Below are 60799 nucleotides of genomic sequence, written 5' to 3' on the forward strand. Positions count from 1 at the left end.
GCTTATGGACTACATGCACATCCTCTTTGGAGAAATGCTAACGCCAGGCTTTTGCCCACTTTTAAAGTGATCGTTTTTATGACTGAGTTGGAGGACTTCCTTGTATATTCTGGATGCTCTGCCACATTTTTATAAGTAAAAAATAATATATTTATTTATTTGCTTATTTGAGAGAAAGAGTGTGAGAGTACGAGCAGGGGAGGGGCAGAAGGAGATGGACAGGCAGGCTCCCCACTGAGCAGGGAGCCGGATGGAGGGCTCGATCCCAGGACCCCAAGATCCTAACCTGAATGGAAAGCAGACGCTTCACTGACTGAGCCCCCCAGGTGTCCTAAAGCTTTATTTATTTATTTATTTTGCTTTGTGCACCAGCTAAAAACCAGAGCTGCACTGAATATGGGGGGCAGCTTATCAGTGCACATCTGAAACACTAGGTGCCATCACTTATCAGCGCAAAGTCGGCGCCTGATTTCAGGTGACAGCCTGCGCTGGGGCTCCCCTGTGGCCTGTGAGCTGGTGTTCAGCCCCATGAGTCTGCCGGGAGGGGAGGTGTGAGCACTGTTTTTCTCAAGAGTTATCCACGGTGATATGTGGGCCACGGGCCCTTCTCGGGTGCTCACAAAGGGGTTCCTGCTAGCCAGAGCAGCAGGCCCAGCCCCTCTTCACAGAGAAGTCTCCCCAGCAGCTCAGAGTGGATGGCCGGCACTCCAGCAGACAGCGGGTCGTCAGCCCTGCAGGTGGGCACAGACACTCCCACTGTCCTCTGTGGTCACCGATCCTGAGCCCTTGCAGACCACACCCGGAAGCACTCTCTGCCCCTCCTGGAAAATGCGGTAGTACCTTCAGGAAGCTCTGTCATGGTCACAGGGGAGGCGCCCTGTGTCCCATCCCTACAAGCCCTTGAGTCACCGGGCACCAGGCCTCACCGTCCCTCCCGGGAACCCAGACAAGGCCATGGGCACGTAAGACGGTGCAGGGCCAGTGCAGGGCTGGTGCAGGGAGCAGGGCCAGTGCAGGGCCCCGAGTGAGCTGCAGTGAGACCTTGGGGCCAACATCATCACAAGTGTCCTCGGCAGGGACGTCCCCAGGTGCTCAGCTACGGGGAAAAAGGTCCCAGCAGATGTCCCACGTCTCATGGGCCAGCTCTGGCCTTGGTGATCTTGCACAGTAGGCCAGCTGGGAGTCATGGGGCTCTGTCCCTTTCCTCCCACCCCCAGAGATCAGTTCACAGGCCGGGCTTTTACTTTCACCCAGGAAAGTACATTCGTGGGCTACAAAAGGTCAGAATAGTCTAGAAACCACATCTGAGTGAGCACGAGCTTCCGCTCCACTTACATCTTCCCGGAGCTGAGCAAACTGGGGGACGATGGTCCGGGCAGAGAGTAGGCGGGAGGCTCAGGGTCCCGGGGACAGGGTGGCCGGCTTGGCGGCAGCTCCCGTGCACCACCCTTCCCTCTGTCCCCACCAAGCAGTCGGCACATGTCCAAGTGAACAAGGGAGGACAGAAAGCCCACAACTTCCCGCCGTCCTCCACTGTCATCCAGGCGGTGTCCTTCCCAAAGCAGGGCTGACCTGGCACGCCCACCCTGGCCGTGACCTCAAGCCAGCTGCAGAGAGCCGGGGCAGAACAGGCAAGGAACAGAGTCACTCACGGAGACATTCACAGAGACACCCACCTCAGAGACACCCCAGAGACCCAGAGATGCCCCCAGAGACACCTCAGAGACACAGACATGCCCCGGGGGCACCCCAGAGACACCTCAGAAGCACCTCAGAAACAGTGCCACACGGATGCCTGGTGGTAGAGTGTGGACGTGTCTACAGGTGTGTTTCTGTGCGCATGTGTGGTGATGTGTGTTTGCATGTGTGTACGTGCATGTGTATGTACGTGTCTGTGTGTGTGTGGTTCTTGACAGTTTGTCCTCTATGTCAGTCCACGCATCTGTCACCACAGTCAAGATACTGAAAAGCTCCGTCAGCACACAGACGCTTGCTACCTTGGGTCGTCGCCGTGGCCTCTGTGCACAGGGCCACACCGAGCTGCCGGGGAGGCTGCCCGCCATCCGTATTCAGAATCCCAGCCAGCTGTCACATGTTTTACAGCAAGATCATGACGTTCTCTTGGTTATTCCTAGACTCAATCCAGTCACTTATTTTTTGCAGTAATCTATTTTTAATTGCAACGGCAGTTGCCTGCCAAGACACGACACTCATGAAACTTCCGAACCTCGACAGAGCTCAGTGGAATCAGGGAGGGCTTCGCTGTAGTATATTGAATTGTGACTCACGGGGCAGCTCGGAGCCGAGCCAAGAGACATGGCAGACACTGCGTCCCCAAATAGCCTCGGGCCAGTTCCGCCTCCCGGAACCTGCAAATAGTAATCACAATAATAATAATTTGCTGTAGAACCGCCGCACCCTCACCCCGTGTTAGAGCCTCTCTCCAAGGAGGAGCCCCAGCAGGTGGCCCCCGGGCTCAGCAATGCCAGGGCTGGCTGCTCCTGCCCAGCACTGAGCTGAGTTGAAAGCAGGAAGTCCCCCCAACCCAGCCACTGGCAGGCCCTGGTCCGGCCGATGGGGCCAGGATGCCCAGTCCAGAAGGATCAAGGGCACCAGCAGACCCACCAGCCCTGAGCATGGGAGGCCGAGGGCCCGGGCTGTTCCTGCAGGGGCTCCCACAGCAACATCAAACCTGCCCAGTGTGGAGCCCACATCCAGACTTCCAAGCACATAGGGAAGACAGCCCACCGAAGCGTGCACCTGTAGAGACTGCCCTTGGGGAGAAGGTCACATTTCCATAACTGACCTGCATTCCACTCGCAGGATGCCCTGAGTAGGTATTTCCAAGGACACTTACTGGGCGGGTTCAGGCCCCAGAGGAGCCGGGGAGGCGCTCACCTGCTCACACCGGTGACCACCTCCATGGGGGTGCCCCTCTTCCGATGGGCAGTGAGCTCCTGGCCTCCTGCCGTGGGCATCTCCGGATCCCACCATCTTCACTCACGTTTGTCATCAGACACGAGTGGGTCTCCCCCTGCCCCTCACCCTGGGAAATTCTCACCCCTAGAGCAGAGACAATAGGATATCACGTGGATGCCTTCAAACCCTGCCTGGAGTGCACCAGCCCTGCTGGACCCCCAGCGGGAAGCCCATCTCCCCTCATCCTCTAGGAGCACGTTCCCTAGTGCCCCCCACACCCACGTCATTGACTGAGCTCGGGATCCATTCACAAACTTTCTTCCTCTTCTTTTGAAATCTAATATAATTTGGTATCAATCCAATAAATTAACATACCAGGTATTATTAGTTTCAGAGGTCAAGTTCAGCAATTCATCAATTGCATATAACACCCAGTGCTCGTTACATTGCAGGACCTCCTTCATGACCACCACTCAGTAACCCCAGCCCCCCCACCCCACACCCCTCCAGCAACCCTCAGTTTGTTCCCTGGAGTTAAGAGACTCTTACGGTTTCAGACTTTCTTGTTTATGGAGATAACATCCTCCCATCCCCCATCCTGCCGAGAGCGTGATGTCACTATCCATCCACCGTTCATTAGGTCAGGCCTCAAGCTCCTGCCATGCGCACCTGCAGCACCCCTACTCCTGATCTCTCTCTCTCACGCGCCCTCCTCCTCTAATAAGGAAATAAAATCCGAAGCTCCTGGGTGGCTCAGTCCGGTGTCTGCCTTCGGCTCAGGTCGAGGGTCCTGGGATTGAGCCCCACATCGGGCTCTCTTCTCAACAGGAAGCCTGCTTCTCTCTCTCCCGCTCCCCCTGCTTGTGTTCCCTCTCTTGTTGTGTCTCTCTCTGTCAAATAAATGAATAAAATCTTTAAAAATAAATAAATAAAGTCTTCCAAAAAATGCTGTTCCCCCCCATAAATGTTTCTGGGATACATTGCCAGCTACTTGGCAAATTAATTATGTTACCAAAATTAATCTAGGTTGATAAAAGTAGTCAATGTAAAAGAAAACCATTAAATAATATATATCTAAATATTTATATTACCTTAGTGATGGGGAAGTTTTTTAAGCATAAGGGCAAAGCATGAAATATAAGGGCAAAATGTATCATGTGGATATATATGTGTTTATATATACAGAGAGCGACATAAAAAGCAAAATTCTCTCAAAAGAAAAAAAAAAAAACACCCATAAGTGAAAGTGTGTGGCAAACGATAAAATGGGAAATCATAGCATACAGGAAAAGGGGTTTTTTTTTTTTTTAAAGATTTTATTTATTTATTTGACAGAGATCACAAGTAGGTGGAGAGGCAGGCAGAGGGAGAGAGGAGGAAGCAGGCTCCCTGCTAAGTAGAGAGCCCGATGTGGGGCTCGTTCCCAGGACCCTGAGATCATGACCTGAGCCGAAGGCCAAGACTTTAACCTACTGAGCCACCCAGGTGGCCCCAAGTGTTTTTTTTTTTTTTTTTAATTTAATAAGTCATCTCTCTACCCAGTGTGGGACTTGAACTCACAACCCCAAGATCAAGAGTTGCGTGCTCCAGCGACTGAGCCAGCTAGGCATCCCAGAGGGATGCTTTTATACGGACATGGGATGTTTGTACAGGCCCATGTGACAGCAGACTTCTGGGACTCTGAATAAAGAACACATGCCCATGCCCACGGGGAAGAGACGCACTGGGTCAGTACCTTCCCCATGTGGAGGTGCGTGGGGCGTGTGACCAGCTGAGGCAGGGCGGTGGAGACGCCCTTGGCTGGCTGAGGGCCAGTAGCGGGGCTCGGGGAAGAACTGCACATTTGCTCCCAAGTGGGCCCAGCAGAAATACCAAGATTGCGTTGAAGACCTTGGATAACTTCAGAATGTTCCAGCAGGAGTTCCATGTACCGCAGCCAATCCAATGAGGGACGGGAAGCTGCTGGGACTGCCGTTGGCATCGGCAGGATGAAGCGGGAAGGGGTTCTCCGGGGCAGCACGAAGCAGTTACAGGGCAGCAGAGTTTCGGGTCGCTTTGGGAATTCACACAGATGTGCGAGAACAGAAACGGGGGACATAGACCTCCCCAGTGCCAGAGCTGCCTTTTGGATGACAGCTGCCATTCTGCTTTAACTCACCTCTGCGTGTGCCCACACCGCACTCTCGACCAGAACTCGGCCAGGGAGCCTCTGCGGTGGGTCTGGAAGCGCCGGTGCCCGCGGGCGTCAGGGGTCCGTGACCAGACTCCCTGGCCCAGGTCTGGGGACTGAGCCTGTCGTTTGCGCCCAGCACCGATTCCAACACCCAGGAGCCCACAGCGCCCACACAGACGGGTCTGCGAGGAAGAGAATCCGCGGGCGGGTGGTGGGGAGGGGCTCAGGGTGCTTGGGCGGTGCCTCCTTCTGCCCGAGTCAGAACACCTGTCTTCAGAGGGATGTGCTCATTTAGCTGAGTGGAGGGCTGGTAGTCAGACTTGGGGGACCCTGCTCATCCTGGAAGTCCAACGCCTGGGCCGCTGGTCCAGATGAGCTGTGTCCAACAGCCACAGGGTCCCCCCCACAGATGGTATCCGAATCCTCCCAGCAGCCACGCTAGATGAAGAGAGGGATGCCTGGATGGCTGTCGGTTCTGCACCCGACTCGGTTCCAGCTCAGGCTGTGTGTGATCTCAGGGTCCTGAGATTGAGCCCTGCATCTTGAAAAAAAAAAAAAAAAACGAAAACAAAGAAGGGTGAAGAGAAACAGGAAACAGGTGCACTGGATCCTAACCATGTTTTATTCCACACAATTTGTCAAAACATTATCATTTCAACGGGTGACCAATGTAAACATGATTAATATTCCATTTGACCTGTTTTGGTGCCGTCTTTGACACCCACCAGGTTTTCCACTGAGCACAGGTGGCAGGCTGGACGCCCAGCACCCTGTGGCGGGTGGAAGAGGCCCAGCTGCGGAGCTCGGGGCTCCGGGAGGCCGAGGGCAGCCGGCAGGGGAGTAAGGAGGGCCACGTGTGGGAATGGAGCCCCCACACCCTCACCCCGCGGCCTGGCCTTGGATCCTGCCTGGGAGAACCAGTGCCCCAGGAGGCCACCAGGGGCAGGCAGGATGCCCTGCTGACCGAGCCTGGCTTCTCCGTTTCCTCCTCAGCCCAGCCTGGCTGCCAGACTCACCTCCCTACAGCCCAACCCTTGGGGAACTTGGTTCCTGAGTCCAACCAGACTCCTGGAGGCAGCCCCCACCTTCCCGCCCCGAGAGCCCCTGCTAAACATCATGGACCTTTCCCGAACCACACTCAGCAGGTTGCTGGTAAACGTTTATGACCTAAGGAGGCCACGCTCCAGGGCAGGCCAGAGGCACCCCTGGAGGGAAGGAGTGAGCCTGGGCTGGCTCCTCCCACACCCCCCGACCTGGGGCCCACTCTGAGGATTGGACTGCAATGCAGACTGAGAAATTATCCCAGATATTTTCAGAGCTGTTTGACACACTCCTGTTAATTAGCAAATAATTAGTCAAAGGGGCTTGAAGATCTAATCGGCTTTACTTAACAATTTAGGAAACAGGCCACATCCCATCTGGCAAGTACAAAGGAGCCCCAAAGAGCTGTAGGAAAGACAAGGTATTCAGGGGCTGAGTGGGGTGGAAAGAAGGAAATCATTAGCAAGGAGGCAGCGTTTCCAGCAAGGTTGTGCTCCTCCAGGGAACAGAAGGGTTCTATCAGCAGATTAGTGCCTAGTGCTGACAAGACAGGCCTGGGTCGGCTGGACAAAGTCACATTTGGAGGGGAGCGAAACTGCGGTGGGTAATGGGTAATGGGTCTTGGAGTGCTGGCCTGGGGCTGTGTGTTCAACACACCTCATTGGCTCCCCACACATCAGAAATAAGGTGACCCTCATTTCTCAACTTGGGGAAATGGTCTCTTTCTGCCTGAGACCCTAGGGAGACAGAAAGGGAGATGAGACTCTTCCCTGAGGCCACCCTCAGACTTGGAGCTCCCTGCTGGGAGGTGCCAAGGCCCTACAGTCACCTCACCGGGGAATCCAGTGCAGCTGACATCAGCGCCAGAAGGGACCGCAGGCCTTCTCGTCCAGGGGAAGACACTGGTGGCGGGCAGGGGCTTCTCTCCAGTGGGGTGGACCCTGCAGTGGGGCTACGGTGTGGACAGACCACAGTTCTCTTAGCCATTCACCCATCGAAGGACACTGGGTTGGTTCCGCCTCTGAGCTGTTGTGAATATGGTGACATGAACATGGGTGTGCAAATACCTCAGTGTTTTGGGATACGTATCTTGGAACGGAATTACTGGGTCACATGGTAACTCTGCAGACCCCATGCGCTGCTGTCCACGGCAGCTGCACCACTGCGTTCCTTCAGCCGTGCGTGCGTTCCAGACCCCCCCACATCCTCCCGACACCTGTTTTCCTGTTGCAGTAACCACCCTGACGGGTGTGAAGGGCCATCTCGGTGTGGTTTTGATTCGCATTTCCCTGAGGAGCCGTGATGCCGAGCATCTCTTCACGCACTCCTTGGCCATTCGCTGTCTTCCTGGGAGAAATGTCCGTTCCAGTCCTCTGCCCATTCTTGAATTGGGCTGGCTGTTTCTCTGATGCTGAGTTTTAGTTGTTTACCTATTCTGGATATTAATACTGTATCTGACATACGATTTGCAAATATTTCCTCCCATTCTCTGAGCTGTCTTTTCCTTAACAGTAGCGCCCTTTGATGCATGAAAGTTTTTCATTTTAAAGATGTGCAACTGATCTATTTTTTGTTTTGTGTGCCGGGTCTCGTCTTCCCCAATGTGCTCTGAGCGCTCACCTTTTGTCAAGGATCCTATCATTGTTACCGTTTGTGGAGCAGATGCGCTGAGAAATGGTTATGGAAATTTCATTTCATTTCATTTTATTTAAAGAGTTTATTTTGGGGGGGCGCCTGGCTGGCTCAGTTGGTACAGCATGTGACTCTTGATCTCACGGCTGTGAGTTGAGCCCCACAGTGGGCATCAAGCTTACTTAAAAGAAAATAAAGGGGCACCTGGGTGGCTCAGTGGGTTGAAGCCTCTGCCTTTGGCTCAGGTCATGATCCCAGGGTCCTGGGATTGAGCCCTGCATTTGGCTCTCTGCTCAGCGGGGAGCCTACTTCCTCCTCTCTTTCTGCCTGCCTCTCTGCCTGCTTGTGATCTCTGTCAAATAAATAGATAAAATCTTTAAAAAAAGAAAAGAAAAATCTATTTATTAAATTGGCTCCACGTCCAACATAAGGCTCAAACTCATGAGATCAAGAGTCGTACGCTCCACCAACTGAGTCCGCCAGGCACTCCTGTGAATTTTTTTTTTTTATCTTTAAAAGATTTTATTTATTCGACAGAGAAAAACCCAGTAGGAGAAGGTACACAAGCAGGGGGAGGGGCAGAGGGAGAGGAAGAAGCAGGCTCCCTGCTGAGCAGGGAGCCAGATGCAGGGCTCGATCCCAGGACCCTGGAATCAGGACCTGAACCCAAGGCTGAGGCTTAACCCACAGAACCACCCAGGTGCCCCATGAATTTGTTGGTTTTTAAATTTCCTTCAATATTTTAGTGAGGTTTTAATCAATGATAATCGAAAAAGACTATCTTTCCATCTCCTGAATCGAAACTTGGCTCAAATAGAGAAGCAACTCCACGGGGTGGGGGTGGGGGGTGGCTTCTGGCTGCTTCCCCCACGGGCAGGTGTGAAAATGTGAACTGATTGGAAAGAGAGAGAGGGAAAATATGGTCCTTGGACCCGGGGGAGTTTACCCTTTTGCGAAGACAGGAGAGGGCCAGGCTTTGGCAATGAGGGCATGTTCAAGGCTCTGGTTCCTGGCTCTGATCCCCAGCATCAAGCTCCATTTTTAGGTACATTCAGCCATGGCAGGTGCCTCGGGAGCAGATGGCATGGCCAAGCCTCCAACAGTGGGAACAGCAGGGCTGGGCCTGGGGGTAGCTGGGGGCTGGTCTCAGCCACACCAAGTCCGAGGTAGAGGCAGGACAGCCAGCCACAGCCACAGAGTGCATGAGGGCATCCAACAGTGACAGAAGGACCAGCCCAGGACAAAGCTGTTCGAGCTCAGAGAGCCCTCAATGCCCATGGGCTGGTGTGAAGGACCACCAGGAACCCCAGGGGGCGTCCGGGGAAGGTGACAGGGCAGGCTGGGCTGAGGGGATGGCTCAGCGGGAACCAAGGCAGCCACAAGGCCTGCAAGCTTTCTAGGGGGCCATGCAGGGACAGCCAGACCCCAAGGCACTGCGCACACAGAGAGGGGTCCTCAGGCCTGCTTTCCCCATGCGGGCGGCCCTCCCCTCCCAGGGCAGTGTGTTTGGAAGCCTGGAAGCTTCCCTGGTTCATCCTCTACTCCTGCTCCACCTGCTGGGCTGGGGCTGCCCTTTCCTGTCTAATAAACTCGTGCTTTCTTTACTCCCCACTCAAACCCAGCAGCCTCGACACACTGGGGGTGTGACCCGGGTTCTCGGCTGCTCTGTTAGAATCCACGGGGGATCTCACCCCAGAACAATGCCATCAAATGCGAGCCAGCTGCTGGACTGGGGCACGGGGTCGGGTTGGCAGCTGGGGACACACTGCAGTGTTTGCCGCATACTGACGAACCAGCACACGGGCTGCCACCAAGACCACCCTGAAAAAAGGGAAGGACAAGCCACAGGCGCAGACGGGACAGAGAAGCCAGCGTGGTTGCACTGAGCGCACACACACACAGCTCCCCGTCTATGCGGAATGCAGGTGAAATGCCATTTCCAGCTGGCGACGAGAGAAGAATTGGGCACAAACAGGTCAGCTGCAAAAGACTGGGAGCAGGGGACACAGTCGAAAGGACTGCTGCCACGAGCAACTCCACAGCCTCACTTTTATTGGATAGAAAACAATAGCCAATAGAAGGATCGATGAAGGTCAAACTAGTCACGTCTTGCAGACAAGCAAGGAGGAGGGTAAGGTTTATAGTTAAACAAGCACATTCAAAGGACTCATCTAACTAACAAGGGGCGCTTCTGGGAAGAGAAAGGAGCGATAACGGAAAAGGGAAGCAGGCGGTTTTCCGTTCCACCTTGAGCTGACCGGGCGTTCCCGGATGCTCGGCTTCCCTGAAGCAGGCGGCGTTCCGTCCTGGGCGGGCCGGGCACTCCCGGCTGCCCGGCTTCTGTGAAGGGCGGCATTCTGCCCTGAGCGAGCCAGGTATCCCCCCCAGCTGCCCAGCTTCTGTGAAGGGGCGGCGTTCTGCCCTGAGCAAGCCGGGCATCCCCAGCTGCCCAGCTTCACGGTCGTACATCGTCCTTCTCCCCAAAGACCTGTTGTCAGTATATGTATTTCTTAAGGCCATATCTAAATGTGCTTGGTAACTAGTAAAATCCTCCAGGGGTTACAGTTTAAGTAACAAATTGTTCCAAGGGGCAGCAGCAGTGAAAGCCTCCAGCAGCGAGCATGAACCCAGCCACTCCAGGCCCAACAGCTCGGGAAATGGCTCCTGGGTGTTCACCCAAGCCAAGCCCCACCTGTGTGCCCCAGAAAACAAGTTCCAGAGTCCCCTGGCCTGTTGGTGACAGCAGCCATGACCCTGAAGCCGCAAGTTGGTGGCATTTCCCTATAGCGTCTTTTTTTTTTTTTTTTTTAAGATTTTATTTATTTCTTTGACAGAGACAGTGAGAGCAGGACCACCAGCTGGGGGAGTGGAAGAGGGAAAGCAAGCTTCCCACCAAGCAGGGAACCTGACTTGGGGCTCCATCCCAGGACCCTGGGATCATGACCTGAGCCGAAGGCAGACACCTAACCATGGAGCCACCCAGGTGCCCACAGAGTGTCTTATATAGCAGTGAACATTGTTCACTCCAGCTAGACAAAGTAATGTGCGTGTCTTCACAGCATGATGGGTAGGAAAGCTTGGCCAGGCCCCAGCACCCAGATATTTGGTCAAACACCAAACCAGATGTCAGGGTGAAAGTCTGGTTTAGGTGAGGTCAATATTTACATCAGCAAACTCCAGTTAAAGCGGAACACCCTCCATCACGTGGGTGGGCCTCATCCAATCAGTTGAAGGCCTTAAGAGAAAAACTTTGAGGCACCCCTCCAAGGGAAAAAACTCTGCCTCCAGACGCAACATCAGCTCACTGCTGGGTCTCCAGCTGCGGCCAGTGCCCACAACAGTATGAGCAATTCTTTTTTTTTTTAATATTTTATTTATTTTATTTGACAGACAGAGATCACAAGTAGGCAGAGAGGCAGGCAGAGAGACGGGGGGTGGGGAGCAGGCTCCCTGCTGAGCAGAGAGCCCGATGCGGGACTTGATCCCAGGACCCTGAGATCATGACCCGAGCCGAAGGCATCGGCCTAACCCACTGAGCCACCCAGGCGCCCCAGTATGAGCAATTCTTAAAATAAATTTCCCTCTCGCTTTCTCACACTATCTGTATATATACACGCACAGGCACACTTCATTAAATTTCACTTCACTTTATTGTATTTCATGGATTTTGCTTTTTTTTTTTTTACAAATTTTAGATTTCTGGCACACCTGGTTGAGCACGTCTGTGGGCACCATTTTTCCCACCAGCATTTGCTCATTTAATGTCTGCAGCCCATTTTGCTGATTCTCATAAGATTTAAGCTTTTTCATTACTATTTTATCCATTAAGATGATCTCTGGTCAGTGATGATGATTCACAGACAACTCGCATAATATAGTTTACTTCAGCAACAAAGGATTTTCTTTTAAAGATTCTATTTATTTATTTGACAGAGAGAGAGAGAAAGACCACAAGTAGGCAGAGAGGCATGCAGAGAGAGAGAGGAAGAAGCAGGCTCCCCACCAAGCAGAGAGCCCAGTGCAGGACTGGATCCCAGGACCCTGAGATTATGACCGGAGCCAACGGCAGAGGCTTAACCCACTGAGCCACCCAGGCACCCTTCAAAGGATGTTTTAATTAAGGCTTGCAGGTTCTTTCTAAACATCATGCTACTGCACACAGAACCCACAGGGTAAATCTAATTTCCACATGCACTGGGAAACCAAAAAAATTCATCTGACCCGCTTTATTGTGTTTTTTTTTTTTTATTTTATTTATCTATTTGACAGACAGAGATCACAAGTAGAGAGGCAGGAAGAGAGAGAAGGGGAAAGCAGGCTCCCCGCTGAGCAGAGAGCCCGGTGCGGGGCTCCATCTCAGGACCCCGAGATCATGACCTGAGCCAAAGGCAGAGGCTTTAACCCACTGAGCCACCCAGGCACTCCTGATATTTGCTTCTTACAATAGAATTCCCTTCTTTTTTTTTTTTTTTTAAAGATTTTATTTATTTATCAGAGAGAGATGGGGGGAGAGAGCAAGCACAGGCAGACAGAAAGGCAGGCAGAGGCAGAGGGAGAAGCAGGCTCCCTGCCGAGCAAGGAGCCCGATGTGGGACTCGATCCCAGGACGCTGAGATCATGACCTGAGCCTAAGGCAGCTGCTTAACCAACTGAGCCACCCAGGCGTCCCTAGAATTCCCTTCTTATAAAGTAATAAATAAATAGATAAATAATTTTTTTTTTTATAATTTAGGATTTCAGAGGTTGGGGGACAGACTCTGAGAGGAACAAAGGGCAGATTTCGTCATTGGCAGTGCCCTAGTTCTTGCAATGGCCGGTGATTCCAGAACTTTTTTTTTTTTTTAATATTTTATTTATTTATTTGACAGAGAGAGAGATCACAAATAGGCAGAGAGACAGACAGAGAGAGAGATGAGGAGAAGCAGGCTCCCTGCTGAGCAGAGAGCCCCATGCGGGACTCGATCCCAGGCCCCTGGGATCATGACCTGAGCCGAAGGCAGAGGCTCAACCCACTGAGCCACCCAGGCGCCCCATTCCAGAACTTTTTAAAAATATATATTTTATTTATTTATCTGACAGACAAAGATCACAAGTAGGCAGAGAGGCAGGCACAGAGAGAGGGGGAAGCAGGGTCCCTGCTGAACAGTGGGGCTCAATCCCAGGACCCTGAGATCACAACTGGAGCTGGAGGCAGAGGCTTAACCCACTGAGCCACCCAGGCACCCCTATCAAGTTTTGATTTTTTTTTTTAAGATTTATTTATTTATTTGACAGAGATCTCAAGTAGGCAGAGAGGCAGGCAGAGAGAGAAAGGAGGAAGCAGGCTCCCCGCTGAGCAGAGAGCCCAATGCGAGGCTCGATCCCAGGACCCCAGGATCATGACCTGAGCCGAAGGCAGAGGCTTAACTCACTGAGCCACCCAGGTGCCCCCCCATCAAGTATTGTTAACATTAGTTCATATACCTGGTTTTCTTTTTATCATTCGTTTGTTCTTAATACTATTGTAATAAAACCCGGGATGCTGGGGAGCTCAGTGGGTTCAGTGTCTGCATTCGGCTCAGGTCATGATCTCAGGGTCCAGGGATCGAGTCCCGCATCTGGCTCCCTGCTTGGCAGGGAGTCTCCTTCTCCTTCTGCTGCTGCTGCTTCCCTTGCTTGTGCACTCCCTCTCAAATGAGTAAATAAAATCTTAAAAAAAAAAAAAAAAAAAAAAAAAAAAAAAAAAAACACACATTGCCAACTGAATTGTTCAGCTATACCTGCAGAGAGCTCCAGGAGAGAAGCCAGGTGGGAATTCCTGCATAGGCCCCGCCCACTGTCCCACAGCTGACACTGTCTCCTGATGCTCCGTCACTCTGCCCATGTGCATGTTTCTATAAACTGCAGCCCCAAAGCTCTTTGCACTTTCCAATGTTTCCCTGTGGCTACAGCCATTGTTCACGGTCACAGCCAGGAAATTCAAACAGTATGGTTACATGACAGACATTCTTGGCGGGAATGCTCAGGGGAACCACGGCGGGAGGACCTAGGGATGCAGTGGGGCAGCAGGTATGTCCGGTGTGGACCTGCACTGGGACCAGGCACACATCTGAGCCACTCAGCAAGCTCTACCCGCCAGGCTCAACATCTCCTGGGTATTTTTTTGTCCATTGTTACCCTGTTGGCCACTAAATGTTTCTCAAATTTCATCTTCTCTTCCTTATCAGTGACCTTTTTCCGGTAGGGACAGGCTTTCCTTCTCCCATTCGCATCAGGAAGTGCACAGGGGATTCTGATCTTAGGCACCGGCTAGTCTGTGGCTGGCTAGTCTGTGGCTGTCGTTCTCTGATGCTTACGCGGTCCCAGACCTAGCCTGCCCGAGGGACTGTTTGGGGCGCCCCCTCGCATTCTGAGCACGTGCTGCCACCAGTTCTCCAGGCTCAGCCTGCACTTACTCCACCCCATACCGGAGCCAGGCCTTTCTTGGAGCAGCTCTGGTTCCTTCCAGCAGAGAACAGAATTGAGAGACTGAGATGTGGTGCTCAGTGTGCCCACTGCGGCTGGGGTGTCACTGCTTTGAGGAAACACGCAGACACGCACCCACATCTGTGTGTCCACAGGTGTATGCTTCTACATCTGCCCACGTCCCTGTGCAAGCGCACGCGCTTGTTCATGGAGTGAAACCGTCAGCTCGAACGGGCAGCTCAGACTGTAACCCCTGGTCACAGGGCCAGTTTCAATCTCCATCCCTGGGTCCCTCAACCATGTGGCCTTGCTCTGTGTGCAGCGGAGGCCTGGGCATCACCAGCCTAAGGGAGGCTAGCTGAGCGAGGGCACACGGACTCACCGGGCAGGGGACAAGGGCTCAGCCAGATGACCTTCTGGAAGGGGCAAGAGAGGCAGAAGCAAACTTCCCAGGAAGCTCTGGAGCGAGGGCAAAACCCTAAGATATTCTGGAAGGAACAAGCAGCCAGAAAAGACGGCTGCTGTCTGGCTCTGTGGAGACCTCAGGTCATGCAGGGTCACTGGAAAAGGTCAAACATGTCCCCGAGCAGCTGGGAGGGGGCTCGTCACACCCTGTTGTCCCCCAGGAGAGGCTGCCCTCCATTTGAGGCAAGAGTGACCCTAGTCACGGCCTCCCCAGACCTGCTTATGCCTAACCAGTGACTACAACTTCTGACTGTTCTATTTCTAGGAATCCTGTTCCCTTTTTAAAATTTTATTTTTAATTTAATTTTTTTTAAAGATTTTATTTATTTATTTGAAAGACAGAGATCACAAGTAGGCAGAGAGGCAGGCAGAGAGAGACAGAGAGAGGGAAGCAGGCTCCTTGCTGAGCAGAGAGCCCGATGCAGGACTCGATCCCAGGACCCTGGGATCATGACCTGAGCCGAAGGCAGAGGCTTTAACCCACTGAAACACCCAGGTGCCCCTTAATTCAATTTTTTAAGTTCACTCTACGCCCACCGTGGAGCCCACTGCAGGGCTTGAACTCACAACCCTGAGATCAAGACCTGATCTGAAATCAGAGTCAGACACTTAACCCACTGAACCACCCAGGTGCCCCAATTATTTTACTTTTTTAAGTAGGCTCCAGGGCCAACATGGGGCTTGAACTCACAACTTGTGAGGCCAAGCGTCACATGCTCTACCGACCAAGACAGCCAGGCACCCTGGGATACTTTTTCTTTTAAGGTTGTTCTGTTGCGGGTTTCATCTCTCTCGTCTGACAAACATACTTTCCCCCAAAGAGAAAAAGTACTTCTGGGTTTAATGCGCGTGTGCTCTCAACTCAACACCGTGTCTTCAAAGAACGGGCAGCCTAAGGGAGACATCCACACACCCAGGACAAACATCGGCAAGGAGGGGGAAGTTGCTCTGGAGCTCATGGGCCACCGAGGGAGCAGGCTGACGGCTGGGAAGCTGGAGGGAAGCCGCTCACCGTCACCAAGTGCTGGGCAGTGGAGGCTGGAGTCTTTCCAGGAGGGACTACACCTCTCCTGGGGCTCCCAAGGCCCCCAGCAGTGCTGGTGAGCACAGGCTACACGGGGCTGACAAGTGAAGCTGTCTGCCAGCCTCTGGGAGTGCCCAAGAGCTTGTTTTAAGGCCAAGAGCAGCTTCAAATCCTGGAGAGCATTGACTGAGAAGCCCCAAGGCTAGAAACTGCCTGGAACTCCACACCGGAGCAAGGAATTGATTTTCTACCTCACAGGAGACAAAAATGCCCAGAAAGACAGCAGGTGTGGGCCTTCTGCCAGCCCGGATGAGGCAATCTCTTCAGTTTGTACACGAGCAAACCAAGATGTCGCTGGAGGTTTCGATGGACGTCAGCTGGGAATCGTGACCAGAGCATCACGCTGAGACAGATCCGCAAACGGGGTGCAGCCAGGAGTCTTCGTGCCAGTGCCTGCGACGAGGGCGCCCCCGGACACCATAGCATCCTGTCTGCCGCTCATTCTAAGATAGTTCCGGGGGAAGAAAAGGAGAGAGAGAACAAAGGTGCTACATTACTGACATTTGGGGGATGTGGGTCAAGAGTGCTACTCTTGAACCGCTGTTTCCATTTTAAGCTTAATAGGAACAGTAACAGGGATGTGGAGCAAGAACTGGGAGAAGGGCTGGTCATCTGAGGCCACCAACCCCAGTCCCTCGTGTGTCTCCTCAGCCCTGGCAAGGACCACCGCCATCTGCATCTTCTGCCCAGCGCCAACTGCTCACGGCGGCTGCAGGAAGCAGCAAGCTTTGGCCCCAGCCTCAGCCAGACCAGCTGCTCAGGGGGATTCTAGTCATGCCCAAGCCTCCTCCTCGGCAGGAGGCCTCACTCAGGCCCTGGTGCCAACGAGGCCTTTGGCAGAAAGCCCCATCTTCTTGCTTCTGCACCAGGAGCTCCTATCTCTCTTCTACACTCCCTGCTCACCTGCCAGGGCTGAGCCCTTCCCTCCATGCCCATCTCCAGGCCACTGCAGGCCCTCACTGAACGAACACCCACTCTGTGCTCCCCAGCTTCGGGGCTGGCTCAAGCCTGTGGAAGGCAGCTGGACGCCTGTTTGCTGGGTGCTGTCCTTCCCCACCCACATTCACTCTATAGCACCGGGACATCTGGCTTACATACTCCCAAATGGCGGCGTGAGAAAGAGAACTTAGAATTACAACGCGATTGGGGATCTCTGCTACACGTCTCGGAGCTGTGTGACTTTTGCCCATCCCCGGAACCTGTGGGCAGTGGCTCTGCAGGCTCAGTACGAACTGTACCACCGACTCCTCAGTCTTTGTCCTCCCATCTTGTCTGCCTCCCTGATCCCTCCACACTGTCTCCTGGGAGCTAAGAGCAGATCCATCCCAGGTGTGGTTCCCAACCCTGCTGCCCCTCTCCTCCACTGGGTTTGTCTGCGTCCCACAGACCCTGTCTCTTCTTGGCAGCCAGCCAGCTCTTTAAATTTAACACGCCACCTGACACTCGTACCCGGGCATCTGTGCTGGATTTGCCATAAGGCAGTCACAGCAGGTGTTTTAAGGCCATTGAGAAGAAATAAGCTTCTGGACAAGGAATGTGATACCACAAAAATGCACCAAAGCTCATCCCGCTGGGCTCCATTCTCTGTGAGTTGCATGGGGGAGGCGCACCTCAGGGATGGGACCCGGAGGTCTCTCATTAGTGCTCCCCATCATCTCCAGGACTGGTCCTCCCCAGCAGCCTTGGGCGGTCTAACATCAACGCAGACTCCTCTTGCCTCCCCCCACATCGGGTTTTTAAATCTTGAAGCTTCTCTTGCCCCAAAGGCCCCACGTGCTCCCTCCCTCGGCACCAGCCATATCCAGTCCCTGCTCCCTTGGGGCTACAACACAGCTGTCGCCGCTAATGGACCCCGCCATGCCATCCCGTGCCCGCGGTCACGTCCTCCAACAACAGAGCAGACACACATGTCACTCGGCTGCTCACACAGCTCTGCCCCCAACCCCTGCCTAGAGGTCAAGGCCCTCCCGCGGCGGTGTTCCCCGCCCCCTCCGCGCAGACCCTGGGCTCCAGCCAAACCAGACTTCCTGCCGTGTGGGAACAGGTGCTCCGTCCGCCCGAGGTCACCACCCCCACCACCACCTGCCGGGATCCGTCCCCGTCCACCAAACGGCAGGGAACAGCTGGCCGTCTGACGGACACGGCTCAGAATCTCTGCTCCACAGGGTGCACCCAAATGTCACCAACGAGAAAACCCCTGAGGCATGACGTCATCACAAGTTTAAACACGAACTGTAAAGGATCTGAGAAACACGTGATCACCAAATACACCCAAGAGGTGAGACCTCGGCTCCGAACCCAAGCCCGAGATGCGACCCGCCGGGCAGAGCAGGCCTGCCCCGCGAGAGCAGAGGGGCGGCGGGTCGTTCCGAGCTGCGCCGGGCCGCGGGGACACCCTTCGCGGAGGCCGAACGGGCTGCGGCGCTCGGAGGGGCCCACGTCCTCCCCGGCCCCGACGCTTTTCCGCCCGACCCGCCCGCGCCCACACCCACACGGCGGCTGACGGAAGCTGCGCCCCCACCCCACCTCCCCTCCCGCCCGCAGCGATGAAGTCACTGTGCCCACGTGACGCGCAGCGCCCGCCGCTCCCCGGCCGTTGCCCAGCAACGCTACCGGGTCAGCTTTGTTCTGAAGGCTGACGACCCCGGCCTCCTCCCTCCATTAATGACTCTCCCTCTAGAGGTCGCCGCAGTTGTAACCGCTGTTCCTACAAGGAGTGCAGTTATCTCGACAAGTCTGGGACCCGGGAGACACGCGACCGCAAACCGGACGCACAGCGTCTCCGGGCCCTCCCGCGCCCTCCCCATTCTTGGACGTTCTACCCCTCCCGGGACTCTCCGCTTCCCAGGACGCCGCGCGCCGTGACGTCACTGTCCTGCGCCCCACCGCCGCCGCGGCGCGCGGCGCTTCCGGCCGCGAGGGCGTGTGGGCGGGGCGGGTGTCGTCAGGGGGCACGCGCCGGAAGCTGGCGCGAGCCGGACGGAAGTGGCGGGGCGGAGCGCGGGGCGATGGGGGGCGGCGGCGGCGGCGGCGGCCGGCGATGAGCGGCGGGAGCGCGTGAGCGGCCGGCGGGCGAGGCTGGGGGCCCCGGAGAGCGAGCCGCAGGGCGGAGGGCGGGCGCGAGCGCGGCGGGCGGCGGCGGCGGCCGAAGCGCGGCGGCGGCGGCAGCGGCCGAGAAGATGGCGGACGGCGACAGCGGCAGCGAACGCGGCGGCGGCGGCGGGCCCGGGGGCTTCCAGCCCGCGGCGCGCGGCGGCGAGCAGGAGACGCAGGAGCTGGCCTCGAAGCGGCTGGACATCCAGAACAAGCGCTTCTACCTGGACGTGAAGCAGAACGCCAAGGGCCGCTTCCTGAAGATCGCCGAGGTGGGCGCGGGGGGCTCCAAGAGCCGCCTGACGCTGTCCATGGCGGTGGCTGCCGAGTTCCGCGACTATCTGGGCGACTTCATCGAGCACTACGCGCAGCTGGGCCCCAGCAGCCCGGAGCAGGTGGCGGCGGCGGCGGCGGGCGCCGAGGAGGGCGGCGGGCCGCGGCGCGCGCTCAAGAGCGAGTTCCTGGTGCGCGAGAACCGCAAGTACTACCTGGACCTCAAGGAGAACCAGCGCGGCCGCTTCCTGCGCATCCGCCAGACGGTCAACCGCGGCGGCGGCGGCCCCGGGCCCGGCGGCCTGCAGAGCGGCCAGACCATCGCGCTGCCCGCGCAGGGCCTCATCGAGTTCCGGGACGCGCTGGCGAAGCTCATCGACGACTACGGAGGCGACGACGACGAGCTGGCGGGCGGCCCGGGTGGCGGCGCGGGGGGCGCGGGCGGCGGCCTGTACGGCGAGCTCCCGGAAGGCACGTCCATCACTGTGGACTCCAAGCGCTTTTTCTTCGACGTGGGCTGCAACAAGTACGGCGTGTTCCTGCGCGTGAGCGAGGTGAAGCCGTCCTATCGCAACGCCATCACCGTCCCCTTCAAGGCCTGGGGCAAGTTCGGGGGCGCCTTTTGCCGGTACGCGGACGAGATGAAGGAGATCCAGGAGCGGCAGAGGGATAAGCTGTACGAGAGGCGCGGCGGCGACGAGTCGGAGGGCGAGGAGGTGGACGAGGACTGAGGCCGCCGCTTCCCCGATGGGCCCCCCCGCCCCGCCCCCCCCCACCATCCCCTTGGCTGGAGAGCCCCCTTCCTGCTCTTCCCCAGGGGGCTAGTGGAAGCGGGGCAAGGGGGCCCCGTCGGGAGCTCACAAAGTTCAAAAACAGAACAGTTCATTGAAAGAAATAACCACAAGAGAACCATCGCGGACAATTCGAGGAAAGCAGCAAAGTTCCGAGGAACTGACCCCGACCAGCCTGCAGAACGGAGGCAGACGGCCTGAGCGAAGGCGTCTCGGTTTCCATCGTTTCCAGCCGGGGCTCGTGACCTGGTCAGGGCAGCCCTGCAGGGGCGCAGATCCCCTCGTGCCCGGGGCCAGGGAACGCTCGGGTTCCCCAGACCCATCCGAGACAACTGCTTTTGTGTTCTACCCGGGGCTCCTGGCCTGACGAGCTCACCGGGCCTCAGTGCTGTGGGGTCGGTCTCCACCTCTATTGAGATCAGCATATCTAGGTCTTCGTGGAATTCTTGAGAAGAGAGAGGCCTTGGTCTCTGCCCCGTTCTGAGGGTGCAGGTTCCGTGAAAAGGAGCGCGACTTCTAATAATCATGGACAGGGCAGAATGAGAATTCAGGAAGCCACCAGGGAATATAGAAAGAAATTGGGTCCATTTCATCTAAAATGGTTTTGCGTGGAACCAGGACCAGTGTCTTTGTCTCTTTGTGGCTTTGTTTTCCTGGATGCCAAGGGATTCAGATGTCATTTCTTCAACTAGAATCTGTTACTAAAGGATTTTAGAAGTTGGCCAGGGGTTTTTTCTGAGCTAAGGGTCGTTTTACATTGGGGGTTGCTGAGGTGGGCACAGGAAGAAATGTGACATTAAGCACAAGGACTGTCGTGAGTGGCTTAGTTGCTGCTCACTGAAGTCCTTCCCCTGGTTTCCAGGCACAGAGGTCCTCACCATGAGATGGCTTAGGGGTGAATGAGAGCCAGATCCCTGTGGCTGTTTCACCTGAGCCACTGAATTATGGCTAATTCAGCTGTTTGGGCCACTGGTTGACTGGATTTTCAACCGTAAAACTTGAAGATACCTACAAAAGGAACAGTGTGGCTGCAAGCCTGAGCTTTAATGGAATATACGTCCTCACAGAAAAGTTGGAAATAACCAAAACTGAAGTCTTCACCTACCTTCAGTTCTGTCTGTGGATTTGTTGAAATACTAAAGATCCTCAGGTCCAGAATTCCAGCATCATTTTTTTCTTTCTAAAGTAAATTTTTAAGAACTCGATCCATTGTTTCAGTACCTCCCGATCAAAGTTGGCAAATGATGGATGAGAGTGATTGGAGCAGTGCGCCCTTTAGAAGCTGAAATCCATGGGGTGGAGATGAAGGGAACGTGTCCTGGAAGCATTTTTCTACCATCTTGAAATTTCAACAGACTGGCCTTCACCAGTTTATCCAGCTGTTTTTCAAGAATAAAAGTTGGGGTATTCAAGGATCGCCTCTTCTATATTTTAAATGGATTTTCAGTAGAAATGATTTTTACTAATCAAGTACATCCCTCCCCATCACCAAGGTATTCCTAGAAGTGGCACAGACCTAGGCGACTTGGAATTGAACGGGAGCTAACGTTCTTTCCCAAGTTTGTAGCTGTTCTTTGGGTAACACCTTCTCAACCAGGAGGCAAGTAACCCCACCTCCACAATCTTAGTATTTTTCTTTTTTAACTGCATGCCTGCCTTTAATCTGAGCTGCCATTTAATTTATTGCATACCCTTTATTATCTGAGTTTGGTATTATTCAATCTATACAATCTTTTTGTATTTATTGGGAAATAAGTAATCTACAAAAAGGTCATCTTCATGCATCGTGGCCGAGAGGGAGGGAAAGAACTGTACATAAAATTAGGCTTTTTTTAAAAAATTAGACTATGATTCAGAATACTGTTGATCTTAGGTTTTTTTGTTTTTTTTTTTTTTAAGTGGAAGAGCCACAAACATTGGTGCCCTTTTCAGACTATTTCTCTACTCTCATCCTCCACAGTAGACTTTTTAAACGGATTTTTTTTAAAGCTTTTCCTTTTTTAAAAAAAACTTTCTCCGTCGCAAAGAATGTTTCCTAAATTGTATGGGAGCAATAGTATTTTTGATGTTTTAAGGACATCCGTATATACTCGTACTGTATTTTGTACCACAAGGCAGCTGTTTTCAATAATGTCCTGCTGTATTGACCTGTGTGTTTTGAGTGTTGATTTCTTTGCTGCGGAGAACAGATCCCTAAGCCGTTTTAGGAAGGGCGCGCCGCGAAGCCGGCGTTCAATCCGGAGAAGCTGTTGCGGTTTCCAGCCGGGAGGCAGCAGGGAGAAACCAGGTTGCAGCCCTCCGCTCACTGCTGTGACTTGTTCATTCTCACACCGTGTACAGTTCCCGTTCAGACCAACTTGTTTTGCTTCGGTGGTGGCTCCGTTGCGCAGCGGCAGCGAGCCCATTCGATTTTGCTAAGGTGCAGTACCTCCCCTTTGCAAGGGGCTGGCGCATTTTTCCTTTTCTTTTTGTTTGGCTGAATTGCAGTAACTGGCCTTGCCCTTCTAGTCTGTAGAAGTGACAGGGTCTTCACAGTCCTTCACCAGTGGCTCCTAAGCTATAATTAGTTGAATAGAAAGAATGTGGAAGTGGTCTGAGGCGTATAGAGCATATGCCAAGAACACTACCATATATGGCATCAGCTTTGGTTACCAGAGAAATTTTCTTAGTCATTAGACCATGTAACAGTAATATATCATATGTAAATCTTTAGATACCAATTTGAGAATCCTCCAAAAAAAGGAGCAAAGAATGCATAAGCTATGTGTTGGAAAAAGTAATTTATATTAAAATTTTGACCTGCCTATGTAAGATTAAGTGGTAAACGTCATAGTGGTGGGTTTGTAAGTCTTAACCGATCTCTGAGGTTCGTTTGTCCTGCAGGAGTGGCTCCCGGCCTCTCTCTTCACTGCAGGAAGATGACAGAAGGGTGTGGGTCGGTTGTAGCATTTCGCTGACCCTCACTGCACTCACTGTTCTGGGGCAGTAGAAGTCCGCGGGTTAGAGAGACTGCTCTTTTGATGTGTGGCCAGGTACCGAGGCCAGATTTCAGAACTCGTTCAGAAGCAGCACTTAGCAAAGGAAATCTGTTAATTCCGATTAGAAAATGGCATTTACAGACTCTGGGAAACAACCAGATTTTTGTTGTTCTGGTTTTCATCCTCTACTATGAACAGTGATGTAGAGCTCGTCCTTCCACCTTGGCAAACCTCCCAGCTGATCACATGTTCAAAACAGTCCGGTTTCTAAGAAGCGGGGAACGAGGATCCCTTCTGCGGCTGTGGGCAGAGTGCTTCTCAAGCCGGTGCCGTGTCGGCCCGAGCAGTCCAGTCGCTGGAACGGTGGAATCAAAAGAGCGAAACTCCGTGGCGAGATCCCGCCGTCGCCTCATGGTTTCTATAGTCCCCACTCTGGTTCGAGTAGGGGGGCGGTTCTAGTCCGCGGAGAAAGCCTTCAGTGCATTTACTGCACAGAGCGCCACGGGACTATCCATGGCACCCAGAACTCACAGTGGAAGCCCAACGGGAAGCGCAGACACCCTGAGCTGCCGTGGGAGACGTGGAGTCGGTCAGGAGGGCTGTGGCCGTGACACACGGCTGCTTGTCAGGTCACTTTCCACAACAGTTTGCCGCCTGCCTGCCGGGGGAGGGGCTGGGGGTGCTGCAGGGGGTGCGGGTGGCCCGGCCCCTCCCTCGCCTGGCAGTCAATTGCAGGTCTTTCAAAGAGACGCAAGCTTCACTTTTCTCAAAACAAAACAGTTGTCCTGTCTTATCTGAAACGATGCAGGGTCGTGGGCAGAAGAGGCTGGTTATAGTGCCCTCATATTGAGTGGTCTGAAAACGGCTGCACACTTCAGGCTAGTTGTTAAGGATGCTTTGTTCCGTGTGACCTTGACCGGCCCTCGGTGTGTGAGTGTTGGGGGGGTAGCTGACCTGCACAAGGTGTCGAGACGGAACTATCGCTGGGCGTCCGCCTTGCTCTGGAGGCGGGCAGCCTTAGGGGGAAGCTTGAGTGTGTCAGCCACGCACAGAATTCTTCACTGTAAATTTTGTTTTCATTTTTAACCCACTTTGCGGTACTTTGTCCAATGCACAACTGATCTCTCAGTAGATATTCATTTGCAAATAGTGTGGCCTTGATCAGTGAGAGGGAAGGAGGGAAGTGACCTCCGGTGCAGGTGCGAAAGGGGCTCACCGAGAGGCCTTGCTCGGGCCACTCTTGGCGTTGGATGCGCGTGTGGTCCGGCTCCTTCCCGCCTGGGGAACGTTCCTGGTTTGACCCTGGAGTTTCAATTCAATTGAGTTGTCTTCTGTTTTTAGGAAGGATCAGAATTGCTCTGATAAGTAACAAAGTTGACTGCTTTGGTGTCCAATCTCAGGTTTTAGAATAGGGAGAGTGGTGTAAAGTGCCACTGTTGACTCTGAAAACAGTTTTAATGTAGTACACCCTAAAACTCACATGCATGAGGCCTGTTCAGAGAGCAGAGCCTCCCACCGTTTTGCTCCTTTTCTACTTTGTACTTCACTTGAGAAAGTGTCGAGTGATCTTACATTGTATATTTCCATTGGAACCCCGACATATTTCTCAAAGATAAAGCACTTTTTGATAATGAAATTCATGGGATCTTCGTGTGATGTAGAACATGGTTTCTCAGGCTCCCTTAGATAATCTTATGGATATTGTTCTGTGTAAGAAGAGTGAGAATCTTTGCTAATGTTAGGAAGTTTGTATTACTGATCCAGAATGCATTCTGCTAGCTTCCAGTCGATGGGAAAGTAAACAATGCTGCATTCACAATTTAATAAGTTACTTTCCCTTAAGCCTTAAGGTAACTTTTTTTTTTCCTGCCAACAACAGCACTGAAGTTAGAGTAAGTGAATGAGATGATCCATTTTCAGGGTTGGTTTTAGAGTACTGTAAATCCACGAACTGTCTTCCGAAACATACGCTGTCCCCCTTGAGTAACCTAGATAATGGGCACATGGGCGGCTTGGGGGATAGGTTGTAGAAAAGAAAAAAGAAGGAAAACCATTTTTACCTAAGAAAAATACACAAAATTAAAAAGTGCGCATCGGCGCCCCGTTTTTGAAATTGCAGATAGAGGGCGGAAATGGCAAACTAGAACGTCACTTGCCCAGTTTCTAAATCTAGGAAAGCAAAGTCATTGATTTTCAAATCCCCCCCCCCCCGCAAAGTTTCCATAGCTCACTCGGGGACAGTGAGTTCCTTTATCCCAGTTCCCGAGGTAAAGTCACTGTTCCTGGTCCTTGGTCTTAAAATGAAGTTTCTTTACTGATGGCTTCAACAGACCATTCTTTGAATAAATGTGGTCCAGTTGTCAGGGTGAAAATCTGATTGGGAAAGTGAAAACATGATAAATGCGTATCATGAAGACTAGGCACTCTGGCACGTTCCGGGTGATGCCCCTTCCCCTTGACCCAAGTCAGACTTCGATGAATGTATTCTGAGTTCCCTGAGGAAATAGGGACTGTGCCGTCAGCGTGACCACCCTTGTTCACCATCTCCCTGGTGTTGCAATTCTGGCTCCTGCCTTTTGAGTCAGATGTGCGGGTGGGACTGGCCAGGCCCCGCTCTAACAGCGCAGCTGCCGCATGGGTCATCCCCTGCTCCGTGGGCCCCTCGTCGCGGGAGGAACGAAGCTTCGTTTGAAGCCAAGTGGGGGTTCTCCCCCGTGGTGGGGTGCCAGCAGACGGTCTGATGAGGAGGCCTGGCTGTACTTAAGCGAGCTTGAGGTCGGAAGTCCAGGAGCAAATCTCGGGGGCCCTGTGTGAGAGGTCTGCGGACCCTGACAAGGGAGGGTCCACTGTGTCCGTCGGGGGTGACCTGGGGGCGGTCCTGCTGAGGGCAAGCGGGAGAGCCCCTTCGTGCTGCCTGTGCGCGAGTGTGTCTGTCTGTCCTGCCTCTGGGAGGTCCAGCGGCAGACTGCATCCCCGGTGTTCTTGGCGTCAGCAGATCGGGCTGTTCAGAACGGCCTGGCTGGAAACAATGGCAGAAGGATGTTCCTTCTCTTTTTAAATTCTGTTTTCAGAGACACAACTGCAGGGAGAGGCCCAAGAACACTGCAGGACCAGACTGTCTAGAAGCACGTGTGTCGTAGGCCTCAGGCGGTTTTCGCTGCTCATTGCTCCGACGCAAGGCCTAGACCCGCAGGGCACCCCACGCACCAAGGCTTTCCGGCCTGGGGGAGTTCACGGGGGGTGTGTAAGCCCGAGCATGGGGCGCGCTTCTTGAGCCTCACCCCACTGGCGGCTGCGGTAGCAGGAGGCTGTTGCCCTGGGTCTTCCGCAGCGACCCTCAGTGCTGGGGGGATCACCGAGACCGTAGGTGTCGTTGAACAGCTTGGTGGGGATTGAGTCTTCCTTTTGCTCCTTCATGCAGATGTTTTCCCAGGATCATTCCTGAGTCCATTTGTCTCCTGATCCGTTTCTAGAGGCACAGCTTCTGGCCTGCAGGAGCCCTCCGTGCCGGCACAGCCCTCGGCCTCCTTCCGCTAGACAGTTCACTCCGAAGTCGGGGCTGGGGTCCTGCCCGCAGGGACTCTGCAGAAGTCGTTCAAAATGATGTAAAACCAAATCTTGATGGCAGGAGACTGAGCTTCCTGATCTAGACAGACAACTAGGTACTTAAAAAGGGGTCTGGGGGCGTCTTCCGTTTCTGTAAATACCCACATGCTTGTGCGTCGTAAACCAAGTGTGTGTTCCCGTGTGTGAATTTATAGAACTGATTTCTGCTTCAAGAGAAGCTGCACCTTTAATTTTGTAAGGCCCCTTCCACCCGTAACCCTATAAATACTTGTAAATAGAACGCCGAAATTTGTAGCGATAGGATCAACTTGGGAATATCTGCTGAGAGACCAAAAAGTTCATTTTTTTAAGTACCTTGGTTAAAGAATAAAGATTATTCCTCTTATTTTTTAAAAGAAGAATGCACTTTAACAGCTGCATGGGCAGTTCAGAGCCCGTGAGGTGCAGTGCCGTTCAGAAATCACACTTCCTGGAAACCGTTCAGAAGCAGAGTGTAGACGGGCTGTTGCGCTCACGGCCCAGAGGCGGAAGCTCGGGTGCCTGCCGGTGTGGACGCCAGCGAGGCTGCCACGTGGGCACGGCCGGAAGCTTCCGACGGGCCTGTGACCAGCGGGTCCCGTGCTGACCACTAACTAGCAAAACTGACAGAAACACAGAGCCCAGAGCTGAAGAGCCCTTACTGCTGGTGTGCACTCCTCACCATTGCAGACTCCGCAAATGGAGTTTTACAGTCTGTATTTAAAAATTGTATGTTTGTAACAAATAAAGTATGCAGAAAAGTGAATGGCAACCGTGTGCTGGTGTGTCTGATTTCAGGAGCCAGGTGGGGACGGAGAGGGAAGGACCACTCAGCACGCCGGCCTCGCAAGTAGGTCTGGGACAGGGCGAGTCCCCTCTCAGCGGAGCCATCCCAGCCCCCCAGGGGAAGACAGGGATAGTAGCTGGCGAGCCCCAGGACCCTTTGCGCTTTTGGAAGCATCTGGAGGAAGCTGGGGTTGCATGTTTGTCTCCTGCTGCGGTCCAGTCCCAGACAGGCCGCTTGGCGTTTTTGTTCCTGGCCCCTGGCTGTCAGGCCTGGTCATTTCCAGTGGTGGCGAGAACCTGCTCCCCAGGGTACCCCCTCCACCATCACAGCTGCGCCCAGGGAGTGGGTTGGGCAAGTTCTCCCTGGCCTTGAAGGAGAAACTCACATCCTAGGTCCCAGCTGGGTTTCCTAAACCTTTGGCCTCAGGAGCCCCTTTACAACTACCTAGGGCAGCCCCCCCCCACCCCGCAAGGAGCTTATAGCTTTCAGGCCAGGATAAACTAATCCCTACCACATTAGACATTTTAATTTGAAGACAAAAATACAAGTATGCAGCCCTGGGCTACCAGCCATGGAGCCTCTGAGAGGAGAGCTGGTGAGAAGGAGGTGAGGGGCAAGCACTGCTGTGGCTGGGGAGTGGCCCTGACTCAGGCACCCCAGGGTCCCTCTTGCTGAAGGTGATGGATGGGGTGGAGACCCGCACAGCTATCACCCCTGGTGCTCCCAGGCTTCTCCAGCTGAGTTAGCGTCTCCTGCTATGGAACATTCTCTCTCCTCCCAGCCCCACGGTGTCCCTGGGACTCCTGTCCCTGGCGGTGGCCCTCACTGCAGACCCCTTTGGGGAGCCCAAGGACCCCTTCGCCAGCCTTTGGGACACAGACACGGGTGTCCACTGGGCTTTGTTCTGCCTTTTTGAGCTCAATCCCAGGACCCTGAGACCATGACCTGAGCCGAAGGCAAAGGCTTAACCCACTGAGCCACCTCCGTGCCCCATTGTTTTGTTGCTGTTTGATAACAGTTTAACATCTAGCTTTTTTTTTTTTTTTTTTTTTTTTAGTATTTTATTCTTTCTTAGAGAGAGGGAGAGAACACAAGCAGGGGGAGGGGCAGAGGGAGAGGGAGCAGACTCCCTGCTCAGCAGGGAGCCCGGATGCAGGACTCGATCTCAGGACACTGGGATCATGACCTGAGCCGAAAGCAGATGCTTCACCAATTGAGCCCCCCAGGCGCCCCTAATCTCTTGCTTTTTACTTCTTTGACTCTACCTTTTCAAATAGATAACATTTCAAAATCAAAATAATATAAAAAGGAGATTGAAGTCTTGCTCCCTACTGTCCCCATCGGTCCCCATCCTCCCGTGGTGACAATTGCCCTAGACTGGACTGTCCCGTGCTGCCTGCCGCCTCAGCGCCCATCCCCCACGCGTTTCCCACCAGTTGTCATGCATTACAGGATACCATTTCCCTTTTATTAGAACACGAAGTCATATGTTTCGGGGACCTCTAGCTGGTCCGAGTTTGGTTCGGAGTGCAGTAGCAGAACACATGCTTCATCACATCGTTAAAGTTGCTAAGAGACCAGCAATGACCTTCTCTGTGCTGACCCTTTCCAAAGCCAACAGATCACATTCCTGTCAATCCCGCAGGGACTGGGCTTGCCCCTGGGGTGGCTGCGAACAGGGGCTGCTTTGTCAGGTGGTGGTGGGAGGTGTAGAGGCTGCTGTCTGGGATCAGGGGAAATCCCTGGTGATGGGTGTTTGAGCTGCGTACAGAGGGACCCAAATGCTCTGGCTACAGTGGCTTCATCAATTCAGCGTGTGGTAGGAATCTGTGGCTGGGGCGCCTGGGTGGCTCAGGCTATTAAGCATCTGCCTTCAGGTCAGGTCATGATCCCAGGGTCTTGGGATCAAGCCCCGCATCGGGTTCTCTGCTCAGCGGGGAGCCTCCTTCCCCCTTTCCCTCTGCCTGCTGCTCCCCCCGCTTTTGCTCTCTCTCTCTCTAATAAACAAACAAAATCTAAAACAAAAAATCATATGGCATCGTCATCAACTTTTCACAGGTTTCAGAGTAGCTAAACAACAAAATAGCCATGAGACAATGAGTGTTGAACCTACCAAGTCCTCGAGCACAGCACTGTGGGTTTTCACTCTTTGTTGTTAACATCCTATTTTAGAAATGTTTGAGCCTCTGAAAATCAACATAGGGGCTCCTAGGTGGCTCAGCCATTAAGTGTCTGCTTTCAGCTACAGTCATGATCCTGGGATCGAGCCCTACATCCGGCTCCCTGCTCAGCGGGAAAGCCTGTTTCTCCCTCTCCCACTCCCCCTGCTTGTGTTCCCTCTCTCACTGTGTCTCTCTCTGTCACATAAATAAATTTTTTTTTAGGGGCACCTGGGTGGCTCAATAGGTTAAAGCCTCTGCCTTCGGCTCGGGTCATGATCCCAGGGTCCTGGGATCAAGCCCCGCATCGGGCTCTCTGCTCAGCAGGGAGCCTGCTTCCTCCTCTCTCTCTGTGCCTGCCTCTCTGACTACTTGTAATCTCTGTCTGTCAAATAAATAAATAAAATCTTTAAAAAAAATTTTTTTTTAAAAAGAAAGAAAATCAACATATACTGAACTGACATTTTTTTTTCTTGTAAATGAGGCCTCTAAATTTTGGTGGTATTTTGTTCAAACTCAGTTGGAAATCACTCATCCAAGCATTTGATGCATGAACTGGTAAGAAACTTCAGCTTTTTCTTTTTAATTTTTTAATTTATTTATCAGAGGGGGGGGAGAGAGCGAGCACAGGCAGACAGAATGGCAGGCAGAGGCAGAGGGAGAAGCAGGCTCCCTGCTGAGCAAGGAGCCCAATGTGGGACTCGATCCCAGGACGCTGGGATCATGACCTGAGCCGAAGGCAGCTGCTTAACCAACTGAGCCACCCAGGCGTCCCAGAAACTTCAGCTTTTGATGTGTCCTGAATCATCAATCTCCATTATTCCCAAATAAATCCATTTTAGCTGGTAAAAAAAAGGGGGGGGCACTTAAGCATTTGAAACTCTTAGTTGCAGTTATCGGAAACCAAACAGGGAAGCGGTGAATGTGGTCCCTTCAGAAGGAAGGGAAGTGTGGACAGACCAAATTAATGGCGGAGCAATCTGGAATGTATCAGCTCATGAACAGACTCTTGTAGTGGAATTCCTATGTTCAACCGGACAAATGTACAGTCTGCCCTGCAGTCGACTGAAATCGAGATGGTCTCCCGTGCGGTAGCATCAAAATTTGGTGAAGAGTTGAAAGAATCAGGGGCGCCTGGGTGGCTCAGTGGGTTAAAGCCTCTGCCTTCGGCTCAGGTCATGATCCCAGGGTTCTGGGATCGAGCCCCACATCGGGCTCTCTGCTCTTCAGGAAGCCTGCTTCCTCCTCTCTCTTTCTCTGCCTGTCTGCCTGATTGTGATCTCTGTCTGTCAAGTAAATAATAAAATCTTTTTTAAAATAAATAAATAAAGAGAATGTGGCTGTTCTTTCCGAGAGCGGCCCCAAGAAAATGTCTCTTAGAGGCTTTATGATGTTTTGGAGAATGCCTCGGTGTTAAAGGGAATTTAAAATTCAACACAGGGGTAAAAGCTTGAGGAATCTATGTAGTTATCCTGTAATTGTTAAGGCTGTCTTCTCCTCACACTGGCAACCCCGGGAACACAGATGACGGTAAAGGGCCATCCTCTACTCTTTGTACCTTTATAATTCTGCACGTGAATATACAGCGCACTCAGGAACTTAATACACCTTAATACACTCAGGAACTTAATATAACTTTGCAAAGCAAAACCGTCTCCAGGACGCCTGGGGGGCTCCGTGGGTTAAACGTCTGCCTTCAGCTCAGGTCATCATCTCAGGGTCCTGGGATGGAGCCCCTCATTCTGCTCCCTGCTCAGTGGGGAGCCTGCTTCTCCTTCTCTCTCCCCCTGCTTGTGTTCCCTCCCTCACTGTGTCTCTTTCTGTCAAATAAATAAATAAAATCTTTAAAAAAGAAAAGAAAGAAAGACCATCGTGCCAGGTCAGGCTTCCCAGGAAGCAGACTGTAAGGTGGGGACTTACCCTCATGAGGCCTGCTGCAGAGTGCTCCTGGCGACTTCACGATCAGCCGTGTGAAGGAGAGGGGACAAGTTGAACAGCAGTGCATTTGGGGGTTAATGACACACGGGAGACTGCAGTCATTTCAGATCAAGGCACAAGAGCAGAAGAGAGCAGCCTTGCTCACTATTACCCCACATCCAGCAGCTGTGGGGAGGCGGGCTGCTCCCTTAGGCCAAGCACAATTCCCGGGAAGACCCCTGACCAATGACCAGGCAGACCAGGTGGCTGAGGGGTCCCGTGCCTCTGTTTTGAAAGGGCTCTGGGTCGAGCATCACAGCTTCCATGACCCCGGAGCTTCTCAAAGTTGGGTGCACACCGCAAGGCCTGATGGCCCCACCCACACCTCCTGATCCGGTAGGGTGGGCCGGGGTCCGAATCTGCTCTTGCAACGATTCCAGATGGTACTGGTAGCGTCTAGGGCCCGCACCACGAGAACCGTCACCTCACCCTGGACCTGATCCGGTTAAACCCACCCACGTTGAAGGCTAACGCGCGGGAGTTCATCGCTTGGGGATGCTAATTCCCAAAACTCCCTGTTCCTACCGCGGTCCCTGTGGGCGGAGGACACCTCCTCCGCAGCTGCAGCTCTGGGGGAACTGGACCGGGCTGGCTAACGCGCGTGCTGGCTGCTGGGCTGCAGGCCGTGCTCACAGTGCCCGAGAGCCCCCCGCGTTCCTCCGTCTGCGGGCCTCAGCCTGGCTCTCGGCTCTCCGCAGGGCGTGGAAGCCAGGGCAGTCCTGCCTGCGATGCGCGCCAGGTCCGCGCGCCTAACTCCATTGCCCCACTCCGCCCACCCCCGCATCTGAGGCCTGGGAGAGGGAACCCACCTGCTGCTGAGGAAAGTTTATTGGCTGTTAAACCCGCGCTAGGTACCCGGCGGGGGTACCAAACTCCCTACGGTGGGCCGGGCGTAGGAAAACTCGGTGCCCAACTCAGATCACACGCCCAGAGAGCGAGGGCAACAGGTCAGGTCTCCGGAGACGAGGTCTGCAGGTGCGCAGGGACGCCGGGGGAATGGCGGGGATCTGCTGGGGGGGGGGGGGGACGCGGGCAGGGGCGGGGTGTGCATGTGCGCGGGGGGTGGGGCGCGGTCTCCAGGTGCGCGGGGTGGGGAGCGCACTGCAGGTGCGGGGGGAGGGGCGGGGTCTGCAGGTGTGCGGGGGGGTGGGGGTGCCGTGGAGAGTGCCGGGGATACCGAGGGCACCTGCTCCGGGGCCGGCCTCGGGGATGCTGGACCCGAACCCCGCTCCTCCCCTGCCCCCTCCCTAACCCCTGCGGTCCGAGTGAGCCCACGCACCGGGCCATCCGCACCCCACAGTGGCCCCCACGAAGACCTCCGGGGTCCCCGCCGGTGGTGCGGGCGCCCCCCTCGTCCCTGCCCCGGGGCGCATGAGTGAACCCCCGGCGCGGACGCGGGAGGAGGGCAGCAGGCGACCGCAGGGACAAAGGCCGTCGCGCGGGAAAAGACGGGGGCACCTCGGTGGGGCGGGTCCTAGGGAGGCCCGCCGCACCCCGGGTGTCCGCGTTCTGCCCGTGCTCGGGCGTCGCCGGGACCCGAACGCCCGGCACCGAGGGCCTCGACCTGCGGGGCGCCACACGCTCAAGCTACGCCCGCCGTCGCAGGCGTCACAAACATTCCTCACAGGCCGCAGAGCGGGAGCGGAGAACGCGCGGGAAAGCCGCCACCGCCTCCGGTCACCCCACCCATTGGCTAACCCTGCCGTCGTTCACGGCGGCCCGCCTCTCCTGCTCGCGGGCGATGTTCTCATTGGCTGACTACCGCCAGCCGTCCGCCCTCATTGGCCCGCCCCTCCGTTGGTCGGGCTGGAGCGGTGGAGACAGGCCGAGAGCCGCTCGTGGCCCCGCCCCCGCTCGCACAGAGGCGCATCGGTGTTGGTGCTGGAGGCCCCGCCCCCCGTGCCGTGTGCAAAAACAAACAGCCGTTAGGGAGGAGGTGCCAGGGGCGGGGCCTGGTTAGAAGAGGCTGCTCGATTGGGCAGCTTCTGGGGTTCAAACCAGCAAGGCGAACAAGGATTGGCCGGGGCGGCCCGAAGCGGGCCCCGGTTATTGTCCGGGCTTCGGCGGCGGCGGCGGCGGCGGCAGCGGCGGCGGCTGCGGTCGGTGCTCCGGAGCGGCGGCTCGGCGGCGGCTCGGAGGGAGCAAGGGCGGGAGCGGCCGAGACCATGGTGAGGGCGGCGGCCGAGTGGCCGAGTGGCCGGGCGGCTGGCGGCGCGGATACCTGTTGAGGCAGCCCGGGGTCGCCCCGCCCGCCGTGGCGACGGCGCGCAGCGAGGGGAGCGGGCCGTGAGGCTGGCCTGCGGCCCTCCGCCGGCGGATGAACGCACGGGCGGGTCTTGGGAGCCAAAAGTCCCGGCAGCGGCGGGCTGTCGGCTTGCTGCGGAGCCGCGGCTCCCGGGCCCGGCGGGCAGGTGTGGGGCCGGCGGCGGCCCCTCCGACCCCGGCGGCGGACCTGCGTGGGCCGCTGCCCCGTGCGGCTCGGAAAGCCCACGCCTTAATGCCGCTGCCTGCGGAGCGGATGGGACGTAAGTGACTTCGGGCCCGGCCGGCGCGGCTGGCGGCTGAGAGCGGGTCGGTGTTTCCGGACTCGGCACCGCGGGCCGCCGGAACCGCCGGAGCCCTGGGCGCGGGGCGGACGGGGAGGGTCTCGTCCTGCGGAAGGACGGAGTGCAGGAGGCTCGGGACGGCTCGTAGGTGCTGCTGCCTCCGTGCTGCCGCCGCCTGCGCGTTTAGTGCCGAACGTTAGAGCCGCTGAGATGCGTGCGGTGGACGCTGTAGTCTCCGGGTGCTTCGTTTTGTGTTTCTATTGACGTGACAGAGATCGCACGCAGGCAGAGAGGGGGAAGCAGGTCTCCACCGAGCTGAACGCCCGACGCGGGGCTCGATCCCAGGACCCAGGGATCATGACCCCAGCCGAAGGCAGAGGCTGTAACCTTCCCAGGCACCCCTGTAGGCTACAAGTTCTTTGAAGAGTTGCGCTGCAGAGGAGCCGCGCGGTTTCAGAGCTTAGCGTCCATTCGCTGGCACAGCTGGTCAGTCTTGTAAACGGATTTTAAATGTTGACGACGCCGCGGTAGACTTGAATGGTACGGATGAATCCGTCCGGCCGAGAACCTCGGGTTCCGTCTTAGCTCAGGTCCTTGGTGTTCTCTCTCCGAGGCCAGAGCGTGTCTGACTTACCAGTGATGTCCCGGTGGTGTGTGCGCACGCCTGCTGCGCAGCCCGGCTCTACGGGGGGGGGGGGGGGGGGGTATGGCCCTTGTCTTTTTCTCCAAAACGTGGGGGTTCGGGTGGCGGCGCGTACCTGCACTTCAGTTGTTGAAACGACTGCGAAAGTCTCCCTTGCTTCCCTGTACCAGGTCCTGTTTGTGAACGGTAAGACTCTCCAGTCCTCCTTTTACTGGCTGTTGATAGTAGGATTCGTTTAGCCCTTTCCGTGTAGCTGGAAGGTCTTTCTGATTCTCAAATATACCGAACAAAGTTTGGCATTGGAGCCATTCTTCAGTGTCCCATCAGTGGCATGAAGTCCTGTCACCTCACTCTGTAGCCAGCACTGCCGGTCGTCTTCAGACCGCTTCTTTCTTCCAAAGTGACACTCTGTACCCGTGAGGCACTCACCCTGGTTCCAGCCCCCCTGCAGCCTCCGGCACCCATCTTTCTCTCTGTTCCTCTGTTTTTTGTTTTTTGTTAAGATTTTATTTATTTATTTGACAGAGAGAAATCACAAGTAGATGGAGAGGCAGGCAGAGAGAGAGAGAGAGGGAAGCAGGCTCCCTGCCGAGCAGAGAGCCCGATGCAGGACTCGATCCCAGGACCCCGAGAACACGACCCGAGCCGAAGGCAGCGGCTTAACCCACTGAGCCACCCAGGCGCCCCTATTCCTCTGGTTTTGACAGGTGCCTCCTGTAAGATGCACCAACAGTATCTGCCTGTGAGGGTCGTGTCCGGCAGGTACCACGGTGCCCTCCTCCTAGCTGAGTGCTCGTCTGGTGGACATGCGCAGTGCATCTCTGCCCCAGTACGCCAGCTGCTTGTGCCTCTGGCTGCTGGGGACCTGTGCGCTGGTCGCGGCCTCAGTTCCCGTGGTAGAGCCCCGGGTGGGACGGCTGGGCATGTTCTTGAGGGTTGGTTTTTATAAGGTGCTTTTTTCCTCTCTCTCCAAACAGCTGACTTCTGACTATTTCTGTGGAAATGATATATGTTAACTGGTTTTTTAAAAATATTTTTAAAATATTATTTCATTATGAAATATTTCCAGCATAAAAGTTACATTGACTTGTTGAAGGTTCTTCAGGGTGAAATTTGAGAAAAAAAAGTCAAAACTTCGGGAATCTCATTTTAAATAAGTATTTAAGATTTAACATTATGCTTATATAAATTAATAAATGGTGGCATAAAACCTGTATGTCTGAACTTGAGGAAGGAGATCACCTAGAATTTTTTTAACTACCTGAGGTAAAACTGGAAGAAATTGTTTCCCATATCTTTTTGAAATAGCATTTTCAGGTCTTCATCTGGAGCTTTTTTTCACTTAGGCTGGAGGCAAAGCTGGAAAGGACAGTGGGAAGGCCAAGGCTAAGGCCGTGTCTCGCTCCCAGAGAGCCGGGCTACAGGTAATTGATGTTCTCATAATTCACTATTAAATTAGTTTCTTTACTGTTATGATTCGGGACCCAGAGGTGTTTCATTAATTATTAAAATGTGCTTGTATTGTTGACCTTTTAACGAAATTAATTGGTTGAAATTTAAATACTAAAGCAACAGTGTTTTAATTTGTATATTTCTAAATAAGAACAAGTCATGAAATGACCTTAAATGAACTCTGTGATTTTGCTCTCTTAAAATCTGTTATTTCTGGATTGTAAGTATGTTCTTGGTTCTCTTATAAATTGGGTCACGTTCAAGTAAGTCTGCTGTGGGCTTTCTTCTGGGGGAGGTGTGTGTGGTGGGGGGGGTAACTCTGAGATGACAGGAATTTGGGGCAGAATGACAGGCGGTTTGTTAGTTCTTTGACTGTCCCCAGTAGCTTCAGCTCTAGACTGCCGTGATGTACCCGAAACACTCAGTACCTTCAAACTTCTTATATTTCAGTGGTTGCGACTGTAATCCACAAACTCAAAATGTTCTGAATAAGTAAGAATTACTCCCTGCGTGTAAGACACCCTTTTCAAAGGAAGGTGTGAAGGCCAGACTGTAAGGTTTGGATTTTCAGCCTCTCGGCTGTGGTGAACCACTGAGAGCTTTGGAGCAGGAGCGTGGCATGACCCGTGGGTACTGAAGGAGGGGGCTAGAAGTTACCCCTGATGCTGCAGAGCATCGTGTGAACCTGACTGCAGCGGGTGAGAGCCAGGCCCGGCGGGCAGCTGGCCTTGGTGCTGTAGTCGGCAGCGTGCTCCTGCGCTGGTGCGGGGTGGAAGTAGCGGCAGGCGCGTGTGCAATCTGCCGGTAGAGGGTTGACAGGCGAGAAAGGTCTCCCTAAGGCTCAGAACCTTCAGGCGGAGGAGTTTGTCTTGAGGCAGAAGCAGGTTGTGACATAATCGGTGTCAGGTGGGTAACTTGAAGTTCCCCAAGACACCGGCAGGAAGAGACTCGCCAGTGGTAGATCGGAGCCCCCATTCCAGGAGGGAGCGATCAAAAGAATGACAGGTTTAAGTTCCCTTGTGTCAGATTGTTGATGCTACAAATGTTTGCTGATAGAGCATGAGAATAGAACACGGGGACCCTGGCGGACCCTCAGAAACACGTGGGATCTGAGTCAGAGAAAGAAAAGCCTGAAGACCAGCCCTCCTGGAAGACCGTTAGAGCTCTGTGTCATCCCTGCAGCTGATGGAGAAATGGGATTCCACGTCCTGGTGTGTCGTTAGACAGCCTGCCTGCTCCGGGGGAGCCCGGGGTTACTTAGTGAAGGACTGTAACTGAGCAGAATGCCGTGCCTTTCCTCCTCAAGGATGTGATCTAGAAGTGGCCGCTAGATTTGGCAGTTCGGGTGTCACCACTGACCTTCAAGAATGATGTTCGGCAAAAGCCAAGTTTGGGTTGGAATAAAAGAGGTGACAGGAAAGTTAGGGGTTTGGGGTTTCCTTTTAAGTTTTGCCTTTGGAGGGTCACCTGGGTGGCTCAGTGAACCAGTTAGGTGTCCCACTCAAGATCAGCTCAGGTCAGGTGAATTCAAGCCCCGAGCTGGGCTCCAAGCTGGGTGTGGCACCTGCTTAAACATCAGTCCATCCATCCGTCTGGGCCTTTGGAAAGGAGATGTGCAGACAAGCAGGAGCTTTGCCAGAGGCGTGGAGGCGTTCTGAGCAAGGTACACATGAGAGGCTGCATGAGGGCCTGGTGGAGCTGCTACAGTGCCAGAGCAATGTAGGGTGGGGCGGTCAGGCACAGGGGTGCGGAACAAAGACCCCTTGGAGCTGAGGAAGTGCCTCGTCTCAGGAAGAGTCCCAGTGAGAAAATGGTGTTGGTTTCTCTTAGCCACCAGATCACCTCTTAAAACCAAGCACAGAAGGGTGGCCGGGGCCCAAGGAAGGTGGCGGGAGAGGAAGTCCCAGGAGGCTGTTCCGTGAAGGGACTAATGATCCCCACACGAGGCAAGGCCCTGTGGGGTGTGCGCAGCTGCTGCACCACGTGCTTTCCCTGCACGTGGCTGCGACACTCTGCGTTCTGAACGAGTGCTGTTCTACCTTTTCTTCTCTTCGCAGGAGAGTAACTGGCATGGAGGGGTGGGCTCCTTACTAGGACATAAGCACAGGTCCTGGGGGCTTTCTGTTCTAGATCGGTGTGACTTTTTTTTTTTTTTTTCTTTTAAAGATTTTATTTATTTATTTGACAGAGAGAGATCACAAGTAGGCAGAGAGGCAGGCAGAGAGAGAGAAGGGGAAGCAGGCTCCCTGCCGAGCAGAGAGCCCAATGTGGGGCTCAATCCCAGGACCCTGCGACCATGACCTGAGCCAAAGGTAGAGGCTTAACCTGCTGAGCCACCGAGGCGCCCCAGATCAGTGTGACTTCTGACATGCACAACCAAATTCATCTTCTGTCCTGTGTCTCCCCCATCATTCAGCCTTCGGTCACATGCGGTGGTGTGACGGTGAGACTCTCAGGTGCTTCCCACCCCGATGGTTTGTCTTTCAGTTTCCCGTGGGCCGCATCCACAGACATCTGAAGACTCGCACTACAAGCCACGGAAGGGTCGGTGCCACGGCTGCCGTGTACAGTGCCGCGATCCTGGAGTACCTCACTGCGGAGGTGTGCGGGATGAGCTCATGTGGGTTCTGGTGGGGGCAGTGCTCTGAAGGACCGGAGCCCTCAGAGTTGGGGCTCAAGACAAAAAAACATGCGTGCTTTGAGATGCGTCTTACTGGCTGCCAGGGTCGAGCAGAACCTTGATGTACCCTTGTCTAAAGTCCAGACGAGGGTCAGCAGTCCGTACCTTTTTTTTTTTTTTTTAAGATTTTATTTATTTATTTATTTGACAGAGATAGATCACAAGTGGGCAGAGAGACAGGCAGAGAGAGAGGAAGGGAAGCAGGCTCTCCGCTGAGCAGAGAGCCCGATGCGGGACTCGAGGAGTTGGAGCTGAGGAAGTGCCTCGAGGACCCTGAGACCATGACCTGAGCCGAAGGCAGCGGCTTAACCCACTGAGCCACCCACGCGCCCGAGCAGTCCATACCTTTAAGCGATGTGACAAAGGAGTGTCACATACTCTCAGTGCTCCTCTAGTAACGCAGGGAGCCATGACTGTAGGTATCACTGCTCCGTGATCTTTGTGAGATTAGACCACAGTCTCCTGGCGAGTGAGGATGCATTTTTAAAAATTGCAGGTACATGATGGTGATGGGGTCGTATGCATAAAATGCCGTATCTTGGTCAGTTTGACACTTTAGGATGATAAGTTAGTTAATTCTTAACAGTTGGGTGATGGATCAGCACTGCCTCCGTTGCGGCCACTTCTAAGGCTCTGAAACTCCTTCAGCCACCTCCCAAGCCAGGGAAGTCATTAGAGAAGCAAGCAAGCCAGACGGTAGCCATGGCCAATCTGGTGGAAACAAGGAAGGTTATTCCTCAGGAGAGCTGTGGTCGGGACCAAGGCTAAAGGTGGAAGTTTGATCTGTTCATTGTCACTGCTGCTGGTCTGTTAACTTCCTCAAGTCCGTAACCTGCGGATGGCCTCGTCTCCTTTAGGTCCTGAGCCAAGGATACGGTGTTGGCAGCATGGACCGTCTGCCCTCTTCTCCTGCAGCTCTCCCAGTGTGTGTGTGCATGTGTGTGTGCTTAGCGGCAGACTTTGGAGAGGGCCGTACTGCATTTGCTCGTGTGGAGGCATAGTCTTCTGGCTCAGAATGTTCCAGATAGTTAAGTTGGGGAAGTTAGTCATTAGTAGAAGTAAAGAAAATACTGGAATCTAAGGTCAGGGATAATCACTTTTCAGCCTTGGTTTTGTACTTGGAGAGCTCTCGAAAGATGCTGGTACCCCGCCTCCCACCAGAGCAGCCAGTTTTGGAAAGAACGGAGCGGGGTCCCAGTGGCTTGTAAAGTGTGCCCATGGCTTCCGGTGCACACCAAGGCTTCCGGCTGCTCTGTCTCCGTGCGGCTCTAGGGACTTGCTTTTGTAGGTTGTACAATGCTGGTATAGTCTAGGGAGGCAAAAAAATAAATAAATAAATAAAAAATGCAGTTTCATGGCCAGCTGGGGCTCTGAAGTTCTTTTAGTTGAAAATTCCCATTCTAGAATAAAGCATGCTGCCTGTGCATTATAGGGCCCACTGATGTTAAAAACTGAGAAATTATTTTCATTAGGTTTTTAAACTTTTCTACGAGTACTAAGAAATAAACTGCAGCCGCTAAAGGCTGGGCAAAGCTAGATTACAGGGACACAGAAAAAGAACGCTTTTCCGAGGCGTTCTCATTGAACATGGCGGCAAAGGGACAGTCTCTCCCTCGCCTTCTTTTTGTAGAAGCGGGTACTTGCCCGGGCGTCTCTTGTCCCTGCAGCAGGCGGCTGCGGAAGGGCCTAGTGAAGTAAGGAGTCCTCTGAGAGCATCAGGAACGTGCAAGCGCAGGTTGTCAGTTCCCATGTCTGTCATGTCCAGGCGCCTCGGGGATCTTTCTCACTCTGATGGGTCCACACTGACCCTCAGAGCCTTCGCCCCCTGACGCGCTGTCCCCCCCGGGCGCTTTGTAGGTGCTGGAGCTGGCGGGCAACGCCTCCAAGGATCTCAAGGTAAAGCGGATCACTCCGCGCCACTTGCAGCTGGCGATCCGTGGGGATGAGGAGTTGGACTCGCTTATCAAGGCCACCATCGCCGGGGGCGGTACGTATGCTAACCTGCTAGCCTTGGCCATCCGTGGCCTCTGTGAGGAAGGCCAGAGTCAGATCTACGCTCCCCGGTGCGTGTGCGGTCCGCGTGTGCGCACACGTGCTGACACAGGCACACCCCGAAACCCATAAGAACGCTATTCTGCACAGTTTCAGTGGGGCTCCTGGAGCCCGAGAGAGGGAGCCCTGGGGGTAGGTACTGTCACAGGGTCGGCATGTGGAAGGGGACTTGAGTCTGTGCGGTCGCTGACCGTCGAGGCGCAGTGGCCGTCTGATTCTGTGCGCTTCCTTGCAGGTGTGATCCCGCACATCCACAAGTCTCTGATTGGCAAGAAGGGACAGCAGAAGACCGCTTAGAGCATGGTTTTAACCAACCCCTTCCTCCCCGTCATCGTACTGTAACCGGGTCGAAGAAAGAACGGGGCCGTGTGGAGGTTTTCGGAGAGGCGGGTGGAAAAGCATAGACAGTTACTGTAGACGCGATGAGAGACCTGTGTGTGTCCCGAGGCTCCAGTTTGACAAAGCCCCTTTCCACGTGGCAGCACCTGGGTGTTGATTGGCTGGGTTTCTCCCGTGTGTTTTATACAAAAATGGAATCGATAAACCATTTTTTACAAAAATAACATGTCTCAGAACTGTTCTGTTCGTGAGGTGTTGGAACTGTTTTGCTCCTTCTTTGAAATTTTTAAAATTTCAAATCAGTTATCCTATATTCACGGTAATTTTAAAACAGAGATTGGGAATATGGACTTCCCAGGATTGATACCATGTCCTTCTATGGGGTCGTAGGTGCGCTCTGCTCACGGGACGCACCCTCAAGTTACACACCGCGAGGGAGGGAACCGGCGGTGAGACCAGGGCACGCCAGCAGTTAGGAGGTGCGTCCCGATTCCACAGGGACTCGAGGACGGAAACGTACAGTCAGAACCTATATACGAGGCTAGTGGAGTTGTCTCCGGAGCCCTTACTGTGTGGCAGACCCTGAGCTAAGCACTTTAATGATCAGGAAATTGTGCGCACCCACTCACAAACATACGGAAACTGGGGCTCACGGATGTCACCGTTAGCCAGAAGATGCTTCTCTTGTAGCCAGAAGGTGGCTGAGCCGGGATACAGCCTCAACTTGGCCGACTCCAGAACCCACATGCGCACCTGGGATTAGAGTTAAAATTGATCAGAGTTTCTGCTTCTGCTTCAACCTCCAGCTTCCACTTGCCTTGCCTTGACACAGCAGAGCACTCAGCAGGTACGGGCCGTGTTTCCGGACGCTGGCTTGCTTGGTCAGCTTCCAAGTAATGCATGTGATTGAACGCAGCTGCCAACTCAGAGACCATCAGAAAGCTCTATGTTTCTGCCAGGGAGTCTTCGTTAAAAAAGAAAGTTTAATGTTTTATAATGTAGCACTATCAAGATAAAACTCATTTTAAAAAACTTATTTTATTAATGGAAATTTTCAAAAATGCCGAAAATAAAGAGAATAGTGTAATAAAGCCTGGTGTGCTCCTCCTCCGGCTTCCAGGTTACCCTGTGCTCACCTCTGACTTACCTGTGCGCCCGCCTGGCCCTCCTGCCAGTGGGCTGCTTTGAACCCCATTTCAGGCGCCATCTATTTGAGTGCCTGCATACTTACTGAGCTCTAAAGAGGGGACACTTTTTGGACCATAATCACAATCTTTTCTTTTTTTAAGATTTTATTTATTTGGGGCACCTGGGGGGCTCAGTCGTTAAGCGTCTGCGTTCAGCTCAGGTCATAATCTCAGGGTCCTTTTAAAAAAAAAAAAACTCGGGCGCCTGGGTGGCTCAGTGGTTAAGCCGCTGCCTTCGGCTCAGGTCATGATCTCAGGGTCCTGGGATCGAGCCCCTCATCAGGCTCTCTGCTCGGCAGGGAGCCTGCTTCCCCCTCCCTCTCTCTGCCTGCCTCTCTGCCTACTTGTGATCTCTCTGTGTCAAATAAATATTTTTTTTAAAAATCCTTAAAAAAAAGATTTTATTTGACAGCAAGAGACACAGCGAGAGAGGGAACACAAGCAGGGGGAATGGAAGAGGGGGAAGCAGGCTCCCTGCTGAGCAGGGATTCCAGTGCGGTACTCGATCCCAGGACCCTGAGATCATGACCTGAGCCGAAGGCAGAGGCTTAACGCACTGAGCCCCCCACATCCCCGTACAGTCAATAATTCTCATACCTACCTCCTAGAGTCTACAGTTAATAGTTCATCATGTAATTATTCATCTGTGGGATAGCTCTCATTTGCCTGATGTTTTTATGCTCTGTTTGTCCTAGTTGCCCTGGTTTTCTTGTTGGGAGAGGGGAAGGTGTGTGATCGGATCATGTCGTTATGTCAGATGACTGACAGGTTTTGAGGATCTGGGGACACAAGCGTCCCCTGGGATATGTGCTAAGTTCAGTCGAGGGCTTAGTGTGTTGAATAAGGACGTTTGCCTCTGAGATTCATGAATCCAATTCTGAGCAAGATCTGTCATCTGCTTGGGAGGGGCTTCGACTGAAAGTAATTTCAAGGGCGCCTGGGTGGCTCAGTGGTTTGGGCTGCTGCCTTCAGCTTGGATCATGATCTCAGGGTCCTGGGATCGAGCCCCGCATCGGGCTCTCTGCTCCGCAGGAAGCCTGCTTCCCTCTTTCTCTCTCTCTCTGCCTGCCTCTCTGCCTACTTGTGATCTCTGTCAAATAAATAAATAAAATCTTAAAAAAAAAAAAGAAAGAAAGAAAGTAATTTCAAAGCACTTTTTGGGGCATGTTCTATCTGTTTGGCCTTCAGGTGATGTGCACGGCCTCCCTGGCGAGATCAGAGTTTGAGGCGTGCAGGTGCCAGGGAGGTTGAGGGCACAGCCTGAAATGTGCGAAGTTGAAGGCCACCCCCGCCCTGCAAAACCAGGCTTTGGCACAGTTTACCAGTCGCCGACCAGCCTTTCTTTCTTTTTTTTTTTTAAAGATTTTATTTATTTATTTGACAGAGAAATCACAAATAAGCAGAGAGGCAGACAGAGAGAGAAGGGGAAGCAGGCTCGCCGCTGAGCAGAGAGCCTGATGCGGGGCTCCATCCCAGGACCCTGGGCCGAAGGCAGAGGCTTTAACCTACTGGACCACCCAGGAGCCCCGCCGACCAGCCTTTCTTAGCGCACAAATAGGAAGTTAACGTGTGATCCGATGAGGCTTCAAGCTTAGAATTCTCTTCTGGAGGTAGGGAAGGTCACTACACATTTTCTTTGAAAACTCCCCACACGTCTTCTATGGATTTGCCTCTAGCCCCCTAAATAAATCTGAGAAAGCAAAGAAATCCAGACCCACGGGTGTTCGCTAGCTGGTCTGGCTAGCCACACAGCTGGAGTTGGAACTCAGATCAGTCTGACTGTGGGTTCCAGGCTCGGCTGCGCTGAGGCCACCACAGGGGATGAGGGGTCTGCTGCCCACCCAGCCTGTGCAGGCGCTGGGTTCCTTGTGTGCTTGGAGCTTAGGCTAGAAAATGTGATTAACGCAGGTCTGGACATCACTCGAAGGAGCTCCTTCCGACACCTGCATGGACAGCCTGGGGGTCTTGTGTGACAAGTTTCGGTTTTCTCCCAGTTCCCGCTGTGGCCTCAACCCTCACTCAACTGCCATCCTATCCCCTCCCATCCAGGCTTCTGCTGCAGGGGTGAGCACAGCCCCCATACTTCCCACAGGTTTCACGGGAGTGCATTCCAAGTTTATACTTTCTAGAACATGCGTCCCGATTTTTCCCAAAAATGCCCCATGGCGGGCCACCCAGGCCACCATGCTCACCTCCTGCCCTGCCTCCCTGTTTCAGCCCACACCATGCGACACTGCCAGATGCATGGATGTGTCCCTTTTAGTGTCACAGCCAGCTCCTAGGCTGAGTCTGTGCACCCTGTGAAGCCCTCCCTCTGTGGGGACCCTGCTGCCAGGATCTGCTGCCCCCATCCGAGCCTTGGCTGTGCCGTGAGCCATCCACACTCCCCCCAGCAGCTTTGCATGAGGCCCGCCAGGGTCTCTGGCGGCCGTACTCAAGGACTGCCGTGAGGCTGCGTGTTGCATAGGACGTGGCTCCCCAGGACTGGCACGGTCACTCCCACCATCCACAACATTGTTTTATCAAGTATCACCTTCTAAGATTTGTTCCAAGTGTTTAAAAATTTAAAAAGTGTTTTGAGGGGCGCCTGGGTGGCTCAGTGGTTAAGCCGCTGCCTTCGGCTCGGGTCATGATCTCGGGGTCCTGGGATCGAGTCCCGCATCGGGCTCTCTGCTCAGCAGGGAGCCTGCTTCCTCCTCTCTCTCTCTCTGCCTGCCTCTCTGCCTACTTGTGATTTCTCTCTGTCGAATAAATAAATAAAATCTTTAAAAAAAAAAAAAAAAAAAAAAGTGTTTTGAAATGTTCAAAAGGGTCCAAGTAGGAACACCTCCGAGTTCAGACAGAGCTCAGCTGAGGGGCTGGAAAACCCGGGGAAGTTTGGGCAAGTGACAGGACCTTGCCATCAGCGGGGACAGGACTGGGGTGGGGTGGGGGTGTGGCATTCCTGGGGAGGACGCCCCCAGGGAGGAGGCTTCACCGAAGGGGATGGTAGTTGCAAGTTGTGCTCCATAACTTTCTGCCTCCGAGGTGTTCCTGTATCCATGCATGGTCCCGATGGGGAGGAGGTGGTCTGAGAGCGTGATGATGAGGCTGGTGGCCTGGGAGAGGACGAGGTGACGGGGGAGGGAGCTTAGGACATATCATCTGAACGCAGAGAGCCGCAGGTTGCGGAGATGTGGGTGTGTCCACGTAGACGCCCCATATTCTGCAGAGAAAAGTGAGGTCTGCACCTGCACAGCCAAGGACAAAGGGCCCAGTGGGAGGACCTCTCCCAGGCAGAAGCGTCAGAGCTTCCCAAACCAGGCAGCCGTGCTTTGCACCACCAAGTGGGCGGGCCCTGAGGCCCCAGGCCCAGTAGGAAGTGCCTGCCGCTGGAGGGCAGAGGGAGCGGTTTCCAGTTCGCACGTGGCTCTTGACAGAAACCCCGTCCCCTCCTGGCTCCTGCCTTCCTCCTTCTCTTGCCACGTAGCGCAGGGGCACTCCCGGTCGTGCCAGCACAGCTGCAGACGGGCTCCCAAGTTCACCCCGTCTGCACACGTGCGTAAGGGAGCCCAGGCAACAGTCCTGCTCTTTTTTTAACAAAAGTCCAGGTGAGCAAGTTTTGAACTATGAGTTGCTGCGTCCTTCCCGCAAGCCTATCACATTCCGCCCGCCCCGGGGCTACTCCCGGCCTGCCCATGGCTTAGTGGAGGCCTGCCCAGGCACTGCGCTGGGCTTTGCTGCCAGCAGGACGGACGGTATCTATCATCTCAAACCGCCGCACAGGGAGGAAGGAACTGAGGCCAGCCCTCTGCAGGAGCGGGACGCAGTGACCCTTTGCAAAGCTCTGACCCAGGACGTAGAGGAATGGCTTTGGGGGATGCAGGTGCAGATACGGGGCGTGGCCACATGACTGGTGACCAGGACACCGCTCACTCTGGACCCGGGACGCCCAGTGCGCGATGCCAAGGGATCTGAGCAGCTGCGGCGAGCGCTCTGCCCCCGGGACATGTGCCCGGCCCTGGGCCTGGCCTCCACTCCCCAGCCTCGGTGGGGGCACCGGGGCTGAGCCTGCACCATGGGGCCCTCAGCACTGGGTCCTCGCGGCCCTCCTGGCCCTTCCCAGCACCCCCACCCCCGCAGCCATCCCTCAGGACAGGGAGGGAGCTTCAGGAAGTCTCTCCACCCTCAAGAGCCCTGTCCCCTCCACATACACTCTGGAACACCCGATCAGCTAAGGACGTGGCGTATCTTCAGGGGAAGGAAAGGCCTGCACTTCGCCTAGTGTGGGCACGATTTCTCAGCTCTCCGTGGTACTTTCCAGCGAGGTCCGTGACCTCCTGGCTCTAAGCAGAGAAATAGGCTGAGTTTGACGATGCCCCCCCCTCATGTGGTCATCCTGGCGGGCGGGTGGTTTCAGGGGCCCAGAACACTGGCCAGAATGTCTCACCAGTGGGGAGTGCGATGCGCTGGAGCTTTGCACCTGCGGTGGAGAGTGGATGGGGGTCCTGGGCCCACCAGCACTTCCGGTAAAGAGGTGGAGTTGGGGACTGTGGCGCCAGCATCTGTGAGCGCATCGCTTCGTATCTGTCGCCGAGCCGCTCCTACAGCAGCGGGCTCTTGGGTCAGAAGCTATTGTCTCGGGGCGCCTGGGTGGCTCAGTGGGTTAAAACCTCTGCTTTCGGCTTAGGTCATGATCCCAGGGTCCTGGGATTGAACCCCGCATCAGGCTCTCTGCTCAGCAGGGAGCCTGCTTCCCTTCCTCTTCCTGCTTCCCTCTCTCTCTGTCTCTCTACCTACTTGTGATCTCTGTCAAATAAGTAAAATCCTTAAAAAAAAAAAAAAAAAAAGCTATTGTCTCCTTTCTGGGTTTACCAAGAATCCATTTGATTTCTTCCCAGATCTGGTTATGCAAGTAAGTCATAACTATTTTAAGTATGCAACTCAGTTAACAATTATGTAACTCCATGATGAAGTAAGTTGTAATGTCTATGACCTATAGGTTTGGGAAGGGCCCAGGAGCACAAACTCCTGTTTGAGAAGTGAGAGGCCCAAGGCAGCTGGGAAAGACCTGGGTTTTGCAGGGATGTGCTTCATGGAAGGCCGAGCAGATGCCCCAGAGGCAGGCCCTGCACGCAGTCACAGCCACACCTGCCAGTCCATTTGGAGTAAAAATCCCATGTTTGGGGCACCTGGGCAGCTCAGTCGGTGAAGCGTCTGCCTTCGGCTCAGGTCATGATCTCAAGGTCCTGGGATCAACCCCCACATCGGGTTCCCTGCTCTGCGGGAGCCTGCTTCTCCCTTTCCCACTCCCCCACTGTGTTTCCTATCTTGTGTCTGTCAAATATATAAATAAAATATTTTTTTTAATATTTTATTTATTTGACAGAGAGAGAGATATCACAAATAGGCAGAGAGGCAGGCAGAGAGAGGGGGAAGCAAGCTCACCACCGAGCAGAGAGCCTGATGCGGGGCTCAATCCCACGACCCTGAGACCATGACCTGAGCTGAAGGCAGAGGCTTAATCCACTGAGCCACCCAGGCACCCCCTATAAATAAAATCTTAAAGAAAAAAAAAAGTAATGCTGCTAGGACTTGCCTTGGGTTTGGCCACAGTTTGTTTTTCCCAGCTTGTAAATCATTTTTATTTTTAAAAAATATTTTATTTATTTATTTGACAGACAGAGATCACAGGTAGGCAGAGAGGCAGGCAGAGAGGAAGGGAAGCAGGTTCCCCGCTGAGCAGAGAGCCCGACGTGGGGCACGATCCCAGGACTCTGAGATCATGACCTGAGCTAAAGGCAGAGGCTTAACCCACTGAACCACCCAGGTGCCCGGAGAGAGAAAATTTTTCTTTTTCTTTTTTTTTAAGATTTTATTTATTTGTCAGAGAGAGAGAGGGAGAGCAAGTGAACACAGGCAGACAGAATGGCAGGCAGAGGCAGAGGGAGAAGCAGGCTCCCTGCCGAGCAAGAAGCCCGATATGGGACTCAATCCCAGGACGCTGGGATCATGACCTGAGCTGAAGCAGCTGCTTAACCAACTGAGCCGCCCAGGCATCCTGAGAGGGATCAAGCAAACTCCCTATTGAACCCAAAGCCCAATGTAGAAGTCGATCCCAGGACCCGGAGATCACGACCTGGGCCAAAAGCCAGTCAGATGCTCGACAGACTGAGCCACCCAGATGCCCCTGCAGATTTTTTATTCCTGAAAAAACTCATCTTTTGTGGATAAAATGAAGCAATAAAAGGTACACTTGCCGTAAAAGTACATGTACTTCATTTTCAATGGTGACCGCCTCCCGCTGGTCCCTGCACACCACTTGCCCCAGATGACACAGTGGCCCCAGGACCTCCACCTCCCATGGTCTACACTCAGCACACAGTCAGAGGGACCCTTTCACAGTGCGAGCTCCATGGATCTTAATTGGATCCGTATTTCAATAAACAGGGATAAATTATTCCAACTGGGAATAAAAAACACTTCCGAGACAGAAGACACAGGAGAATTGGATAGTTGATGATATTAAGGGATCATTATTTTAGATGCAAATAGTACTTTGGTTATACTAAAAATGCAAATTCACATCTTTTGGAGACACACTATGTACTAAGACATTCGTGCATGTGTCTGGAATTTGCTTCGAAACAGTCCAGTTGGAGGACAGGGAGGACGAGGGAGGAGAGCCGGAGCCCCACCGTTCCTGCGCTGCGCTGCGCGCTTCTGTCCATTGAGCCCGGAGTGGGAGCTTACTGAGCAACTGTGGGGTTATGGAAAAGAGGAGTATACCCATCTGAGTTTTGGTGGTGACTTTTGTATTTTGTATCTTTTTTTTTTTTTTTTTTTTTTAATTTTAGTTATTTATCTGGGAGAGAGAGAGAGAATGAGCAGCAGGGAGGAACAGAGGGGGAGGGACAGAGAGTCTCTCCCCTAGGCAGGGAGCCTGATGCGGGACTCCATGCCGGGACCCTGGGATCATAACCTGAGCTGAAGGAAGACGCTTCACTGACTGATCCCCCCAGGCGCCCCTAGATGGTGACCTGGATGCAAGTATCTACTTCTCTCCATGGACCCTGATGTCACTGCAGCCGAGGGAGTGGGCCAGGGAGGGCTCACCGCGGGGGGGCACCAGGCCGAAGCCACACAGACAGACAGCTCATGTCAGACAGGGTATGGCGTGAGCGTCCCAAATGGTATCGTTTCTAACAGGTTGAGAGTGAAAGTCCATGAGTCCTTAGTTATCAGAAAAGAGAGATTCGAAATTCACTCTATTTTCACGGTTTCAGAATAATGATTGATTCAGGCCGAGGTGAGACCGGAGGCCTGGGAACCGAGGCAGTGTCGCCTACGCACCACCTGCTCACCGGGAGGCGGACAGAGTCCCTTCCAGTAGGGCCGTCCAGCAGGCAGCACTGCCTCACCATGGAGACAGCCTGAGGTCAGGTGCACCCCACCAGAGGCAGAATCAAGGGCACACAGCCTCACCCACGAGGTCTTCCTGCTCAGAAGGGTCAGCTTGAGAGTAGTGAACATTCTCCACTTCACTTCCAGCTCACAGAGGAACATGCAAGGAAGGGACACAGACAGGTGATGTCTGGCTGCTCCAGAATTGAGGAGCTGCCTGACGTCACTGTTCCCCGCCACTTAGGGAGCCAATGACATAAAGTGCAGGCTAGGGCTCCTGGGTGGCTCAGTCGGCTGGGCATCTGCCTTCAGGTCATGATCTCAGGGTCCTGGGATTGGCCAACCCTCACCCTGGAAGCAAGCGTGACAGCGCATGGGTCCGAGCATGTCGTCTTCCTGGGGTCTGGGGCAATGGATTATGGTGACAATTGCCCAAGTCAGTAAGTTCACTAATAATTATTCTATTAAGAAGGGTGAATTTTACAATGTGTAATTATAATCTCAAAGTTCTTAACAGAAATCCCACTATGCAAAAAAAGTGGAAGGATCGTTGTGGATTTAAACAGACTGGAGACACAGAACAAGATGTGGGGCCTGGGTTGGGTCCCGGCCAGGCGAAGGGGGTTGCGGAAGGCACCAGTTGTAGGGGAGTTCCACCATAACAAACTTGTCCCAAGCCCCCTGGGGAAAACCTAAATATGGACCAGGTACCACAGATTGTGTGGATTTTGCCCCATTTTCGGAGGTGTGAGAGGCGTTGGGTGAGGCCTGCCTTCAAGGGAGCGTGTTTGGCCAACTCCCCAGGGCATGGGGGACACCACAGCCACACCACAACATGGACCTGCCTACCCTGCCTTCTCCTGGGGGCCTTCATCATGGAGCACTGACTGACCCTTACTTTGCATAGGTTTGAGCTTGCCCTCAATTTGAGAACCAAGCCCAGGATGTTTTGGGGAGACACATGGGTGCTGGAGATGGACAGGGACAGAGATTAGAACCATGGCTGCCTGTGGCGAGGGAACCAGCACGCCTCGAGCGACAGGCAGCTACTCTCCTTCCCAGCTCTCCCAATGCACGGACACTGGGCAACTTCTAAAGGTGGCCTGAGAGGATCCCCACCCTGGTTCTGCATGCCCTTGTGCAGTCCCCTCCCTTCAAGGGTGGGCTGAACCCCACAAACACAGCAACTGTGACACTGCGTTGTCCCGTTGTGGGGACTGACTTCCACGGACTCTGGTATCACCCCCCGCATCACCGTAATGGACACAACCACTGACCAGGTGTGGATGATCGAGGACTAACCTGTTAACAAAGGAACAAGGCAGACTTGGTTGATGAAACGTCTCCCGGACACAAGACGCACATGGACAGTGTCCCCACGGTCACCCTGAGGACAAGAGAAAATGACACAGCCACAGACACACCAGCACCGTGTGCAGAGGGAACTGGTGAGCAGCCGGACATTCTCACACCACTCAGAACAGCTCCCGGCTCAAGAGCCCCTACAGGCACGGGTGCTGCGGGTCGCAGAGGGTGCTCCTAGCTTGTAGTTCTCGACCTTTAGCAGGCTCCCTTCTGCCTGTCCAGGAAGCTTATCACTGACATCTGCACCACTTGGTCTCAAGCCCAGCTTACGAAGGGCAAGGGCCTTGCCTCAACCAGACCTGGGGACTCCGGATGATCAGGTTCCCATGATGGCAAGGTGGCAGCCCTGGGGCAGGTCCTGACAGAGGTGGGGATTCAAGTCAAGGGTCAGGCAGAGTCCTGGGCTCTTACCCACCTTTCCCCATCACTTTCCTTTGTTAACAACATCCTCGCTTGCCAACCTTGTCCCCTAAGGCTGTTCCTAAAGTCAAGCTGAAGATCCAGCTACTCCACAATCACGAGCCAAAAACCTTCCCCAAGCTCTCCCGCAGAGGCACTGGGCACCTACAAAGCAATCGCCTCACAGGAGATCCAGAACCAGGTGCTGCCAGCGGTTAGAAGACTCAGCATAGGTGAGCCCGGGCCGGGCAGGTCGTCAGGCTTTGGCTCAGATCATGATCTCAGCATTCTGGGATCAAGTCCTACATCAGGCTCACTGCTCAGCAGTAAGCCTAGTTCTCTCCCTCCCACTCATAAAAATAAAGCACATAGTCCACATAGCAAATGGGGGAAACCTAGCACCCCCTTAATACCAGCAGACTTACATCCCAATGCAGGCCTCCAGAAGTTAGGATTCCACTTCCTGTAGCAGTCCCCACCCAGCTCCAAAGCTCTGGTCCAGCATGAGTCACCTCCTGTTGAAGTCATTCTGTGGACCCCCAGCCCCCACATACTCTGGGGTCACCTTATGATGGCTATTTCTTGGGTCAGGGGAGCAAACCAACCTGTTGCTGCAAGGACCCCTCGCCCCCCTCAAACAAGGACAGACAGCTGTGGTTTAGGTTTTATTTCATCATTAACTGAACTCTGAGATCCAGCTAGGCCTGGGGGTAAGGAACCATGGAACCCGCAGAACTGCAGCGAGTGGAGATTCTGGGGTAGTTCGAGCAGGCAGGGGTAGAGGGACGCTCTCCCGAGCTACAGAAGGAATGGTCGGGTAGTTAAGATAAAACACGAGTCAGACTGATCAGATCTGTCCACAGTCAGCAATGGTGATCTTCTTGCTGGTCTTGCCATTCCTGGACCCGAAGCGCTCCATGGCCTCCACGATGTTCATGCCCTCTTTGACCTTGCCAAAGACCACGTGCTTGCCATCCAACCTACAACACGACAGGCGGCATCAGCTCTGGGGCCAGTGACCAAGCAGCTCGCACTGCGCAGGTAAGGGAGCAGGGGCCCCACACCCCAATAGAGTACATCCAAGAACATCAGGAGGGGAGCGCACTCAGCTTTTAGCACCAGCGCCTACCGACCCAACACTGCATCCATTTAGCTGAACAAATGGCAACACCACAGTGACTAGGAATCGGCCTCAGAAGGGGAAAGTTCTCTCAACTGCTGTTAACAATGCTCTGCTCGAAACAGACCCTGAAGCGCACCCGTGTGGCCCAGTGAAATTAAGCACCTCCAGTCATCATCTCAGGGTCCCAGGGTCCCTGCTCCTCTTCCGCCTCTCCAGTACCTCCCCCAGCTTGTGTGTGCTCACAGGCCCTGGAGAGCCAACAAGCACTCGCGGACCACAAAAAGCACCGCTCTTCCCTTGTTTGTGAGTGATCTCCACACCCAACACAGGGCCTGAATTTATGATCCTGAGATGAAGCGTTCAGCCCTCCTGCGGAAGTGCCGTTCACTCCTCTGCTGAGCACCCCTCTCCCCATTCCGGTGTCTGTCTTTCAAGATTTTATTCATTAGAGATCACAAGTAGGCAGAGATGCGGGTGTGTGTGTGTGTGTGTGTGTAGCAGGCTCCCTGCCCAGCAAGGAGCCCGAGGCAGTACTTGATCCCAGGACCCTGAGCCCAAGGCAGACGTTCAACCCACTGAACCACCCAGGCATCCCCAGTATCTTGCCTTCTGTAGCACAGGACGGAATTCTGTAGCTCCCCCACCTTCCCCCACCCCTTTAGATGGAAAACAGAAACAGGGAAGAGAGGGTCTGTCCCCCCTCGGTATTCTTCGCCGTGCCCTGCTCTTACCACTCGGTCTTGGCAGTGCAGATGAAGAACTGGGAGCCGTTCGTGTTGGGTCCAGCATTGGCCATGGACAGGATGCCAGGACCCGTGTGCTTCAGGATAAAGTTCTCATCATCAAACTTCTCCCCGTAGATGGACTTACCACCAGTGCCATTATGGCGTGTGAAGTCCCCACCCTGTAAACAAGAGCAAAACCTGTCACTCCTGGCAGCACGATCGGAAAATGCACCAAACTTCGAAACTCTACCCTGAAAACACCAGCTCCAGCTGACTCGCAAGGTCAAGTGGGCAGCAGCTCCCACACACGCACCGGCTCGCTCTCCGGGGAGACTCACAGCAGCGCAGCCCGTACCTGGCACATAAATCCCGGGATGATCCTGTGAAAGCAGGAACCTTTGTAACCGAATCCTTTCTCTCCGGTGCTCAGAGCACGGAAGTTCTCTGTCGCGAGAAAACACACACACCCACATGTACACAGACACACCCGCAGGCGCTCAGGGTCGCGACCTGCCGCACGCCAGGGCTCCGCACCAAGAACACTCACCTGCCGTCTTCGGCACCTTGTCTGCGAACAGCTGCAAGAGAAAAGAGCGTGGTAAGCGTCCGCGCGCGTCTGCGGCTCGGCAGCCCGTCTCGGGGCCTCCAAACCACGACAAGAAAATGCCTCTTTGGTGATTATCACGAATCCCAAGAACCAACGGCTCCCCCCAGGCGGAGGTCCCGTGGGGTCGGGATGGGCAACACAAGACCCAGACGCGCCAAACTCCGCCACCGGCCAGGAACACGCGCGAGACTTCCCTGCCCCCAACGTCAGGGGCCTCACACTCCGAACGCGCGCGGCGGCCTCACCCCGTCGGCTCCCGGAGGCCGTCCTGCACCGGGAGTCCCCGCGGGGCGTGGGACCCACTTTACATGTAACTGACGCCGCGTGCCTGCGCTGGGGCTCCCGACGCGCCTGCCAGGAAGCCCCCGCCCCGCGGCGCCCGCCGCAGCTCCACCCGCAGGGGTGCAGGCGCCTCCCGCAAGCCCCGCCCGCCCGATCTCGGGGCGGGGGAGGCTGGGATCTGCCCCCGGAGGCCGCCAGGAAGGGATTCCGCACGTCCCCAAGCAGATGAGCCCCCGGGAGGGGCCGAGGCCGCGCCACGTGCGAAGGGCTGCCGGGCGCGTCCCCGTGCGGCGCCCGCAGAGCTGCCGGGGGACCGTTGGGCGGGCGGGGCCGGCGTCGTCGGCGCAAGGCGGGGGCGCCGCACGCTTCCGCCGGGCGGGGCCGGGCCGCTTCCGCAGTGCGCCCCCCCTCCCGCACCGCGGTCCCCTAGGCCGCCCCCACGGGGCCCCCGCCGCCCCGCCGGCGGGCGTTGCCTACCCCGAGCGCGCGGCCCGAGCACGTGCGCGCCGCCCGTCCCCCGCCGCCCCGCCTTTGTCCGCCGCCGCCCCTCCCCCGCCGCCCCCGGCCGCCCAAAATGGCCCCTCGTCAGGAAATGGCGCCGCACCGCCCGCGCTTCTCGGGCCGGGGCCGCCCGTCCGCCCGCGCCCCCGCTCGCCGCCGCCCCCCGTTCGCCCGCGCCCGCCCGCCCGCGCCCGTGCGGCGCGCCCCGGCTGCCCACCTCGAAGGAGACGCGGCCCAAAGGCTCGCCGTCCACGGCGATGTCGAAGAACACGGTGGGGTTGACCATGGCTGGGCAGCGCGGAGGGCTCCGGAGCGGCGGCGTCTGCAAGGCGGCACGAGCTCCGCCGCCGTCCCTTTTATAGCTCGCCGGGCCCCGCCCACGGCCGGTCGCGCGCCCGGACTCTGGCCAATCGCGAGCGCGAGCTGGCCGGAGTGATGGTGCGGCTGGCCTATGAGCGGAGACGGCGCCGGAGGGGCGGGATGGGGGGCGCGCGTGCGCGCTGACGGCGCAGGCAGGTTCCCGCCTGCGGGCTCCGTCGCGCCGCTGCGGCGTGGGGACTAGGTCGGGGACGGGGTGCGGGCGTGGGGGGCCGAGGCCCTGCGCGCCGGCGGAGCCCTAGGGAGCGCCGGGCGGGAGGGGGACGGAGGCGACGGCGCGGGCAGGCCTGTGCAGCCCGGCGGCCAGGGCGTGTCCCCATTGCGCAGAGGGGGCAACTGAGGCGAACGCAGGCCTCAAGGTCGCGCCGCCCGCCAAGGTCGCCCGCGCCCCCCAGGCCTGCACCCCGCGACCCCGCGCGCGGCTGGGGGCGCCGGGTGTTCCCGGGCATTGCCCCCTTCTCCAGCGCACGGGCCGCCGCCCCCGTCTCAGAGGTTACGAAATGCCTCCAAATGCCCCACTTTCCGAAAATACCCTGCAGAGTCCGCTCGAGCTTTCTCCGGTAGGGGGACGTTGACGCGAGGGCCCGGCAGGCGCGTACCTGCAGAGACGCGGCGCGCGTTCTTGCCCCGTTTCGACCTGGGGAGCAGGAGTGAGCCGCGCCCCAGACGGCGTCCACCCCCACGCCCGGGCTCTGACGCGGACGGTGACCCCATCCCTCGTGCGGAGGCTGGAAAGGGGTTGTCCGGTCCTCGGAGGCCGCTTAGTTGCGCAGTCCCGGTGTCCTTTCGTGTGTCGTCCGCCCGGCCCTGGAAGCCGCTCGATGCGCCCCGCCGGGGGCGTCCCGCGCTGTCCCGGCAGTTGCGTGCGGAGCCCGCGTGTGCTGGGCTGGCAGACCCTGCTTCCCGGCCCCGCCACCCCGCGGCCCCCGCTGTCAGCGCTGCAAAGTGGGGCTCCTCCCTGTGAGCAGCTGCTCGGAGTCACCGGCCTGCGAGTGTTCCGAAGCCAGACCTGGAAACCGTCGCCCCCCTCCCGTATCACCTGGGGTTTGGTGACCTTGAGGAAGCTGTGCGTTCCCTTTTGCATGAAACAAAGTGCCCCAGGCCCTCAGCCCTAAACGCGCGGCATGGCTCTCTGAGCCCTGTAGCACTTAGGGACCCGTCCTAGGGAGGGGAGGACCCTGCGAATGCAGAAGCGACCTGGCTCACGCTCACATCCCAGTAAAGTCTTGCCTTCTCGTAAACATCCCCGGGGTCAGCACAGTCCCGGAGCTGCCCCTTGGATTCACACCAGCACGCAGTGTGTGCACTCGAGATGAGCGTGCTAGAGGAGCCGGTGGGGCAGGGAGTCCCGAGTTAGCATTATCAGCTGAACCCAACTTCCTAACTGAGTAAAGTATCAGCTGGCCCAGAACCTCAGGAATGCGGGGCTGTCCTGCCTTGTTTGGATGAATCACACTTGAAGCAAACCTGACCGAGACAGCTCCCTGATCCCACTAGCTCCGGGGTGCTCTAAACCCACCAGCACGGCTCTGTAACCTTGTTCCTATAGCATGTTTTGCACAAATGGGTCTCCCAAGATGTCTCTGAGCCACAGAGAACATAATGGGAGAAAAAACAGGTTACTGAAAACATTAAGGAAACAGACCACTCCGGAAGAGAGTGACTCGACTCGTCTCCTGTGTACCTCTCGCCCAGGGACTGCCGTGGACCGTCTGTCTTCCTGCTGCTGCTGTGACTTCAGAGTCCACAGTCCCAGGGCTTGTTCCAGGCCCCCTTTCCCTGACACTGCCCTGCGTCAGCCATGTCCCCCACAGCTCCTACTGCTTTCCTGAGGCCTTGGCTCCCCCAACCGTCTCTCCAGTTCTGCCTTCTCCCATGAACTCCTTCAGATTGCTCCTGAGTCACAGTTCTGTGTTCCACTCGGTGATGCTTCTTACACACCCACCACGGTCAGTCTCACCCATTCCCAAGGCTCAGATCACCGGGAGGCTTCTAGGCTAGCCCCCAAGCCCACGGCTCCCTCCAGAGCTGCCATGGATCCCTCTGCCATTCCTCCTCATGGATGAACCACTCACAGACAGCTCTGCCACCTCCCTCCCCAGGCTGCCACTGCCGCCTCCTCCTCCTCATCTTCCCTCCCTCCCTGGGCCTTCCCACAGCTACAGCTCCTGCTTGGCCTTTTGCAGCAGCGCCCTGCCTGATTATTGGGCCCCAGTTTTTCCAGGGACTTCCAGAATGATCATTCTCAAATCCTCTGAAATTGTAACTCCCATGCTAAACTACACAGGATAGATGGGAGCAGCCCTTCATGGCTGCGTCTCAGCCGGCCTGTGCTCCAGTTCTGTCGGTGGACGGCCCTCCTGCCAGCTGAGCTTCTCCGCACTGCCCCCCTGGCTTTGCAGGATTCACCCTTTGCCTACACAGGGCCTCCCTGTTCCCCACCTGCAAAGCTCACTTTGTGCTGGGTCCTCCCTGGGACGCTTTCCTGAGCTCTCCTGGAGTTGGGTGCCTGAGAACACCCCTCAGAATAGAACTCAGTAAAGGTGTGTTGAATCAATGCCCAGGTGAGGCCCGCAGTTCCGTGTGCTGAGTGGAAGGGCCCACAAGAGCTGGCTCTGGGTGCGTCTCCCTGGTGGGCTTGTCCATGAGTCCCCCCGACGGCCGGGCCTGGGCCTGTGCCCACGTGGGTGTCAGCTGGCTCTCCCAGCTTTGGAGAGTCAGCCTGCCTGTGGACGTGGTCGAGGGATGGGCAGCTTGCCTCTACTCCCACCCACCTCGACAGGCTGCTGAGAGCCATCAGCACCCTCGCTTTCTTCCCTGACCTGTCTGTCCTCTCCAGGCTGCTGTCTGTCCAGGCCCGACCTACGTGTGTGGCCTGCCTCCTTCCAACCCACCACTCTGAACTCGCTTGCAGGGATAGCTGGCACTGCCACGTCCCAGACTCCTGCCTCACTTTGCCCCTCAAGCTGCTCCCACCCAGGCCCCCCGACCTCTGCTTCACCAGCCCCACACACTTGTGTGCTTTATGGCGGCTGGCATCTGGCCCCGTGAATGAGGCAGGGTCCTCCACTCGGGGCCGCAGGGACCACCCCACAGTTCGATTCAGAGCAGGCCAACAGCAAGGGGGGATGCCCACAACAGTGGCTCCCAGGGGAATTTGTCTAGGCACTGAGGGTCTAGGGCAGAGCCCAGTGCCTATGTGCTGTCAGGGGATCGAGCTGACCGGGAAGTCCAGAGTCAGGGAGCTGTGTGGGAAATGCCATCCCAGCAGGTACCCCTGTCCGCACCCGCTCCCTGGGCTGGTGAGCCTGGAAAGGAGACGGAGGTCCTCTGGCTGCCCCGCAGGCATAGACACCACCAGATACTGAGGAGACATTTGCGGACCTGAGGATTGTGTCATGGTTAAGGAGGCTCATTTATTTATTTTTTTAAAGATTCATTTATTTGACAGAGAGAGAAAGTGAGCACTAGCAGGGGTGCTGCAGAGAGAGAGGGAGAAGCAGGTTCCCACTGAGCAGGGAGTCCGCCTGATGTGGGGCTTGATCCCGGGACCTTGGGATCATGACCTGAGTCGAAGGCAGACGCTCCACTGAGCCACCCAGGCGCCCCGTGGTTAACGGTGTTCAGAGGAAGAGAACTGTGAGATGGCATACTGTGTGTCCCCCCGGCCTGTGAGCAAAGGGGTGCAGGCAAGGATGCGTCCCCAAAGGACCTCGTGCCCACTTTTAGGAACTCGCTGTCCCCAACCCCAAACTGCATTTTCAAATGTGTAGTTACAAGTTGATTGAAATTTCCAGTTCAGACCTGCGCATTGAAATCCTGCAAATGTTATGTATTGTGTCTTCACATTTAAGACAACTTTACGTTCAACATATTTAGAAGTTCATCTTATTTAATACTAAGGGAGATTTTCTTTGTTATTTTTGGCCAAATAAGGACTTTAAAAGGAAACCAGATAGATTACATTTAGAAAGGCTGTTGAAATATTTGAACGTGTATTTGAACAATTTCAAATCTGCTATACTCACAAGCAGACTAAAATGGTTTGCAAGCTAAAGAGTTATGTGTTTGTTTTTAGATTTATGTTTTTAGAAAGACAAATGTAATAAATTAAGTATCAGCTGGTACAAATAAAATAACACAAGCCTACATGAGAAGCCATAGGGCCCACAAGGCCATGACAGGGGCCCTGGGGACTTAGCTCCTGCCGTCCCCAGGCTGGTCAGCTCAGGGCTCCAGATAGCGCCTCTCCCCCGCTCCGTATCTCCCAAGTTCATGTCCCAGTTCATCCGGCTGGGCTGCCGGAAGACCAGGGAAGGGGAGAGAAGGAAATCGCAGGCTGGGAGTGATGCCGCCTATTAGTCCTGTTCCCAGCTTCCCCCGAGCCTCCCAGAGGCGATCGCCCTCTGTGCAGTAATCCGGTAAACTGGATATTTGGGCCTGGGCGCACCACCACCGAGCCCCCTGCATTCTGCTGGTGATGAAGTGGCGAGAGGGCGCTCCAGGGAGATGGACGGCCGGCAGCAGACAAGGGACTGGGCATCCTGAGCCGGCAAGTGGCACAGGGAGGACCAGACCCTCCAGGGCTGGGGGAGGCCCTCCAGCTGCTTCTTCAGCCTCCAGACAGGGCTGCGTTTTGGAGGTGGAGCCAGGTGTCTGCTGCGTGGATCCCAGATGGCCCAGGTCACCGGAGGCTGCTGGGGTCTGGGGCTTTCCCACAGCCTCCCACCGGGACTCACGAGGTGGGGAATCCCTCCAACAGAGAAGGAGGTACAGTAACCAAACCCAGAGGACTGAGGCCTGAGTCCTTTCAGAGCTCTAGGGAGTGTCCAGTGCCGTTCTTGGGGTCAGTGTGGAGTTCTCCCACCAGTCCTTTGAAGTGGACGCTGGTAATTTCCCCAGGGAGATGAGACTCAGCAAGGCCACACGGCTGGCAGGAGCTAGAGGCGGGTGACACCTGGTCTCCCGGGCCCGGGTCACCTGCTCATTGCCAGCACACCTGGTCCCAGAAGTAAACCAGACAGAGGGCTCTGGTGCCGCACACACAATAGGACATTCGCTGCTTCAGCTGGTGTGGACAGCTCCACCACACGGAGCGCGTTCATTTCACGCTGCCACCCCCACCCTCCATCTCCAGAACTTTCCGTCTGTGCCCCGCCAACACGGAGTCCCCACCCCCTCCCCCACACCCCTGCCCCCTGCTCCGCCCACTGTCTCTTACTGCAGCTTCTGGGATACCTCCTGTAGGTGGGACTATGTCCTTCTGTGACCAGCTCATTTCACGCCACGTCGCGTCCCCAGGGACAAATCAGTGTCGCAGGCGTCCTTCCTTTTTGTGGCTGCGTGATGTCCCACGGCAGGGACACGCCCTCTTTGGTTCATCGGTTCACCCATGGATGCACACTCCGGGTGCTTCCTGCCGCTGGTTGCTGTGAACGTGGCCGAGTCCCTGCTGTTGGTCCTTCTGGGTGCATGACCCCGAGTGGCTCTCACTGGGCCACAGAGTTAACCTAGGTTTCATTCTGTCAGGAACCGCCATGCTGTTTCCTGCCACTGTGGCCTCGTGGCCACAGCCACCAACCCAGGTCCTCCAGGTCCCGCCAGTACCTGCTGTGTCCTGCTTGTTTCTCTGATTTGGTGGCTGTGAGGGGCGAGGTGGTGGTTTTGTTTGGGATTGTCCTCATGGTCACAGACACCGCGCATCCTCTCTGGGGTCGGCCGTCTGTGTCCTCTTCT

General features: G+C 55.1%; 3 protein-coding genes across 3 annotated transcripts; 2 read left to right on the forward strand and 1 right to left on the reverse strand.

Annotated features, from left to right (window-relative positions):
* The first annotated feature begins 18761 nt into the window (after positions 1 to 18761).
* Positions 18762 to 27250, forward strand: PURB (purine rich element binding protein B). Its single transcript, XM_059170683.1, has one exon. The coding sequence runs from the start codon at positions 18938 to 18940 to the stop codon at positions 19853 to 19855; it is 918 nt and encodes a 305-aa protein (XP_059026666.1). The 5' UTR covers positions 18762 to 18937; the 3' UTR covers positions 19856 to 27250.
* Positions 27251 to 33230: 5980 nt separating this feature from the next.
* Positions 33231 to 41337, forward strand: LOC131829188 (histone H2A.V). The gene is made up of 5 exons (XM_059170684.1): positions 33231 to 33569; positions 35937 to 36014; positions 38530 to 38643; positions 40580 to 40709; positions 41010 to 41337. The coding sequence occupies exons 1-5, from the start codon at positions 33567 to 33569 to the stop codon at positions 41069 to 41071; spliced, it is 387 nt and encodes a 128-aa protein (XP_059026667.1). The 5' UTR covers positions 33231 to 33566; the 3' UTR covers positions 41072 to 41337.
* A 10762-nt stretch (positions 41338 to 52099) lies between these two features.
* PPIA (peptidylprolyl isomerase A) lies at positions 52100 to 55054 on the reverse strand. Its single transcript, XM_059170685.1, has 5 exons — positions 54903 to 55054; positions 53843 to 53873; positions 53651 to 53739; positions 53302 to 53474; positions 52100 to 52427 (listed from the first exon to the last, which is right to left on the reverse strand). Exons 1-5 carry the CDS (start codon positions 54969 to 54971, stop codon positions 52295 to 52297), a joined length of 495 nt encoding a protein of 164 aa, XP_059026668.1. The 5' UTR covers positions 54972 to 55054; the 3' UTR covers positions 52100 to 52294.
* Between the last annotated feature and the right edge of the window lie 5745 nt (positions 55055 to 60799).

The sequence above is a fragment of the Mustela lutreola genome, chromosome 4 (assembly GCF_030435805.1).
Source record: "Mustela lutreola isolate mMusLut2 chromosome 4, mMusLut2.pri, whole genome shotgun sequence".
Taxonomy (NCBI): domain Eukaryota; kingdom Metazoa; phylum Chordata; class Mammalia; order Carnivora; family Mustelidae; genus Mustela; species Mustela lutreola.

What these genes read in the sequence shown, in the direction of transcription:
- PURB (XM_059170683.1), top strand. Translation starts at nt 18,938, where the DNA reads ATGGCGGACGGCGACAGCGGCAGCGAACGCGGCGGCGGCGGCGGGCCC.
- LOC131829188 (XM_059170684.1), top strand. An exon ending in CCCAGAGAGCCGGGCTACAG is followed by an intron (nt 36,015 to 38,529) that starts GTAATTGATGTT and finishes TTTGTCTTTCAG; the next exon opens with TTTCCCGTGGGCCGCATCCA. An exon ending in GGCCACCATCGCCGGGGGCG is followed by an intron (nt 40,710 to 41,009) that starts GTACGTATGCTA and finishes GCTTCCTTGCAG; the next exon opens with GTGTGATCCCGCACATCCAC.
- PPIA (XM_059170685.1), bottom strand. Translation starts at nt 54,971, where the DNA reads ATGGTCAACCCCACCGTGTTCTTCGACATCGCCGTGGACGGCGAGCCT. An exon ending in CAAGGTGCCGAAGACGGCAG is followed by an intron (nt 53,740 to 53,842) that starts GTGAGTGTTCTT and finishes TTCTCGCGACAG; the next exon opens with AGAACTTCCGTGCTCTGAGC. An exon ending in TGCACTGCCAAGACCGAGTG is followed by an intron (nt 52,428 to 53,301) that starts GTAAGAGCAGGG and finishes GTCGTGTTGTAG; the next exon opens with GTTGGATGGCAAGCACGTGG.